The sequence below is a fragment of the Sturnus vulgaris genome, unplaced genomic scaffold, assembly GCF_052056855.1.
Source record: "Sturnus vulgaris isolate bStuVul1 unplaced genomic scaffold, bStuVul1.hap1 Scaffold_151, whole genome shotgun sequence".
Classification (NCBI taxonomy): domain Eukaryota; kingdom Metazoa; phylum Chordata; class Aves; order Passeriformes; family Sturnidae; genus Sturnus; species Sturnus vulgaris.
Genome location: NW_028276070.1, coordinates 2,426,215 through 2,494,667, shown reverse-complemented (window position 1 = coordinate 2,494,667; position 68,453 = coordinate 2,426,215).

Genomic DNA, 68,453 nt, shown 5'->3' with positions numbered 1-68,453 from the left:
CGGGAAGTGAAATCGGCCCCAGGCGTGGGCGAGGGCGGTGAACGAAGCGGCACAAGAGCCGTGTTTGTGTGCACCACGATACAGGCTACTAGGAGAGGTAGGTGGTTGACTCTCGCTTTCCTTCGCAAGTGCCATTAGCAGTCGGAAGGAGCTGAACTCCAGCGGTCAGTTTCAGCTCTGCCCAACAGCGTGTTCTCAGTTCTGCGAGCAAGCACGCCCTCTTGCCTTGGCTCCGAGTGCAAAGTCACTAGCAAGCACTCACTCAGTGCAATGCACCCAGAAAGACGCTCTCGCTCGTCTTTCGAGGAGCAATTCCTAACAGCAGAAGCAGCAGAAACACAAAGTGGATGACGAGGCAGGACAATGTAGAATACGTCTCTGTCCTCGTACATTTTCGTGTGAGATATGTCCCTCCGGGTCTTCGGTCCTTGCGAAGCTCTATGTACTGCGAGCGCTGCTACTTCCAGCTGAGAAGGACCGTGGGGCTAGCAGCGAATTCGGAGAGCGCTAAGCACGTAGTCAAGAAGCGAGACGTGTCCTTGCAATGCGGTACTAAGAGCAGTTCCTCGCGACGGGGGCGAGCTCCGGCTACAAGTCATTCTCGTCCTGGCAACGGATCTCTGTGAAGGGCGTAGGCGAAAAGCTTTCGTTTTCCATTCGAAGTGCGTGCGAGGTAGACTGTTGCACGGAGCTCTGAGAACAAAGGTGCACGCCCTAGGCGGGCTTGGGCAGAAGCAGCGTTCTCGAGCTCTTGGCTGCCGGCACACTGCTGGCTATGGGGCGCCCCTGCAGCGTCTTCTGGCCGCCGGCAAGTGAAAGCGGAGCCAGGTGTAGGCGTGGGCGAGGGCGGTGAACGAAGCGGCACAAGAGCCGTGCTTGTGTGCACCACGTTACAGGCTACTAGGAGAGGAAGGTGGTTGACTCTCGCTTGCCTTCCCAAGTGCCCTTAGCAGTAGGAAGGAGCAAGCTGAAGCACTGCTGCTTGTGCTGCTCCTTGGTTGCCTTACAGCCCGCTGTGAAAGCATTAGCGGTCACTTCTAGGCGCCGAGTTGCACACAGCACCACGGTAAGTGCCGCGGAGAAGGGAAATCCAGAGTGCAGCGAGGAGCTGGACGTGGCTTACTTGCAGTTCCTAAGGAGAAGGTGAACCTAGGCACTGCCTCTTCAATCTGGCCGCCTCTGCCCTGGTAGCAACTTTTGCGAGTCGGCAGAGGGAGCCGCGAGTATGTAGAACGGCGGGCAGCGAGACGCCGTGTGCTATTCGCCCTTTCAGGGCTGCTGCCAGGGGGCTACTTTAAGAACGGCTTCTTCTTCCTCGCGTCCTTCTCGCTTCGCTCTAGCTGCATGGAGTACAGCACCGCGAAGGAGTGAGGACGGGGTCTGCCCCAGCTTTTGCCCTGGCGTGCAAAGGCTGTGTGCTGCTTTTCCAAGCAGCAAGAGCGCTGAGAAGTGAAAGCGATTGTGAAGGAGCTCTTTGGCTGCTCGTGTGCTCTTCGCTGCACTGCGCCGCTCGCAAGCGGCTTCGTTCTTCGCCTTCTGCCGTCCGGAGAGAGCTGAACTCCAGCGGTCAGTTTCAGCTCTGCCCAAAAGCGTGTTCTCAGTTCTGCGAGCAAGCACGCCCTCTTGCCTTGGCTCCGAGTGCAAAGACCCTAGCGAGCACTCACTCAGTGCAATGCACCCAGAAAGACGCTCTCGCTCGTCTTTCAAGGAGCAATTCCTAACAGCAGAAGCAGCAGAAACACAAAGTGGATGACGAGAAGGGAAAATGTAGAACACGTCTCTGTCCTGCCACATTTTCGTGTGCGATACTTCCCTCCGGGTCTTCGGTCCTTGCGAAGCTCTATGTACTGCGAGCGCTGCTACTTGCAGCTGAGAAGGACCGTGGGGCTAGCAGCGAATTCGGAGAGAGCTAAGCACGTAGTCAAGAAGCGAGACGTGTCCCTGCAATGCGGTGCTAAGAGCAGCTTCCTCGCGGCGGGGTCGAGCTCCGGCTACAAGTCATTCTCGTCCTGGCAACGGATCTCTGTGAAGGGCGTAGGCGAAAAGCTTTCGTTTTCCATTCGAAGTGCGTGAGAGGCAGACTGTTGCACGGAGCTCTGAGACCAAAGGTGAACGCCCTAGGCGGGCTTGGGCAGAAGCAGCGTTCTCGAGCTCTTGGCTGCCGGCACACTGCTGGCTATGTGGCGCCCCTGCGGCGGCTTCTGGCCGCCGGGAAGTGAAAGCGGCGCCAGGCGAGGGCGAGGGAGAGAGCGGTGAACGAAGCGGCACAAGAGCCGTGCTTGTGTGCACCACGATACAGGCTACTAGGAGAGGAAGGTGGTTGACTCTCGCTTTCCTTCGCAAGTGCCCTTAGCAGTAGGAAGGAGCTGAACTCCAGCGGTCAGTTTCAGCTCTGCCCAACAGCGTGTTCTCAGTTCAGCTGGCAAGCACGCCCTGTTGCCTTGGCTCCGAGTGCATAGTCACTAGCGAGCACTCACTCGTGTGCTCTTCGCTGCACAGCGCCGCTCCCAAGCGGCTTCGTTCTTCGCCTTCTGCCGTCCGGAGAGAGCTAAACTCCAGCGGTCAGTTTCAGCTCTGCCCAACAGCGTGTTCTCAGTTCTGCGAGCAAGCACGCCCTCTTGCCTTGGCTCCGAGTGCAAAGACCCTAGCGAGCACTCACTCAGTGCAGTGCACCCAGAAGGACGCTCTCGCTCGTCTTTCAAGGAGCGATTCCTAACAGCAAAGGAAGCAGATGTACAAACTGGATGACGAGAAAGGACAATGTAGAACACGTCTCTGTCCTCGTACATTTTCGTGTGCGATATGTCCCTCCGGGTCTTCGGTCCTTGCGAAGCTCTATGTACTGCGAGCGCTGCTACTTGCAGCTGAGAAGGACCGTGGGGCTAGCAGCGAATTCGGAGAGCGCTAAGCACGTAGTCAAGAAGCGAGACGTGTCCCTGCAATGTGGTGCTAAGAGCAGCTTCCTCGCGACGGGGTCGAGCTCCGGCTACAAGTCATTCTCGTTCTGGCAACGGATCTCTGTGAAGGGCGTAGGCGAAAAGCTTTCGTTTTCCGTTCGAAGTGTGAGAGAGGCAGACTGTTGCACGGAGCTCAGAGAACAAAGGTGAACGCCCTAGGCGGGCTTGGGCAGAAGCAGCGTTCTCTAGCTCTTGGCTGCCGGCACACTGCTGGCTATGGGGCGCCCCTGCAGGGGCTTCTGCCCGCCGGGAAGTGAAATCGGCCCCAGGCGTGGGCGAGGGCGGTGAACGAAGCGGCACAAGAGCCGTGTTTGTGTGCACCACGATACAGGCTACTAGGAGAGGTAGGTGGTTGACTCTCGCTTTCCTTCGCAAGTGCCATTAGCAGTCGGAAGGAGCTGAACTCCAGCGGTCAGTTTCAGCTCTGCCCAACAGCGTGTTCTCAGTTCTGCGAGCAAGCACGCCCTCTTGCCTTGGCTCCGAGTGCAAAGTCACTAGCAAGCACTCACTCAGTGCAATGCACCCAGAAAGACGCTCTCGCTCGTCTTTCGAGGAGCAATTCCTAACAGCAGAAGCAGCAGAAACACAAAGTGGATGACGAGGCAGGACAATGTAGAATACGTCTCTGTCCTCGTACATTTTCGTGTGAGATATGTCCCTCCGGGTCTTCGGTCCTTGCGAAGCTCTATGTACTGCGAGCGCTGCTACTTGCAGCTGAGAAGGACCGTGGGGCTAGCAGCGAATTCGGAGAGCGCTAAGCACGTAGTCAAGAAGCGAGACGTGTCCCTGCAATGCGGTGCTAAGAGCAGCTTCCTCGCGACGGGGTCGAGCTCCGGCTACAAGTCATTCTCGTTCTGGCAACGGATCTCTGTGAAGGGCGTAGGCGAAAAGCTTTCGTTTTCCGTTCGAAGTGTGAGAGAGGCAGACTGTTGCACGGAGCTCAGAGAACAAAGGTGAACGCCCTAGGCGGGCTTGGGCAGAAGCAGCGTTCTCTAGCTCTTGGCTGCCGGCACACTGCTGGCTATGGGGCGCCCCTGCAGGGGCTTCTGCCCGCCGGGAAGTGAAATCGGCCCCAGGCGTGGGCGAGGGCGAGGGCGGTGAACGAAGCGGCACAAGAGCCGTGTTTGTGTGCACCACGATACAGGCTACTAGGAGAGGTAGGTGGTTGACTCTCGCTTTCCTTCGCAAGTGCCATTAGCAGTCGGAAGGAGCTGAACTCCAGCGGTCAGTTTCAGCTCTGCCCAACAGCGTGTTCTCAGTTCTGCGAGCAAGCACGCCCTCTTGCCTTGGCTCCGAGTGCAAAGTCACTAGCAAGCACTCACTCAGTGCAATGCACCCAGAAAGACGCTCTCGCTCGTCTTTCGAGGAGCAATTCCTAACAGCAGAAGCAGCAGAAACACAAAGTGGATGACGAGGCAGGACAATGTAGAATACGTCTCTGTCCTCGTACATTTTCGTGTGAGATATGTCCCTCCGGGTCTTCGGTCCTTGCGAAGCTCTATGTACTGCGAGCGCTGCTACTTGCAGCTGAGAAGGACCGTGGGGCTAGCAGCGAATTCGGAGAGCGCTAAGCACGTAGTCAAGAAGCGAGACGTGTCCCTGCAATGCGGTGCTAAGAGCAGCTTCCTCGCGACGGGGTCGAGCTCCGGCTACAAGTCATTCTCGTTCTGGCAACGGATCTCTGTGAAGGGCGTAGGCGAAAAGCTTTCGTTTTCCGTTCGAAGTGTGAGAGAGGCAGACTGTTGCACGGAGCTCAGAGAACAAAGGTGAACGCCCTAGGCGGGCTTGGGCAGAAGCAGCGTTCTCTAGCTCTTGGCTGCCGGCACACTGCTGGCTATGGGGCGCCCCTGCAGGGGCTTCTGCCCGCCGGGAAGTGAAATCGGCCCCAGGCGTGGGCGAGGGCGAGGGCGGTGAACGAAGCGGCACAAGAGCCGTGCTTGTGTGCACCACGATACAGGCTACTAGGAGAGGTAGGTGGTTGACTCTCGCTTTCCTTCGCAAGTGCCATTAGCAGTCGGAAGGAGCTGAACTCCAGCGGTCAGTTTCAGCTCTGCCCAACAGCGTGTTCTCAGTTCTGCGAGCAAGCACGCCCTCTTGCCTTGGCTCCGAGTGCAAAGTCACTAGCAAGCACTCACTCAGTGCAATGCACCCAGAAAGACGCTCTCGCTCGTCTTTCGAGGAGCAATTCCTAACAGCAGAAGCAGCAGAAACACAAAGTGGATGACGAGGCAGGACAATGTAGAATACGTCTCTGTCCTCGTACATTTTCGTGTGAGATATGTCCCTCCGGGTCTTCGGTCCTTGCGAAGCTCTATGTACTGCGAGCGCTGCTACTTCCAGCTGAGAAGGACCGTGGGGCTAGCAGCGAATTCGGAGAGCGCTAAGCACGTAGTCAAGAAGCGAGACGTGTCCTTGCAATGCGGTACTAAGAGCAGTTCCTCGCGACGGGGGCGAGCTCCGGCTACAAGTCATTCTCGTCCTGGCAACGGATCTCTGTGAAGGGCGTAGGCGAAAAGCTTTCGTTTTCCATTCGAAGTGCGTGCGAGGTAGACTGTTGCACGGAGCTCTGAGAACAAAGGTGCACGCCCTAGGCGGGCTTGGGCAGAAGCAGCGTTCTCGAGCTCTTGGCTGCCGGCACACTGCTGGCTATGGGGCGCCCCTGCAGCGTCTTCTGGCCGCCGGCAAGTGAAAGCGGAGCCAGGTGTAGGCGTGGGCGAGGGCGGTGAACGAAGCGGCACAAGAGCCGTGCTTGTGTGCACCACGTTACAGGCTACTAGGAGAGGAAGGTGGTTGACTCTCGCTTGCCTTCCCAAGTGCCCTTAGCAGTAGGAAGGAGCAAGCTGAAGCACTGCTGCTTGTGCTGCTCCTTGGTTGCCTTACAGCCCGCTGTGAAAGCATTAGCGGTCACTTCTAGGCGCCGAGTTGCACACAGCACCACGGTAAGTGCCGCGGAGAAGGGAAATCCAGAGTGCAGCGAGGAGCTGGACGTGGCTTACGTGCAGTTCCTAAGGAGAAGGTGAACCTAGGCACTGCCTCTTCAATCTGGCCGCCTCTGCTCTGCTAGCAACTTTTGCGAGTCGGCAGAGGGAGCCGCGAGTATGTAGAACGGCGGGCAGCGAGACGCCGTGTGCTATTCGCCCTTTCAGGGCTGCTGCCAGGGGGCTACTTTAAGAACGGCTTCTTCTTCCTCGCGTCCTTCTCGCTTCGCTCTAGCTGCATGGAGTACAGCACCGCGAAGGAGTGAGGACGGGGTCTGCCCCAGCTTTTGCCCTGGCGTGCAAAGGCTGTGTGCTGCTTTTCCAAGCAGCAAGAGCGCTGAGAAGTGAAAGCGATTGTGAAGGAGCTCTTTGGCTGCTCGTGTGCTCTTCGCTGCACTGCGCCGCTCGCAAGCGGCTTCGTTCTTCGCCTTCTGCCGTCCGGAGAGAGCTGAACTCCAGCGGTCAGTTTCAGCTCTGCCCAAAAGCGTGTTCTCAGTTCTGCGAGCAAGCACGCCCTCTTGCCTTGGCTCCGAGTGCAAAGACCCTAGCGAGCACTCACTCAGTGCAATGCACCCAGAAAGACGCTCTCGCTCGTCTTTCAAGGAGCAATTCCTAACAGCAGAAGCAGCAGAAACACAAAGTGGATGACGAGAAGGGAAAATGTAGAACACGTCTCTGTCCTGCCACATTTTCGTGTGCGATACTTCCCTCCGGGTCTTCGGTCCTTGCGAAGCTCTATGTACTGCGAGCGCTGCTACTTGCAGCTGAGAAGGACCGTGGGGCTAGCAGCGAATTCGGAGAGAGCTAAGCACGTAGTCAAGAAGCGAGACGTGTCCCTGCAATGCGGTGCTAAGAGCAGCTTCCTCGCGGCGGAGGCGAGCTCCGGCTACAAGTCATTCTCGTTCTGGCAACGGATCTCTGTGAAGGGCGTAGGCGAAAAGCTTTCGTTTTCCATTTGAAGTGCGTGAGAGGCAGACTGTTGCACGGAGCTCTGAGACCAAAGGTGAACGCCCTAGGCGGGCTTGGGCAGAAGCAGCGTTCTCGAGCTCTTGGCTGCCGGCACACTGCTGGCTATGTGGCGCCCCTGCGGCGGCTTCTGGCCGCCGGGAAGTGAAAGCGGCGCCAGGCGAGGGCGAGGGAGAGAGCGGTGAACGAAGCGGCACAAGAGCCGTGCTTGTGTGCACCACGATACAGGCTACTAGGAGAGGAAGGTGGTTGACTCTCGCTTTCCCTCGCAAGTGCCCTTAGCAGTAGGAAGGAGCTGAACTCCAGCGGTCAGTTTCAGCTCTGCCCAACAGCGTGTTCTCAGTTCAGCTGGCAAGCACGCCCTGTTGCCTTGGCTCCGAGTGCATAGTCACTAGCGAGCACTCACTCGTGTGCTCTTCGCTGCACAGCGCCGCTCCCAAGCGGCTTCGTTCTTCGCCTTCTGCCGTCCGGAGAGAGCTAAACTCCAGCGGTCAGTTTCAGCTCTGCCCAACAGCGTGTTCTCAGTTCTGCGAGCAAGCACGCCCTCTTGCCTTGGCTCCGAGTGCAAAGACCCTAGCGAGCACTCACTCAGTGCAGTGCACCCAGAAGGACGCTCTCGCTCGTCTTTCAAGGAGCGATTCCTAACAGCAAAGGAAGCAGATGTACAAACTGGATGACGAGAAAGGACAATGTAGAACACGTCTCTGTCCTCGTACATTTTCGTGTGCGATATGTCCCTCCGGGTCTTCGGTCCTTGCGAAGCTCTATGTACTGCGAGCGCTGCTACTTGCAGCTGAGAAGGACCGTGGGGCTAGCAGCGAATTCGGAGAGCGCTAAGCACGTAGTCAAGAAGCGAGACGTGTCCCTGCAATGCGGTGCTAAGAGCAGCTTCCTCGCGACGGGGTCGAGCTCCGGCTACAAGTCATTCTCGTTCTGGCAACGGATCTCTGTGAAGGGCGTAGGCGAAAAGCTTTCGTTTTCCGTTCGAAGTGTGAGAGAGGCAGACTGTTGCACGGAGCTCAGAGAACAAAGGTGAACGCCCTAGGCGGGCTTGGGCAGAAGCAGCGTTCTCTAGCTCTTGGCTGCCGGCACACTGCTGGCTATGGGGCGCCCCTGCAGGGGCTTCTGCCCGCCGGGAAGTGAAATCGGCCCCAGGCGTGGGCGAGGGCGGTGAACGAAGCGGCACAAGAGCCGTGTTTGTGTGCACCACGATACAGGCTACTAGGAGAGGTAGGTGGTTGACTCTCGCTTTCCTTCGCAAGTGCCATTAGCAGTCGGAAGGAGCTGAACTCCAGCGGTCAGTTTCAGCTCTGCCCAACAGCGTGTTCTCAGTTCTGCGAGCAAGCACGCCCTCTTGCCTTGGCTCCGAGTGCAAAGTCACTAGCAAGCACTCACTCAGTGCAATGCACCCAGAAAGACGCTCTCGCTCGTCTTTCGAGGAGCAATTCCTAACAGCAGAAGCAGCAGAAACACAAAGTGGATGACGAGGCAGGACAATGTAGAATACGTCTCTGTCCTCGTACATTTTCGTGTGAGATATGTCCCTCCGGGTCTTCGGTCCTTGCGAAGCTCTATGTACTGCGAGCGCTGCTACTTGCAGCTGAGAAGGACCGTGGGGCTAGCAGCGAATTCGGAGAGCGCTAAGCACGTAGTCAAGAAGCGAGACGTGTCCCTGCAATGCGGTGCTAAGAGCAGCTTCCTCGCGACGGGGTCGAGCTCCGGCTACAAGTCATTCTCGTTCTGGCAACGGATCTCTGTGAAGGGCGTAGGCGAAAAGCTTTCGTTTTCCGTTCGAAGTGTGAGAGAGGCAGACTGTTGCACGGAGCTCAGAGAACAAAGGTGAACGCCCTAGGCGGGCTTGGGCAGAAGCAGCGTTCTCTAGCTCTTGGCTGCCGGCACACTGCTGGCTATGGGGCGCCCCTGCAGGGGCTTCTGCCCGCCGGGAAGTGAAATCGGCCCCAGGCGTGGGCGAGGGCGAGGGCGGTGAACGAAGCGGCACAAGAGCCGTGTTTGTGTGCACCACGATACAGGCTACTAGGAGAGGTAGGTGGTTGACTCTCGCTTTCCTTCGCAAGTGCCATTAGCAGTCGGAAGGAGCTGAACTCCAGCGGTCAGTTTCAGCTCTGCCCAACAGCGTGTTCTCAGTTCTGCGAGCAAGCACGCCCTCTTGCCTTGGCTCCGAGTGCAAAGTCACTAGCAAGCACTCACTCAGTGCAATGCACCCAGAAAGACGCTCTCGCTCGTCTTTCGAGGAGCAATTCCTAACAGCAGAAGCAGCAGAAACACAAAGTGGATGACGAGGCAGGACAATGTAGAATACGTCTCTGTCCTCGTACATTTTCGTGTGAGATATGTCCCTCCGGGTCTTCGGTCCTTGCGAAGCTCTATGTACTGCGAGCGCTGCTACTTGCAGCTGAGAAGGACCGTGGGGCTAGCAGCGAATTCGGAGAGCGCTAAGCACGTAGTCAAGAAGCGAGACGTGTCCCTGCAATGCGGTGCTAAGAGCAGCTTCCTCGCGACGGGGTCGAGCTCCGGCTACAAGTCATTCTCGTTCTGGCAACGGATCTCTGTGAAGGGCGTAGGCGAAAAGCTTTCGTTTTCCGTTCGAAGTGTGAGAGAGGCAGACTGTTGCACGGAGCTCAGAGAACAAAGGTGAACGCCCTAGGCGGGCTTGGGCAGAAGCAGCGTTCTCTAGCTCTTGGCTGCCGGCACACTGCTGGCTATGGGGCGCCCCTGCAGGGGCTTCTGCCCGCCGGGAAGTGAAATCGGCCCCAGGCGTGGGCGAGGGCGAGGGCGGTGAACGAAGCGGCACAAGAGCCGTGCTTGTGTGCACCACGATACAGGCTACTAGGAGAGGTAGGTGGTTGACTCTCGCTTTCCTTCGCAAGTGCCATTAGCAGTCGGAAGGAGCTGAACTCCAGCGGTCAGTTTCAGCTCTGCCCAACAGCGTGTTCTCAGTTCTGCGAGCAAGCACGCCCTCTTGCCTTGGCTCCGAGTGCAAAGTCACTAGCAAGCACTCACTCAGTGCAATGCACCCAGAAAGACGCTCTCGCTCGTCTTTCGAGGAGCAATTCCTAACAGCAGAAGCAGCAGAAACACAAAGTGGATGACGAGGCAGGACAATGTAGAATACGTCTCTGTCCTCGTACATTTTCGTGTGAGATATGTCCCTCCGGGTCTTCGGTCCTTGCGAAGCTCTATGTACTGCGAGCGCTGCTACTTCCAGCTGAGAAGGACCGTGGGGCTAGCAGCGAATTCGGAGAGCGCTAAGCACGTAGTCAAGAAGCGAGACGTGTCCTTGCAATGCGGTACTAAGAGCAGTTCCTCGCGACGGGGGCGAGCTCCGGCTACAAGTCATTCTCGTCCTGGCAACGGATCTCTGTGAAGGGCGTAGGCGAAAAGCTTTCGTTTTCCATTCGAAGTGCGTGCGAGGTAGACTGTTGCACGGAGCTCTGAGAACAAAGGTGCACGCCCTAGGCGGGCTTGGGCAGAAGCAGCGTTCTCGAGCTCTTGGCTGCCGGCACACTGCTGGCTATGGGGCGCCCCTGCAGCGTCTTCTGGCCGCCGGCAAGTGAAAGCGGAGCCAGGTGTAGGCGTGGGCGAGGGCGGTGAACGAAGCGGCACAAGAGCCGTGCTTGTGTGCACCACGTTACAGGCTACTAGGAGAGGAAGGTGGTTGACTCTCGCTTGCCTTCCCAAGTGCCCTTAGCAGTAGGAAGGAGCAAGCTGAAGCACTGCTGCTTGTGCTGCTCCTTGGTTGCCTTACAGCCCGCTGTGAAAGCATTAGCGGTCACTTCTAGGCGCCGAGTTGCACACAGCACCACGGTAAGTGCCGCGGAGAAGGGAAATCCAGAGTGCAGCGAGGAGCTGGACGTGGCTTACGTGCAGTTCCTAAGGAGAAGGTGAACCTAGGCACTGCCTCTTCAATCTGGCCGCCTCTGCTCTGCTAGCAACTTTTGCGAGTCGGCAGAGGGAGCCGCGAGTATGTAGAACGGCGGGCAGCGAGACGCCGTGTGCTATTCGCCCTTTCAGGGCTGCTGCCAGGGGGCTACTTTAAGAACGGCTTCTTCTTCCTCGCGTCCTTCTCGCTTCGCTCTAGCTGCATGGAGTACAGCACCGCGAAGGAGTGAGGACGGGGTCTGCCCCAGCTTTTGCCCTGGCGTGCAAAGGCTGTGTGCTGCTTTTCCAAGCAGCAAGAGCGCTGAGAAGTGAAAGCGATTGTGAAGGAGCTCTTTGGCTGCTCGTGTGCTCTTCGCTGCACTGCGCCGCTCGCAAGCGGCTTCGTTCTTCGCCTTCTGCCGTCCGGAGAGAGCTGAACTCCAGCGGTCAGTTTCAGCTCTGCCCAAAAGCGTGTTCTCAGTTCTGCGAGCAAGCACGCCCTCTTGCCTTGGCTCCGAGTGCAAAGACCCTAGCGAGCACTCACTCAGTGCAATGCACCCAGAAAGACGCTCTCGCTCGTCTTTCAAGGAGCAATTCCTAACAGCAGAAGCAGCAGAAACACAAAGTGGATGACGAGAAGGGAAAATGTAGAACACGTCTCTGTCCTGCCACATTTTCGTGTGCGATACTTCCCTCCGGGTCTTCGGTCCTTGCGAAGCTCTATGTACTGCGAGCGCTGCTACTTGCAGCTGAGAAGGACCGTGGGGCTAGCAGCGAATTCGGAGAGAGCTAAGCACGTAGTCAAGAAGCGAGACGTGTCCCTGCAATGCGGTGCTAAGAGCAGCTTCCTCGCGGCGGAGGCGAGCTCCGGCTACAAGTCATTCTCGTTCTGGCAACGGATCTCTGTGAAGGGCGTAGGCGAAAAGCTTTCGTTTTCCATTTGAAGTGCGTGAGAGGCAGACTGTTGCACGGAGCTCTGAGACCAAAGGTGAACGCCCTAGGCGGGCTTGGGCAGAAGCAGCGTTCTCGAGCTCTTGGCTGCCGGCACACTGCTGGCTATGTGGCGCCCCTGCGGCGGCTTCTGGCCGCCGGGAAGTGAAAGCGGCGCCAGGCGAGGGCGAGGGAGAGAGCGGTGAACGAAGCGGCACAAGAGCCGTGCTTGTGTGCACCACGATACAGGCTACTAGGAGAGGAAGGTGGTTGACTCTCGCTTTCCCTCGCAAGTGCCCTTAGCAGTAGGAAGGAGCTGAACTCCAGCGGTCAGTTTCAGCTCTGCCCAACAGCGTGTTCTCAGTTCAGCTGGCAAGCACGCCCTGTTGCCTTGGCTCCGAGTGCATAGTCACTAGCGAGCACTCACTCGTGTGCTCTTCGCTGCACAGCGCCGCTCCCAAGCGGCTTCGTTCTTCGCCTTCTGCCGTCCGGAGAGAGCTAAACTCCAGCGGTCAGTTTCAGCTCTGCCCAACAGCGTGTTCTCAGTTCTGCGAGCAAGCACGCCCTCTTGCCTTGGCTCCGAGTGCAAAGACCCTAGCGAGCACTCACTCAGTGCAGTGCACCCAGAAGGACGCTCTCGCTCGTCTTTCAAGGAGCGATTCCTAACAGCAAAGGAAGCAGATGTACAAACTGGATGACGAGAAAGGACAATGTAGAACACGTCTCTGTCCTCGTACATTTTCGTGTGCGATATGTCCCTCCGGGTCTTCGGTCCTTGCGAAGCTCTATGTACTGCGAGCGCTGCTACTTGCAGCTGAGAAGGACCGTGGGGCTAGCAGCGAATTCGGAGAGCGCTAAGCACGTAGTCAAGAAGCGAGACGTGTCCCTGCAATGCGGTGCTAAGAGCAGCTTCCTCGCGACGGGGTCGAGCTCCGGCTACAAGTCATTCTCGTTCTGGCAACGGATCTCTGTGAAGGGCGTAGGCGAAAAGCTTTCGTTTTCCGTTCGAAGTGTGAGAGAGGCAGACTGTTGCACGGAGCTCAGAGAACAAAGGTGAACGCCCTAGGCGGGCTTGGGCAGAAGCAGCGTTCTCTAGCTCTTGGCTGCCGGCACACTGCTGGCTATGGGGCGCCCCTGCAGGGGCTTCTGCCCGCCGGGAAGTGAAATCGGCCCCAGGCGTGGGCGAGGGCTAGGGCGGTGAACGAAGCGGCACAAGAGCCGTGTTTGTGTGCACCACGATACAGGCTACTAGGAGAGGAAGGTGGTTGACTCTCGCTTTCCCTCGCAAGTGCCCTTAGCAGTAGGAAGGAGCTGAACTCCAGCGGTCAGTTTCAGCTCTGCCCAACAGCGTGTTCTCAGTTCAGCTGGCAAGCACGCCCTGTTGCCTTGGCTCCGAGTGCATAGTCACTAGCGAGCACTCACTCGTGTGCTCTTCGCTGCACAGCGCCGCTCCCAAGCGGCTTCGTTCTTCGCCTTCTGCCGTCCGGAGAGAGCTAAACTCCAGCGGTCAGTTTCAGCTCTGCCCAACAGCGTGTTCTCAGTTCTGCGAGCAAGTACGCCCTCTTGCCTTGGCTCCGAGTGCAAAGACCCTAGCGAGCACTCACTCAGTGCAGTGCACCCAGAAGGACGCTCTCGCTCGTCTTTCAAGGAGCGATTCCTAACAGCAAAGGAAGCAGATGTACAAACTGGATGACGAGAAAGGACAATGTAGAACACGTCTCTGTCCTCGTACATTTTCGTGTGCGATATGTCCCTCCGGGTCTTCGGTCCTTGCGAAGCTCTATGTACTGCGAGCGCTGCTACTTGCAGCTGAGAAGGACCGTGGGGCTAGCAGCGAATTCGGAGAGCGCTAAGCACGTAGTCAAGAAGCGAGACGTGTCCCTGCAATGCGGTGCTAAGAGCAGCTTCCTCGCGACGGGGTCGAGCTCCGGCTACAAGTCATTCTCGTTCTGGCAACGGATCTCTGTGAAGGGCGTAGGCGAAAAGCTTTCGTTTTCCGTTCGAAGTGTGAGAGAGGCAGACTGTTGCACGGAGCTCAGAGAACAAAGGTGAACGCCCTAGGCGGGCTTGGGCAGAAGCAGCGTTCTCTAGCTCTTGGCTGCCGGCACACTGCTGGCTATGGGGCGCCCCTGCAGGGGCTTCTGCCCGCCGGGAAGTGAAATCGGCCCCAGGCGTGGGCGAGGGCGAGGGCGGTGAACGAAGCGGCACAAGAGCCGTGTTTGTGTGCACCACGATACAGGCTACTAGGAGAGGAAGGTGGTTGACTCTCGCTTTCCTTCGCAAGTGCCATTAGCAGTCGGAAGGAGCTGAACTCCAGCGGTCAGTTTCAGCTCTGCCCAACAGCGTGTTCTCAGTTCTGCGAGCAAGCACGCCCTCTTGCCTTGGCTCCGAGTGCAAAGTCACTAGCAAGCACTCACTCAGTGCAATGCACCCAGAAAGACGCTCTCGCTCGTCTTTCGAGGAGCAATTCCTAACAGCAGAAGCAGCAGAAACACAAAGTGGATGACGAGGCAGGACAATGTAGAATACGTCTCTGTCCTCGTACATTTTCGTGTGAGATATGTCCCTCCGGGTCTTCGGTCCTTGCGAAGCTCTATGTACTGCGAGCGCTGCTACTTGCAGCTGAGAAGGACCGTGGGGCTAGCAGCGAATTCGGAGAGCGCTAAGCACGTAGTCAAGAAGCGAGACGTGTCCCTGCAATGCGGTGCTAAGAGCAGCTTCCTCGCGACGGGGTCGAGCTCCGGCTACAAGTCATTCTCGTTCTGGCAACGGATCTCTGTGAAGGGCGTAGGCGAAAAGCTTTCGTTTTCCGTTCGAAGTGTGAGAGAGGCAGACTGTTGCACGGAGCTCAGAGAACAAAGGTGAACGCCCTAGGCGGGCTTGGGCAGAAGCAGCGTTCTCTAGCTCTTGGCTGCCGGCACACTGCTGGCTATGGGGCGCCCCTGCAGGGGCTTCTGCCCGCCGGGAAGTGAAATCGGCCCCAGGCGTGGGCGAGGGCGAGGGCGGTGAACGAAGCGGCACAAGAGCCGTGTTTGTGTGCACCACGATACAGGCTACTAGGAGAGGTAGGTGGTTGACTCTCGCTTTCCTTCGCAAGTGCCATTAGCAGTCGGAAGGAGCTGAATTCCAGCGGTCAGTTTCAGCTCTGCCCAACAGCGTGTTCTCAGTTCTGCGAGCAAGCACGCCCTCTTGCCTTGGCTCCGAGTGCAAAGTCACTAGCAAGCACTCACTCAGTGCAATGCACCCAGAAAGACGCTCTCGCTCGTCTTTCGAGGAGCAATTCCTAACAGCAGAAGCAGCAGAAACACAAAGTGGATGACGAGGCAGGACAATGTAGAATACGTCTCTGTCCTCGTACATTTTCGTGTGAGATATGTCCCTCCGGGTCTTCGGTCCTTGCGAAGCTCTATGTACTGCGAGCGCTGCTACTTCCAGCTGAGAAGGACCGTGGGGCTAGCAGCGAATTCGGAGAGCGCTAAGCACGTAGTCAAGAAGCGAGACGTGTCCTTGCAATGCGGTACTAAGAGCAGTTCCTCGCGACGGGGGCGAGCTCCGGCTACAAGTCATTCTCGTCCTGGCAACGGATCTCTGTGAAGGGCGTAGGCGAAAAGCTTTCGTTTTCCATTCGAAGTGCGTGCGAGGTAGACTGTTGCACGGAGCTCTGAGAACAAAGGTGCACGCCCTAGGCGGGCTTGGGCAGAAGCAGCGTTCTCGAGCTCTTGGCTGCCGGCACACTGCTGGCTATGGGGCGCCCCTGCAGCGTCTTCTGGCCGCCGGCAAGTGAAAGCGGAGCCAGGTGTAGGCGTGGGCGAGGGCGGTGAACGAAGCGGCACAAGAGCCGTGCTTGTGTGCACCACGTTACAGGCTACTAGGAGAGGAAGGTGGTTGACTCTCGCTTGCCTTCCCAAGTGCCCTTAGCAGTAGGAAGGAGCAAGCTGAAGCACTGCTGCTTGTGCTGCTCCTTGGTTGCCTTACAGCCCGCTGTGAAAGCATTAGCGGTCACTTCTAGGCGCCGAGTTGCACACAGCACCACGGTAAGTGCCGCGGAGAAGGGAAATCCAGAGTGCAGCGAGGAGCTGGACGTGGCTTACGTGCAGTTCCTAAGGAGAAGGTGAACCTAGGCACTGCCTCTTCAATCTGGCCGCCTCTGCTCTGGTAGCAACTTTTGCGAGTCGGCAGAGGGAGCCGCGAGTATGTAGAACGGCGGGCAGCGAGACGCCGTGTGCTATTCGCCCTTTCAGGGCTGCTGCCAGGGGGCTACTTTAAGAACGGCTTCTTCTTCCTCGCGTCCTTCTCGCTTCGCTCTAGCTGCATGGAGTACAGCACCGCGAAGGAGTGAGGACGGGGTCTGCCCCAGCTTTTGCCCTGGCGTGCAAAGGCTGTGTGCTGCTTTTCCAAGCAGCAAGAGCGCTGAGAAGTGAAAGCGATTGTGAAGGAGCTCTTTGGCTGCTCGTGTGCTCTTCGCTGCACTGCGCCGCTCGCAAGCGGCTTCGTTCTTCGCCTTCTGCCGTCCGGAGAGAGCTGAACTCCAGCGGTCAGTTTCAGCTCTGCCCAAAAGCGTGTTCTCAGTTCTGCGAGCAAGCACGCCCTCTTGCCTTGGCTCCGAGTGCAAAGACCCTAGCGAGCACTCACTCAGTGCAATGCACCCAGAAAGACGCTCTCGCTCGTCTTTCAAGGAGCAATTCCTAACAGCAGAAGCAGCAGAAACACAAAGTGGATGACGAGAAGGGAAAATGTAGAACACGTCTCTGTCCTGCCACATTTTCGTGTGCGATACTTCCCTCCGGGTCTTCGGTCCTTGCGAAGCTCTATGTACTGCGAGCGCTGCTACTTGCAGCTGAGAAGGACCGTGGGGCTAGCAGCGAATTCGGAGAGAGCTAAGCACGTAGTCAAGAAGCGAGACGTGTCCCTGCAATGCGGTGCTAAGAGCAGCTTCCTCGCGGCGGGGTCGAGCTCCGGCTACAAGTCATTCTCGTCCTGGCAACGGATCTCTGTGAAGGGCGTAGGCGAAAAGCTTTCGTTTTCCATTCGAAGTGCGTGAGAGGCAGACTGTTGCACGGAGCTCTGAGACCAAAGGTGAACGCCCTAGGCGGGCTTGGGCAGAAGCAGCGTTCTCGAGCTCTTGGCTGCCGGCACACTGCTGGCTATGTGGCGCCCCTGCGGCGGCTTCTGGCCGCCGGGAAGTGAAAGCGGCGCCAGGCGAGGGCGAGGGAGAGAGCGGTGAACGAAGCGGCACAAGAGCCGTGCTTGTGTGCACCACGATACAGGCTACTAGGAGAGGAAGGTGGTTGACTCTCGCTTTCCCTCGCAAGTGCCCTTAGCAGTAGGAAGGAGCTGAACTCCAGCGGTCAGTTTCAGCTCTGCCCAACAGCGTGTTCTCAGTTCAGCTGGCAAGCACGCCCTGTTGCCTTGGCTCCGAGTGCATAGTCACTAGCGAGCACTCACTCGTGTGCTCTTCGCTGCACAGCGCCGCTCCCAAGCGGCTTCGTTCTTCGCCTTCTGCCGTCCGGAGAGAGCTAAACTCCAGCGGTCAGTTTCAGCTCTGCCCAACAGCGTGTTCTCAGTTCTGCGAGCAAGCACGCCCTCTTGCCTTGGCTCCGAGTGCAAAGACCCTAGCGAGCACTCACTCAGTGCAGTGCACCCAGAAGGACGCTCTCGCTCGTCTTTCAAGGAGCGATTCCTAACAGCAAAGGAAGCAGATGTACAAACTGGATGACGAGAAAGGACAATGTAGAACACGTCTCTGTCCTCGTACATTTTCGTGTGCGATATGTCCCTCCGGGTCTTCGGTCCTTGCGAAGCTCTATGTACTGCGAGCGCTGCTACTTGCAGCTGAGAAGGACCGTGGGGCTAGCAGCGAATTCGGAGAGCGCTAAGCACGTAGTCAAGAAGCGAGACGTGTCCCTGCAATGCGGTGCTAAGAGCAGCTTCCTCGCGACGGGGTCGAGCTCCGGCTACAAGTCATTCTCGTTCTGGCAACGGATCTCTGTGAAGGGCGTAGGCGAAAAGCTTTCGTTTTCCGTTCGAAGTGTGAGAGAGGCAGACTGTTGCACGGAGCTCAGAGAACAAAGGTGAACGCCCTAGGCGGGCTTGGGCAGAAGCAGCGTTCTCTAGCTCTTGGCTGCCGGCACACTGCTGGCTATGGGGCGCCCCTGCAGGGGCTTCTGCCCGCCGGGAAGTGAAATCGGCCCCAGGCGTGGGCGAGGGCGAGGGCGGTGAACGAAGCGGCACAAGAGCCGTGTTTGTGTGCACCACGATACAGGCTACTAGGAGAGGAAGGTGGTTGACTCTCGCTTTCCTTCGCAAGTGCCATTAGCAGTCGGAAGGAGCTGAACTCCAGCGGTCAGTTTCAGCTCTGCCCAACAGCGTGTTCTCAGTTCTGCGAGCAAGCACGCCCTCTTGCCTTGGCTCCGAGTGCAAAGTCACTAGCAAGCACTCACTCAGTGCAATGCACCCAGAAAGACGCTCTCGCTCGTCTTTCGAGGAGCAATTCCTAACAGCAGAAGCAGCAGAAACACAAAGTGGATGACGAGGCAGGACAATGTAGAATACGTCTCTGTCCTGCCACATTTTCGTGTGAGATATGTCCCTCCGGGTCTTCGGTCCTTGCGAAGCTCTATGTACTGCGAGCTCTGCTACTTCCAGCTGAGAAGGACCGTGGGGCTAGCAGCGAATTCGGAGAGCGCTAAGCACGTAGTCAAGAAGCGAGACGTGTCCCTGCAATGCGGTGCTAAGAGCAGCTTCCTCGCGACGGGGTCGAGCTCCGGCTACAAGTCATTCTCGTTCTGGCAACGGATCTCTGTGAAGGGCGTAGGCGAAAAGCTTTCGTTTTCCGTTCGAAGTGTGAGAGAGGCAGACTGTTGCACGGAGCTCAGAGAACAAAGGTGAACGCCCTAGGCGGGCTTGGGCAGAAGCAGCGTTCTCTAGCTCTTGGCTGCCGGCACACTGCTGGCTATGGGGCGCCCCTGCAGGGGCTTCTGCCCGCCGGGAAGTGAAATCGGCCCCAGGCGTGGGCGAGGGCGAGGGCGGTGAACGAAGCGGCACAAGAGCCGTGTTTGTGTGCACCACGATACAGGCTACTAGGAGAGGTAGGTGGTTGACTCTCGCTTTCCTTCGCAAGTGCCATTAGCAGTCGGAAGGAGCTGAACTCCAGCGGTCAGTTTCAGCTCTGCCCAACAGCGTGTTCTCAGTTCTGCGAGCAAGCACGCCCTCTTGCCTTGGCTCCGAGTGCAAAGTCACTAGCAAGCACTCACTCAGTGCAATGCACCCAGAAAGACGCTCTCGCTCGTCTTTCGAGGAGCAATTCCTAACAGCAGAAGCAGCAGAAACACAAAGTGGATGACGAGGCAGGACAATGTAGAATACGTCTCTGTCCTCGTACATTTTCGTGTGAGATATGTCCCTCCGGGTCTTCGGTCCTTGCGAAGCTCTATGTACTGCGAGCGCTGCTACTTGCAGCTGAGAAGGACCGTGGGGCTAGCAGCGAATTCGGAGAGCGCTAAGCACGTAGTCAAGAAGCGAGACGTGTCCCTGCAATGCGGTGCTAAGAGCAGCTTCCTCGCGACGGGGTCGAGCTCCGGCTACAAGTCATTCTCGTTCTGGCAACGGATCTCTGTGAAGGGCGTAGGCGAAAAGCTTTCGTTTTCCGTTCGAAGTGTGAGAGGGGCAGACTGTTGCACGGAGCTCAGAGAACAAAGGTGCACGCCCTAGGCGGGCTTGGGCAGAAGCAGCGTTCTCTAGCTCTTGGCTGCCGGCACACTGCTGGCTATGGGGCGCCCCTGCAGGGGCTTCTGGCCGCCGGAAGTGAAATCGGCCCCAGGCGTGGGCGAGGGCGAGGGCGGTGAACGAAGCGGCACAAGAGCCGTGTTTGTGTGCACCACGATACAGGCTACTAGGAGAGGTAGGTGGTTGACTCTCGCTTTCCTTCGCAAGTGCCATTAGCAGTCGGAAGGAGCTGAACTCCAGCGGTCAGTTTCAGCTCTGCCCAACAGCGTGTTCTCAGTTCTGCGAGCAAGCACGCCCTCTTGCCTTGGCTCCGAGTGCAAAGTCACTAGCAGCACTCACTCAGTGCAATGCACCCAGAAAGACGCTCTCGCTCGTCTTTCGAGGAGCAATTCCTAACAGCAGAAGCAGCAGAAACACAAAGTGGATGACGAGGCAGGACAATGTAGAATACGTCTCTGTCCTCGTACATTTTCGTGTGAGATATGTCCCTCCGGGTCTTCGGTCCTTGCGAAGCTCTATGTACTGCGAGCGCTGCTACTTCCAGCTGAGAAGGACCGTGGGGCTAGCAGCGAATTCGGAGAGCGCTAAGCACGTAGTCAAGAAGCGAGACGTGTCCTTGCAATGCGGTACTAAGAGCAGTTCCTCGCGACGGGGGCGAGCTCCGGCTACAAGTCATTCTCGTCCTGGCAACGGATCTCTGTGAAGGGCGTAGGCGAAAAGCTTTCGTTTTCCATTCGAAGTGCGTGCGAGGTAGACTGTTGCACGGAGCTCTGAGAACAAAGGTGCACGCCCTAGGCGGGCTTGGGCAGAAGCAGCGTTCTCGAGCTCTTGGCTGCCGGCACACTGCTGGCTATGGGGCGCCCCTGCAGCGTCTTCTGGCCGCCGGGAAGTGAAAGCGGAGCAAGGCGAGGGCGAGTGAGAGAGCGGTGAACGAAGCGGCACAAGAGCCGTGCTTGTGTGCACCACGTTACAGGCTACTAGGAGAGGAAGGTGGTTGACTCTCGCTTGCCTTCCCAAGTGCCCTTAGCAGTAGGAAGGAGCAAGCTGAAGCACTGCTGCTTGTGCTGCTCCTTGGTTGCCTTACAGCCCGCTGTGAAAGCATTAGCGGTCACTTTTAGGCGCCGAGTTGCACACAGCACCACGGTAAGTGCCGCGGAGAAGGGAAATCCAGAGTGCAGCGAGGAGCTGGACGTGGCTTACGTGCAGTTCCTAAGGAGAAGGTGAACCTAGGCACTGCCTCTTCAATCTGGCCGCCTCTGCTCTGGTAGCAACTTTTGCGAGTCGGCAGAGGGAGCCGCGAGTATGTAGAACGGCGGGCAGCGAGACGCCGTGTGCTATTCGCCCTTTCAGGGCTGCTGCCAGGGGGCTACTTTAAGAACGGCTTCTTCTTCCTCGCGTCCTTCTCGCTTCGCTCTAGCTGCATGGAGTACAGCACCGCGAAGGAGTGAGGACGGGGTCTGCCCCAGCTTTTGCCCTGGCGTGCAAAGGCTGTGTGCTGCTTTTCCAAGCAGCAAGAGCGCTGAGAAGTGAAAGCGATTGTGAAGGAGCTCTTTGGCTGCTCGTGTGCTCTTCGCTGCACTGCGCCGCTCGCAAGCGGCTTCGTTCTTCGCCTTCTGCCGTCCGGAGAGAGCTGAACTCCAGCGGTCAGTTTCAGCTCTGCCCAAAAGCGTGTTCTCAGTTCTGCGAGCAAGCACGCCCTCTTGCCTTGGCTCCGAGTGCAAAGACCCTAGCGAGCACTCACTCAGTGCAATGCACCCAGAAAGACGCTCTCGCTCGTCTTTCAAGGAGCAATTCCTAACAGCAGAAGCAGCAGAAACACAAAGTGGATGACGAGAAGGGAAAATGTAGAACACGTCTCTGTCCTGCCACATTTTCGTGTGCGATATGTCCCTCCGGGTCTTCGGTCCTTGCGAAGCTCTATGTACTGCGAGCGCTGCTACTTGCAGCTGAGAAGGACCGTGGGGCTAGCAGCGAATTCGGAGAGCGCTAAGCACGTAGTCAAGAAGCGAGACGTGTCCCTGCAATGCGGTGCTAAGAGCAGCTTCCTCGCGGCGGAGGCGAGCTCCGGCTACAAGTCATTCTCGTTCTGGCAACGGATCTCTGTGAAGGGCGTAGGCGAAAAGCTTTCGTTTTCCATTTGAAGTGCGTGAGAGGCAGACTGTTGCACGGAGCTCTGAGACCAAAGGTGAACGCCCTAGGCGGGCTTGGGCAGAAGCAGCGTTCTCGAGCTCTTGGCTGCCGGCACACTGCTGGCTATGTGGCGCCCCTGCGGCGGCTTCTGGCCGCCGGGAAGTGAAAGCGGCGCCAGGCGAGGGCGAGGGAGAGAGCGGTGAACGAAGCGGCACAAGAGCCGTGCTTGTGTGCACCACGATACAGGCTACTAGGAGAGGAAGGTGGTTGACTCTCGCTTTCCTTCGCAAGTGCCCTTAGCAGTAGGAAGGAGCTGAACTCCAGCGGTCAGTTTCAGCTCTGCCCAACAGCGTGTTCTCAGTTCAGCTGGCAAGCACGCCCTGTTGCCTTGGCTCCGAGTGCATAGTCACTAGCGTGCACTCACTCGTGTGCTCTTCGCTGCACAGCGCCGCTCCCAAGCGGCTTCGTTCTTCGCCTTCTGCCGTCCGGAGAGAGCTAAACTCCAGCGGTCAGTTTCAGCTCTGCCAAACAGCGTGTTCTCAGTTCTGCGAGCAAGCACGCCCTCTTGCCTTGGCTCCGAGTGCAAAGACCCTAGCGAGCACTCACTCAGTGCAGTGCACCCAGAAGGACGCTCTCGCTCGTCTTTCAAGGAGCGATTCCTAACAGCAAAGGAAGCAGATGTACAAACTGGATGACGAGAAAGGACAATGTAGAACACGTCTCTGTCCTCGTACATTTTCGTGTGCGATATGTCCCTCCGGGTCTTCGGTCCTTGCGAAGCTCTATGTACTGCGAGCGCTGCTACTTGCAGCTGAGAAGGACCGTGGGGCTAGCAGCGAATTCGGAGAGCGCTAAGCACGTAGTCAAGAAGCGAGACGTGTCCCTGCAATGCGGTGCTAAGAGCAGCTTCCTCGCGACGGGGTCGAGCTCCGGCTACAAGTCATTCTCGTTCTGGCAACGGATCTCTGTGAAGGGCGTAGGCGAAAAGCTTTCGTTTTCCGTTCGAAGTGTGAGAGGGGCAGACTGTTGCACGGAGCTCAGAGAACAAAGGTGCACGCCCTAGGCGGGCTTGGGCAGAAGCAGCGTTCTCTAGCTCTTGGCTGCCGGCACACTGCTGGCTATGGGGCGCCCCTGCAGGGGCTTCTGCCCGCCGGGAAGTGAAATCGGCCCCAGGCGTGGGCGAGGGCGAGGGCGGTGAACGAAGCGGCACAAGAGCCGTGTTTGTGTGCACCACGATACAGGCTACTAGGAGAGGTAGGTGGTTGACTCTCGCTTTCCTTCGCAAGTGCCATTAGCAGTCGGAAGGAGCTGAACTCCAGCGGTCAGTTTCAGCTCTGCCCAACAGCGTGTTCTCAGTTCTGCGAGCAAGCACGCCCTCTTGCCTTGGCTCCGAGTGCAAAGTCACTAGCAAGCACTCACTCAGTGCAATGCACCCAGAAAGACGCTCTCGCTCGTCTTTCGAGGAGCAATTCCTAACAGCAGAAGCAGCAGAAACACAAAGTGGATGACGAGGCAGGACAATGTAGAATACGTCTCTGTCCTCGTACATTTTCGTGTGAGATATGTCCCTCCGGGTCTTCGGTCCTTGCGAAGCTCTATGTACTGCGAGCGCTGCTACTTCCAGCTGAGAAGGACCGTGGGGCTAGCAGCGAATTCGGAGAGCGCTAAGCACGTAGTCAAGAAGCGAGACGTGTCCTTGCAATGCGGTACTAAGAGCAGTTCCTCGCGACGGGGGCGAGCTCCGGCTACAAGTCATTCTCGTCCTGGCAACGGATCTCTGTGAAGGGCGTAGGCGAAAAGCTTTCGTTTTCCATTCGAAGTGCGTGCGAGGTAGACTGTTGCACGGAGCTCTGAGAACAAAGGTGCACGCCCTAGGCGGGCTTGGGCAGAAGCAGCGTTCTCGAGCTCTTGGCTGCCGGCACACTGCTGGCTATGGGGCGCCCCTGCAGCGTCTTCTGGCCGCCGGCAAGTGAAAGCGGAGCCAGGTGTAGGCGTGGGCGAGGGCGGTGAACGAAGCGGCACAAGAGCCGTGCTTGTGTGCACCACGTTACAGGCTACTAGGAGAGGAAGGTGGTTGACTCTCGCTTGCCTTCCCAAGTGCCCTTAGCAGTAGGAAGGAGCAAGCTGAAGCACTGCTGCTTGTGCTGCTCCTTGGTTGCCTTACAGCCCGCTGTGAAAGCATTAGCGGTCACTTCTAGGCGCCGAGTTGCACACAGCACCACGGTAAGTGCCGCGGAGAAGGGAAATCCAGAGTGCAGCGAGGAGCTGGACGTGGCTTACGTGCAGTTCCTAAGGAGAAGGTGAACCTAGGCACTGCCTCTTCAATCTGGCCGCCTCTGCTCTGCTAGCAACTTTTGCGAGTCGGCAGAGGGAGCCGCGAGTATGTAGAACGGCGGGCAGCGAGACGCCGTGTGCTATTCGCCCTTTCAGGGCTGCTGCCAGGGGGCTACTTTAAGAACGGCTTCTTCTTCCTCGCGTCCTTCTCGCTTCGCTCTAGCTGCATGGAGTACAGCACCGCGAAGGAGTGAGGACGGGGTCTGCCCCAGCTTTTGCCCTGGCGTGCAAAGGCTGTGTGCTGCTTTTCCAAGCAGCAAGAGCGCTGAGAAGTGAAAGCGATTGTGAAGGAGCTCTTTGGCTGCTCGTGTGCTCTTCGCTGCACTGCGCCGCTCGCAAGCGGCTTCGTTCTTCGCCTTCTGCCGTCCGGAGAGAGCTGAACTCCAGCGGTCAGTTTCAGCTCTGCCCAAAAGCGTGTTCTCAGTTCTGCGAGCAAGCACGCCCTCTTGCCTTGGCTCCGAGTGCAAAGACCCTAGCGAGCACTCACTCAGTGCAATGCACCCAGAAAGACGCTCTCGCTCGTCTTTCAAGGAGCAATTCCTAACAGCAGAAGCAGCAGAAACACAAAGTGGATGACGAGAAGGGAAAATGTAGAACACGTCTCTGTCCTGCCACATTTTCGTGTGCGATACTTCCCTCCGGGTCTTCGGTCCTTGCGAAGCTCTATGTACTGCGAGCGCTGCTACTTGCAGCTGAGAAGGACCGTGGGGCTAGCAGCGAATTCGGAGAGAGCTAAGCACGTAGTCAAGAAGCGAGACGTGTCCCTGCAATGCGGTGCTAAGAGCAGCTTCCTCGCGGCGGGGTCGAGCTCCGGCTACAAGTCATTCTCGTCCTGGCAACGGATCTCTGTGAAGGGCGTAGGCGAAAAGCTTTCGTTTTCCATTCGAAGTGCGTGAGAGGCAGACTGTTGCACGGAGCTCTGAGACCAAAGGTGAACGCCCTAGGCGGGCTTGGGCAGAAGCAGCGTTCTCGAGCTCTTGGCTGCCGGCACACTGCTGGCTATGTGGCGCCCCTGCGGCGGCTTCTGGCCGCCGGGAAGTGAAAGCGGCGCCAGGCGAGGGCGAGGGAGAGAGCGGTGAACGAAGCGGCACAAGAGCCGTGCTTGTGTGCACCACGATACAGGCTACTAGGAGAGGAAGGTGGTTGACTCTCGCTTTCCTTCGCAAGTGCCCTTAGCAGTAGGAAGGAGCTGAACTCCAGCGGTCAGTTTCAGCTCTGCCCAACAGCGTGTTCTCAGTTCAGCTGGCAAGCACGCCCTGTTGCCTTGGCTCCGAGTGCATAGTCACTAGCGAGCACTCACTCGTGTGCTCTTCGCTGCACAGCGCCGCTCCCAAGCGGCTTCGTTCTTCGCCTTCTGCCGTCCGGAGAGAGCTAAACTCCAGCGGTCAGTTTCAGCTCTGCCCAACAGCGTGTTCTCAGTTCTGCGAGCAAGCACGCCCTCTTGCCTTGGCTCCGAGTGCAAAGACCCTAGCGAGCACTCACTCAGTGCAGTGCACCCAGAAGGACGCTCTCGCTCGTCTTTCAAGGAGCGATTCCTAACAGCAAAGGAAGCAGATGTACAAACTGGATGACGAGAAAGGACAATGTAGAACACGTCTCTGTCCTCGTACATTTTCGTGTGCGATATGTCCCTCCGGGTCTTCGGTCCTTGCGAAGCTCTATGTACTGCGAGCGCTGCTACTTGCAGCTGAGAAGGACCGTGGGGCTAGCAGCGAATTCGGAGAGCGCTAAGCACGTAGTCAAGAAGCGAGACGTGTCCCTGCAATGCGGTGCTAAGAGCAGCTTCCTCGCGACGGGGTCGAGCTCCGGCTACAAGTCATTCTCGTTCTGGCAACGGATCTCTGTGAAGGGCGTAGGCGAAAAGCTTTCGTTTTCCGTTCGAAGTGTGAGAGAGGCAGACTGTTGCACGGAGCTCAGAGAACAAAGGTGAACGCCCTAGGCGGGCTTGGGCAGAAGCAGCGTTCTCTAGCTCTTGGCTGCCGGCACACTGCTGGCTATGGGGCGCCCCTGCAGGGGCTTCTGCCCGCCGGGAAGTGAAATCGGCCCCAGGCGTGGGCGAGGGCGAGGGCGGTGAACGAAGCGGCACAAGAGCCGTGTTTGTGTGCACCACGATACAGGCTACTAGGAGAGGAAGGTGGTTGACTCTCGCTTTCCTTCGCAAGTGCCATTAGCAGTCGGAAGGAGCTGAACTCCAGCGGTCAGTTTCAGCTCTGCCCAACAGCGTGTTCTCAGTTCTGCGAGCAAGCACGCCCTCTTGCCTTGGCTCCGAGTGCAAAGTCACTAGCAAGCACTCACTCAGTGCAATGCACCCAGAAAGACGCTCTCGCTCGTCTTTCGAGGAGCAATTCCTAACAGCAGAAGCAGCAGAAACACAAAGTGGATGACGAGGCAGGACAATGTAGAATACGTCTCTGTCCTGCCACATTTTCGTGTGAGATATGTCCCTCCGGGTCTTCGGTCCTTGCGAAGCTCTATGTACTGCGAGCGCTGCTACTTCCAGCTGAGAAGGACCGTGGGGCTAGCAGCGAATTCGGAGAGCGCTAAGCACGTAGTCAAGAAGCGAGACGTGTCCCTGCAATGCGGTGCTAAGAGCAGCTTCCTCGCGACGGGGTCGAGCTCCGGCTACAAGTCATTCTCGTTCTGGCAACGGATCTCTGTGAAGGGCGTAGGCGAAAAGCTTTCGTTTTCCGTTCGAAGTGTGAGAGAGGCAGACTGTTGCACGGAGCTCAGAGAACAAAGGTGAACGCCCTAGGCGGGCTTGGGCAGAAGCAGCGTTCTCTAGCTCTTGGCTGCCGGCACACTGCTGGCTATGGGGCGCCCCTGCAGGGGCTTCTGCCCGCCGGGAAGTGAAATCGGCCCCAGGCGTGGGCGAGGGCGAGGGCGGTGAACGAAGCGGCACAAGAGCCGTGTTTGTGTGCACCACGATACAGGCTACTAGGAGAGGTAGGTGGTTGACTCTCGCTTTCCTTCGCAAGTGCCATTAGCAGTCGGAAGGAGCTGAACTCCAGCGGTCAGTTTCAGCTCTGCCCAACAGCGTGTTCTCAGTTCTGCGAGCAAGCACGCCCTCTTGCCTTGGCTCCGAGTGCAAAGTCACTAGCAAGCACTCACTCAGTGCAATGCACCCAGAAAGACGCTCTCGCTCGTCTTTCGAGGAGCAATTCCTAACAGCAGAAGCAGCAGAAACACAAAGTGGATGACGAGGCAGGACAATGTAGAATACGTCTCTGTCCTCGTACATTTTCGTGTGAGATATGTCCCTCCGGGTCTTCGGTCCTTGCGAAGCTCTATGTACTGCGAGCGCTGCTACTTCCAGCTGAGAAGGACCGTGGGGCTAGCAGCGAATTCGGAGAGCGCTAAGCACGTAGTCAAGAAGCGAGACGTGTCCTTGCAATGCGGTACTAAGAGCAGTTCCTCGCGACGGGGGCGAGCTCCGGCTACAAGTCATTCTCGTCCTGGCAACGGATCTCTGTGAAGGGCGTAGGCGAAAAGCTTTCGTTTTCCATTCGAAGTGCGTGCGAGGTAGACTGTTGCACGGAGCTCTGAGAACAAAGGTGCACGCCCTAGGCGGGCTTGGGCAGAAGCAGCGTTCTCGAGCTCTTGGCTGCCGGCACACTGCTGGCTATGGGGCGCCCCTGCAGCGTCTTCTGGCCGCCGGCAAGTGAAAGCGGAGCCAGGTGTAGGCGTGGGCGAGGGCGGTGAACGAAGCGGCACAAGAGCCGTGCTTGTGTGCACCACGTTACAGGCTACTAGGAGAGGAAGGTGGTTGACTCTCGCTTGCCTTCCCAAGTGCCCTTAGCAGTAGGAAGGAGCAAGCTGAAGCACTGCTGCTTGTGCTGCTCCTTGGTTGCCTTGCAGCCCGCTGTGAAAGCATTAGCGGTCACTTCTAGGCGCCGAGTTGCACACAGCACCACGGTAAGTGCCGCGGAGAAGGGAAATCCAGAGTGCAGCGAGGAGCTGGACGTGGCTTACGTGCAGTTCCTAAGGAGAAGGTGAACCTAGGCACTGCCTCTTCAATCTGGCCGCCTCTGCTCTGGTAGCAACTTTTGCGAGTCGGCAGAGGGAGCCGCGAGTATGTAGAACGGCGGGCAGCGAGACGCCGTGTGCTATTCGCCCTTTCAGGGCTGCTGCCAGGGGGCTACTTTAAGAACGGCTTCTTCTTCCTCGCGTCCTTCTCGCTTCGCTCTAGCTGCATGGAGTACAGCACCGCGAAGGAGTGAGGACGGGGTCTGCCCCAGCTTTTGCCCTGGCGTGCAAAGGCTGTGTGCTGCTTTTCCAAGCAGCAAGAGCGCTGAGAAGTGAAAGCGATTGTGAAGGAGCTCTTTGGCTGCTCGTGTGCTCTTCGCTGCACTGCGCCGCTCGCAAGCGGCTTCGTTCTTCGCCTTCTGCCGTCCGGAGAGAGCTGAACTCCAGCGGTCAGTTTCAGCTCTGCCCAAAAGCGTGTTCTCAGTTCTGCGGGCAAGCACGCCCTCTTGCCTTGGCTCCGAGTGCAAAGACCCTAGCGAGCACTCACTCAGTGCAATGCACCCAGAAAGACGCTCTCGCTCGTCTTTCAAGGAGCAATTCCTAACAGCAGAAGCAGCAGAAACACAAAGTGGATGACGAGAAGGGAAAATGTAGAACACGTCTCTGTCCTGCCACATTTTCGTGTGCGATACTTCCCTCCGGGTCTTCGGTCCTTGCGAAGCTCTATGTACTGCGAGCGCTGCTACTTGCAGCTGAGAAGGACCGTGGGGCTAGCAGCGAATTCGGAGAGAGCTAAGCACGTAGTCAAGAAGCGAGACGTGTCCCTGCAATGCGGTGCTAAGAGCAGCTTCCTCGCGGCGGGGTCGAGCTCCGGCTACAAGTCATTCTCGTCCTGGCAACGGATCTCTGTGAAGGGCGTAGGCGAAAAGCTTTCGTTTTCCATTTGAAGTGCGTGAGAGGCAGACTGTTGCACGGAGCTCTGAGACCAAAGGTGAACGCCCTAGGCGGGCTTGGGCAGAAGCAGCGTTCTCGAGCTCTTGGCTGCCGGCACACTGCTGGCTATGTGGCGCCCCTGCGGCGGCTTCTGGCCGCCGGGAAGTGAAAGCGGCGCCAGGCGAGGGCGAGGGAGAGAGCGGTGAACGAAGCGGCACAAGAGCCGTGCTTGTGTGCACCACGATACAGGCTACTAGGAGAGGAAGGTGGTTGACTCTCGCTTTCCTTCGCAAGTGCCCTTAGCAGTAGGAAGGAGCTGAACTCCAGCGGTCAGTTTCAGCTCTGCCCAACAGCGTGTTCTCAGTTCAGCTGGCAAGCACGCCCTGTTGCCTTGGCTCCGAGTGCATAGTCACTAGCGAGCACTCACTCGTGTGCTCTTCGCTGCACAGCACCGCTCCCAAGCGGCTTCGTTCTTCGCCTTCTGCCGTCCGGAGAGAGCTAAACTCCAGCGGTCAGTTTCAGCTCTGCCCAACAGCGTGTTCTCAGTTCTGCGAGCAAGCACGCCCTCTTGCCTTGGCTCCGAGTGCAAAGACCCTAGCGAGCACTCACTCAGTGCAGTGCACCCAGAAGGACGCTCTCGCTCGTCTTTCAAGGAGCGATTCCTAACAGCAAAGGAAGCAGATGTACAAACTGGATGACGAGAAAGGACAATGTAGAACACGTCTCTGTCCTCGTACATTTTCGTGTGCGATATGTCCCTCCGGGTCTTCGGTCCTTGCGAAGCTCTATGTACTGCGAGCGCTGCTACTTGCAGCTGAGAAGGACCGTGGGGCTAGCAGCGAATTCGGAGAGCGCTAAGCACGTAGTCAAGAAGCGAGACGTGTCCCTGCAATGCGGTGCTAAGAGCAGCTTCCTCGCGACGGGGTCGAGCTCCGGCTACAAGTCATTCTCGTTCTGGCAACGGATCTCTGTGAAGGGCGTAGGCGAAAAGCTTTCGTTTTCCGTTCGAAGTGTGAGAGAGGCAGACTGTTGCACGGAGCTCAGAGAACAAAGGTGAACGCCCTAGGCGGGCTTGGGCAGAAGCAGCGTTCTCTAGCTCTTGGCTGCCGGCACACTGCTGGCTATGGGGCGCCCCTGCAGGGGCTTCTGCCCGCCGGGAAGTGAAATCGGCCCCAGGCGTGGGCGAGGGCGAGGGCGGTGAACGAAGCGGCACAAGAGCCGTGTTTGTGTGCACCACGATACAGGCTACTAGGAGAGGAAGGTGGTTGACTCTCGCTTTCCTTCGTAAGTGCCATTAGCAGTCGGAAGGAGCTGAACTCCAGCGGTCAGTTTCAGCTCTGCCCAACAGCGTGTTCTCAGTTCTGCGAGCAAGCACGCCCTCTTGCCTTGGCTCCGAGTGCAAAGTCACTAGCAAGCACTCACTCAGTGCAATGCACCCAGAAAGACGCTCTCGCTCGTCTTTCGAGGAGCAATTCCTAACAGCAGAAGCAGCAGAAACACAAACTGGATGACGAGGCAGGACAATGTAGAATACGTCTCTGTCCTCGTACATTTTCGTGTGAGATATGTCCCTCCGGGTCTTCGGTCCTTGCGAAGCTCTATGTACTGCGAGCGCTGCTACTTGCAGCTGAGAAGGACCGTGGGGCTAGCAGCGAATTCGGAGAGCGCTAAGCACGTAGTCAAGAAGCGAGACGTGTCCCTGCAATGCGGTGCTAAGAGCAGCTTCCTCGCGACGGGGTCGAGCTCCGGCTACAAGTCATTCTCGTTCTGGCAACGGATCTCTGTGAAGGGCGTAGGCGAAAAGCTTTCGTTTTCCGTTCGAAGTGTGAGAGGGGCAGACTGTTGCACGGAGCTCAGAGAACAAAGGTGCACGCCCTAGGCGGGCTTGGGCAGAAGCAGCGTTCTCTAGCTCTTGGCTGCCGGCACACTGCTGGCTATGGGGCGCCCCTGCAGGGGCTTCTGGCCGCCAGGAAGTGAAATCGGCCCCAGGCGTGGGCGAGGGCGAGGGCGGTGAACGAAGCGGCACAAGAGCCGTGTTTGTGTGCACCACGATACAGGCTACTAGGAGAGGTAGGTGGTTGACTCTCGCTTTCCTTCGCAAGTGCCATTAGCAGTCGGAAGGAGCTGAACTCCAGCGGTCAGTTTCAGCTCTGCCCAACAGCGTGTTCTCAGTTCTGCGAGCAAGCACGCCCTCTTGCCTTGGCTCCGAGTGCAAAGTCACTAGCAGCACTCACTCAGTGCAATGCACCCAGAAAGACGCTCTCGCTCGTCTTTCGAGGAGCAATTCCTAACAGCAGAAGCAGCAGAAACACAAAGTGGATGACGAGGCAGGACAATGTAGAATACGTCTCTGTCCTCGTACATTTTCGTGTGAGATATGTCCCTCCGGGTCTTCGGTCCTTGCGAAGCTCTATGTACTGCGAGCGCTGCTACTTCCAGCTGAGAAGGACCGTGGGGCTAGCAGCGAATTCGGAGAGCGCTAAGCACGTAGTCAAGAAGCGAGACGTGTCCTTGCAATGCGGTACTAAGAGCAGTTCCTCGCGGCGGGGGCGAGCTCCGGCTACAAGTCATTCTCGTCCTGGCAACGGATCTCTGTGAAGGGCGTAGGCGAAAAGCTTTCGTTTTCCATTCGAAGTGCGTGCGAGGTAGACTGTTGCACGGAGCTCTGAGAACAAAGGTGCACGCCCTAGGCGGGCTTGGGCAGAAGCAGCGTTCTCGAGCTCTTGGCTGCCGGCACACTGCTGGCTATGGGGCGCCCCTGCAGGGGCTTCTGGCCGCCGGGAAGTGAAAGCGGCGCCAGGCGAGGGCGAGGGAGAGAGCGGTGAACGAAGCGGCACAAGAGCCGTGCTTGTGTGCACCACGATACAGGCTACTAGGAGAGGAAGGTGGTTGACTCTCGCTTTCCTTCGCAAGTGCCCTTAGCAGTAGGAAGGAGCTGAACTCCAGCGGTCAGTTTCAGCTCTGCCCAACAGCGTGTTCTCAGTTCAGCTGGCAAGCACGCCCTGTTGCCTTGGCTCCGAGTGCATAGTCACTAGCGTGCACTCACTCGTGTGCTCTTCGCTGCACAGCGCCGCTCCCAAGCGGCTTCGTTCTTCGCCTTCTGCCGTCCGGAGAGAGCTAAACTCCAGCGGTCAGTTTCAGCTCTGCCCAACAGCGTGTTCTCAGTTCTGCGAGCAAGCACGCCCTCTTGCCTTGGCTCCGAGTGCAAAGACCCTAGCGAGCACTCACTCAGTGCAGTGCACCCAGAAGGACGCTCTCGCTCGTCTTTCAAGGAGCGATTCCTAACAGCAAAGGAAGCAGATGTACAAACTGGATGACGAGAAAGGACAATGTAGAACACGTCTCTGTCCTCGTACATTTTCGTGTGCGATATGTCCCTCCGGGTCTTCGGTCCTTGCGAAGCTCTATGTACTGCGAGCGCTGCTACTTGCAGCTGAGAAGGACCGTGGGGCTAGCAGCGAATTCGGAGAGCGCTAAGCACGTAGTCAAGAAGCGAGACGTGTCCCTGCAATGCGGTGCTAAGAGCAGCTTCCTCGCGACGGGGTCGAGCTCCGGCTACAAGTCATTCTCGTTCTGGCAACGGATCTCTGTGAAGGGCGTAGGCGAAAAGCTTTCGTTTTCCGTTCGAAGTGTGAGAGAGGCAGACTGTTGCACGGAGCTCAGAGAACAAAGGTGAACGCCCTAGGCGGGCTTGGGCAGAAGCAGCGTTCTCTAGCTCTTGGCTGCCGGCACACTGCTGGCTATGGGGCGCCCCTGCAGGGGCTTCTGCCCGCCGGGAAGTGAAATCGGCCCCAGGCGTGGGCGAGGGCGGTGAACGAAGCGGCACAAGAGCCGTGTTTGTGTGCACCACGATACAGGCTACTAGGAGAGGTAGGTGGTTGACTCTCGCTTTCCTTCGCAAGTGCCATTAGCAGTCGGAAGGAGCTGAACTCCAGCGGTCAGTTTCAGCTCTGCCCAACAGCGTGTTCTCAGTTCTGCGAGCAAGCACGCCCTCTTGCCTTGGCTCCGAGTGCAAAGTCACTAGCAAGCACTCACTCAGTGCAATGCACCCAGAAAGACGCTCTCGCTCGTCTTTCGAGGAGCAATTCCTAACAGCAGAAGCAGCAGAAACACAAAGTGGATGACGAGGCAGGACAATGTAGAATACGTCTCTGTCCTCGTACATTTTCGTGTGAGATATGTCCCTCCGGGTCTTCGGTCCTTGCGAAGCTCTATGTACTGCGAGCGCTGCTACTTGCAGCTGAGAAGGACCGTGGGGCTAGCAGCGAATTCGGAGAGCGCTAAGCACGTAGTCAAGAAGCGAGACGTGTCCCTGCAATGCGGTGCTAAGAGCAGCTTCCTCGCGACGGGGTCGAGCTCCGGCTACAAGTCATTCTCGTTCTGGCAACGGATCTCTGTGAAGGGCGTAGGCGAAAAGCTTTCGTTTTCCGTTCGAAGTGTGAGAGAGGCAGACTGTTGCACGGAGCTCAGAGAACAAAGGTGAACGCCCTAGGCGGGCTTGGGCAGAAGCAGCGTTCTCTAGCTCTTGGCTGCCGGCACACTGCTGGCTATGGGGCGCCCCTGCAGGGGCTTCTGCCCGCCGGGAAGTGAAATCGGCCCCAGGCGTGGGCGAGGGCGAGGGCGGTGAACGAAGCGGCACAAGAGCCGTGTTTGTGTGCACCACGATACAGGCTACTAGGAGAGGTAGGTGGTTGACTCTCGCTTTCCTTCGCAAGTGCCATTAGCAGTCGGAAGGAGCTGAACTCCAGCGGTCAGTTTCAGCTCTGCCCAACAGCGTGTTCTCAGTTCTGCGAGCAAGCACGCCCTCTTGCCTTGGCTCCGAGTGCAAAGTCACTAGCAAGCACTCACTCAGTGCAATGCACCCAGAAAGACGCTCTCGCTCGTCTTTCGAGGAGCAATTCCTAACAGCAGAAGCAGCAGAAACACAAAGTGGATGACGAGGCAGGACAATGTAGAATACGTCTCTGTCCTCGTACATTTTCGTGTGAGATATGTCCCTCCGGGTCTTCGGTCCTTGCGAAGCTCTATGTACTGCGAGCGCTGCTACTTGCAGCTGAGAAGGACCGTGGGGCTAGCAGCGAATTCGGAGAGCGCTAAGCACGTAGTCAAGAAGCGAGACGTGTCCCTGCAATGCGGTGCTAAGAGCAGCTTCCTCGCGACGGGGTCGAGCTCCGGCTACAAGTCATTCTCGTTCTGGCAACGGATCTCTGTGAAGGGCGTAGGCGAAAAGCTTTCGTTTTCCGTTCGAAGTGTGAGAGAGGCAGACTGTTGCACGGAGCTCAGAGAACAAAGGTGAACGCCCTAGGCGGGCTTGGGCAGAAGCAGCGTTCTCTAGCTCTTGGCTGCCGGCACACTGCTGGCTATGTGGCGCCCCTGCAGGGGCTTCTGCCCGCCGGGAAGTGAAATCGGCCCCAGGCGTGGGCGAGGGCGAGGGCGGTGAACGAAGCGGCACAAGAGCCGTGTTTGTGTGCACCACGATACAGGCTACTAGGAGAGGTAGGTGGTTGACTCTCGCTTTCCTTCGCAAGTGCCATTAGCAGTCGGAAGGAGCTGAACTCCAGCGGTCAGTTTCAGCTCTGCCCAACAGCGTGTTCTCAGTTCTGCGAGCAAGCACGCCCTCTTGCCTTGGCTCCGAGTGCAAAGTCACTAGCAAGCACTCACTCAGTGCAATGCACCCAGAAAGACGCTCTCGCTCGTCTTTCGAGGAGCAATTCCTAACAGCAGAAGCAGCAGAAACACAAAGTGGATGACGAGGCAGGACAATGTAGAATACGTCTCTGTCCTCGTACATTTTCGTGTGAGATATGTCCCTCCGGGTCTTCGGTCCTTGCGAAGCTCTATGTACTGCGAGCGCTGCTACTTCCAGCTGAGAAGGACCGTGGGGCTAGCAGCGAATTCGGAGAGCGCTAAGCACGTAGTCAAGAAGCGAGACGTGTCCTTGCAATGCGGTACTAAGAGCAGTTCCTCGCGACGGGGGCGAGCTCCGGCTACAAGTCATTCTCGTCCTGGCAACGGATCTCTGTGAAGGGCGTAGGCGAAAAGCTTTCGTTTTCCATTCGAAGTGCGTGCGAGGTAGACTGTTGCACGGAGCTCTGAGAACAAAGGTGCACGCCCTAGGCGGGCTTGGGCAGAAGCAGCGTTCTCGAGCTCTTGGCTGCCGGCACACTGCTGGCTATGGGGCGCCCCTGCAGCGTCTTCTGGCCGCCGGCAAGTGAAAGCGGAGCCAGGTGTAGGCGTGGGCGAGGGCGGTGAACGAAGCGGCACAAGAGCCGTGCTTGTGTGCACCACGTTACAGGCTACTAGGAGAGGAAGGTGGTTGACTCTCGCTTGCCTTCCCAAGTGCCCTTAGCAGTAGGAAGGAGCAAGCTGAAGCACTGCTGCTTGTGCTGCTCCTTGGTTGCCTTACAGCCCGCTGTGAAAGCATTAGCGGTCACTTCTAGGCGCCGAGTTGCACACAGCACCACGGTAAGTGCCGCGGAGAAGGGAAATCCAGAGTGCAGCGAGGAGCTGGACGTGGCTTACGTGCAGTTCCTAAGGAGAAGGTGAACCTAGGCACTGCCTCTTCAATCTGGCCGCCTCTGCTCTGCTAGCAACTTTTGCGAGTCGGCAGAGGGAGCCGCGAGTATGTAGAACGGCGGGCAGCGAGACGCCGTGTGCTATTCGCCCTTTCAGGGCTGCTGCCAGGGGGCTACTTTAAGAACGGCTTCTTCTTCCTCGCGTCCTTCTCGCTTCGCTCTAGCTGCATGGAGTACAGCACCGCGAAGGAGTGAGGACGGGGTCTGCCCCAGCTTTTGCCCTGGCGTGCAAAGGCTGTGTGCTGCTTTTCCAAGCAGCAAGAGCGCTGAGAAGTGAAAGCGATTGTGAAGGAGCTCTTTGGCTGCTCGTGTGCTCTTCGCTGCACTGCGCCGCTCGCAAGCGGCTTCGTTCTTCGCCTTCTGCCGTCCGGAGAGAGCTGAACTCCAGCGGTCAGTTTCAGCTCTGCCCAAAAGCGTGTTCTCAGTTCTGCGGGCAAGCACGCCCTCTTGCCTTGGCTCCGAGTGCAAAGACCCTAGCGAGCACTCACTCAGTGCAATGCACCCAGAAAGACGCTCTCGCTCGTCTTTCAAGGAGCAATTCCTAACAGCAGAAGCAGCAGAAACACAAAGTGGATGACGAGAAGGGAAAATGTAGAACACGTCTCTGTCCTGCCACATTTTCGTGTGCGATACTTCCCTCCGGGTCTTCGGTCCTTGCGAAGCTCTATGTACTGCGAGCGCTGCTACTTCCAGCTGAGAAGGACCGTGGGGCTAGCAGCGAATTCGGAGAGAGCTAAGCACGTAGTCAAGAAGCGAGACGTGTCCCTGCAATGCGGTGCTAAGAGCAGCTTCCTCGCGGCGGAGGCGAGCTCCGGCTACAAGTCATTCTCGTCCTGGCAACGGATCTCTGTGAAGGGCGTAGGCGAAAAGCTTTCGTTTTCCATTTGAAGTGCGTGAGAGGCAGACTGTTGCACGGAGCTCTGAGACCAAAGGTGAACGCCCTAGGCGGGCTTGGGCAGAAGCAGCGTTCTCGAGCTCTTGGCTGCCGGCACACTGCTGGCTATGTGGCGCCCCTGCGGCGGCTTCTGGCCGCCGGGAAGTGAAAGCGGCGCCAGGCGAGGGCGAGGGAGAGAGCGGTGAACGAAGCGGCACAAGAGCCGTGCTTGTGTGCACCACGATACAGGCTACTAGGAGAGGAAGGTGGTTGACTCTCGCTTTCCTTCGCAAGTGCCCTTAGCAGTAGGAAGGAGCTGAACTCCAGCGGTCAGTTTCAGCTCTGCCCAACAGCGTGTTCTCAGTTCAGCTGGCAAGCACGCCCTGTTGCCTTGGCTCCGAGTGCATAGTCACTAGCGTGCACTCACTCGTGTGCTCTTCGCTGCACAGCGCCGCTCCCAAGCGGCTTCGTTCTTCGCCTTCTGCCGTCCGGAGAGAGCTAAACTCCAGCGGTCAGTTTCAGCTCTGCCCAACAGCGTGTTCTCAGTTCTGCGAGCAAGCACGCCCTCTTGCCTTGGCTCCGAGTGCAAAGACCCTAGCGAGCACTCACTCAGTGCAGTGCACCCAGAAGGACGCTCTCGCTCGTCTTTCAAGGAGCGATTCCTAACAGCAAAGGAAGCAGATGTACAAACTGGATGACGAGAAAGGACAATGTAGAACACGTCTCTGTCCTCGTACATTTTCGTGTGCGATATGTCCCTCCGGGTCTTCGGTCCTTGCGAAGCTCTATGTACTGCGAGCGCTGCTACTTGCAGCTGAGAAGGACCGTGGGGCTAGCAGCGAATTCGGAGAGCGCTAAGCACGTAGTCAAGAAGCGAGACGTGTCCCTGCAATGCGGTGCTAAGAGCAGCTTCCTCGCGACGGGGTCGAGCTCCGGCTACAAGTCATTCTCGTTCTGGCAACGGATCTCTGTGAAGGGCGTAGGCGAAAAGCTTTCGTTTTCCGTTCGAAGTGTGAGAGAGGCAGACTGTTGCACGGAGCTCAGAGAACAAAGGTGAACGCCCTAGGCGGGCTTGGGCAGAAGCAGCGTTCTCTAGCTCTTGGCTGCCGGCACACTGCTGGCTATGGGGCGCCCCTGCAGGGGCTTCTGCCCGCCGGGAAGTGAAATCGGCCCCAGGCGTGGGCGAGGGCGGTGAACGAAGCGGCACAAGAGCCGTGTTTGTGTGCACCACGATACAGGCTACTAGGAGAGGTAGGTGGTTGACTCTCGCTTTCCTTCGCAAGTGCCATTAGCAGTCGGAAGGAGCTGAACTCCAGCGGTCAGTTTCAGCTCTGCCCAACAGCGTGTTCTCAGTTCTGCGAGCAAGCACGCCCTCTTGCCTTGGCTCCGAGTGCAAAGTCACTAGCAAGCACTCACTCAGTGCAATGCACCCAGAAAGACGCTCTCGCTCGTCTTTCGAGGAGCAATTCCTAACAGCAGAAGCAGCAGAAACACAAAGTGGATGACGAGGCAGGACAATGTAGAATACGTCTCTGTCCTCGTACATTTTCGTGTGAGATATGTCCCTCCGGGTCTTCGGTCCTTGCGAAGCTCTATGTACTGCGAGCGCTGCTACTTGCAGCTGAGAAGGACCGTGGGGCTAGCAGCGAATTCGGAGAGCGCTAAGCACGTAGTCAAGAAGCGAGACGTGTCCCTGCAATGCGGTGCTAAGAGCAGCTTCCTCGCGACGGGGTCGAGCTCCGGCTACAAGTCATTCTCGTTCTGGCAACGGATCTCTGTGAAGGGCGTAGGCGAAAAGCTTTCGTTTTCCGTTCGAAGTGTGAGAGAGGCAGACTGTTGCACGGAGCTCAGAGAACAAAGGTGAACGCCCTAGGCGGGCTTGGGCAGAAGCAGCGTTCTCTAGCTCTTGGCTGCCGGCACACTGCTGGCTATGGGGCGCCCCTGCAGGGGCTTCTGCCCGCCGGGAAGTGAAATCGGCCCCAGGCGTGGGCGTGGGCGAGGGCGGTGAACGAAGCGGCACAAGAGCCGTGTTTGTGTGCACCACGATACAGGCTACTAGGAGAGGTAGGTGGTTGACTCTCGCTTTCCTTCGCAAGTGCCATTAGCAGTCGGAAGGAGCTGAACTCCAGCGGTCAGTTTCAGCTCTGCCCAACAGCGTGTTCTCAGTTCTGCGAGCAAGCACGCCCTCTTGCCTTGGCTCCGAGTGCAAAGTCACTAGCAAGCACTCACTCAGTGCAATGCACCCAGAAAGACGCTCTCGCTCGTCTTTCGAGGAGCAATTCCTAACAGCAGAAGCAGCAGAAACACAAAGTGGATGACGAGGCAGGACAATGTAGAATACGTCTCTGTCCTCGTACATTTTCGTGTGAGATATGTCCCTCCGGGTCTTCGGTCCTTGCGAAGCTCTATGTACTGCGAGCGCTGCTACTTGCAGCTGAGAAGGACCGTGGGGCTAGCAGCGAATTCGGAGAGCGCTAAGCACGTAGTCAAGAAGCGAGACGTGTCCTTGCAATGCGGTACTAAGAGCAGTTCCTCGCGACGGGGTCGAGCTCCGGCTACAAGTCATTCTCGTCCTGGCAACGGATCTCTGTGAAGGGCGTAGGCGAAAAGCTTTCGTTTTCCATTCGAAGTGCGTGCGAGGTAGACTGTTGCACGGAGCTCTGAGAACAAAGGTGCACGCCCTAGGCGGGCTTGGGCAGAAGCAGCGTTCTCGAGCTCTTGGCTGCCGGCACACTGCTGGCTATGGGGCGCCCCTGCAGCGTGTTCTGGCCGCCGGCAAGTGAAAGCGGAGCCAGGTGTAGGCGTGGGCGAGGGCGGTGAACGAAGCGGCACAAGAGCCGTGCTTGTGTGCACCACGTTACAGGCTACTAGGAGAGGAAGGTGGTTGACTCTCGCTTGCCTTCCCAAGTGCCCTTAGCAGTAGGAAGGAGCAAGCTGAAGCACTGCTGCTTGTGCTGCTCCTTGGTTGCCTTACAGCCCGCTGTGAAAGCATTAGCGGTCACTTCTAGGCGCCGAGTTGCACACAGCACCACGGTAAGTGCCGCGGAGAAGGGAAATCCAGAGTGCAGCGAGGAGCTGGACGTGGCTTACGTGCAGTTCCTAAGGAGAAGGTGAACCTAGGCACTGCCTCTTCAATCTGGCCGCCTCTGCTCTGCTAGCAACTTTTGCGAGTCGGCAGAGGGAGCCGCGAGTATGTAGAACGGCGGGCAGCGAGACGCCGTGTGCTATTCGCCCTTTCAGGGCTGCTGCCAGGGGGCTACTTTAAGAACGGCTTCTTCTTCCTCGCGTCCTTCTCGCTTCGCTCTAGCTGCATGGAGTACAGCACCGCGAAGGAGTGAGGACGGGGTCTGCCCCAGCTTTTGCCCTGGCGTGCAAAGGCTGTGTGCTGCTTTTCCAAGCAGCAAGAGCGCTGAGAAGTGAAAGCGATTGTGAAGGAGCTCTTTGGCTGCTCGTGTGCTCTTCGCTGCACTGCGCCGCTCGCAAGCGGCTTCGTTCTTCGCCTTCTGCCGTCCGGAGAGAGCTGAACTCCAGCGGTCAGTTTCAGCTCTGCCCAAAAGCGTGTTCTCAGTTCTGCGGGCAAGCACGCCCTCTTGCCTTGGCTCCGAGTGCAAAGACCCTAGCGAGCACTCACTCAGTGCAATGCACCCAGAAAGACGCTCTCGCTCGTCTTTCAAGGAGCAATTCCTAACAGCAGAAGCAGCAGAAACACAAAGTGGATGACGAGAAGGGAAAATGTAGAACACGTCTCTGTCCTGCCACATTTTCGTGTGCGATACTTCCCTCCGGGTCTTCGGTCCTTGCGAAGCTCTATGTACTGCGAGCGCTGCTACTTGCAGCTGAGAAGGACCGTGGGGCTAGCAGCGAATTCGGAGAGAGCTAAGCACGTAGTCAAGAAGCGAGACGTGTCCCTGCAATGCGGTGCTAAGAGCAGCTTCCTCGCGGCGGAGGCGAGCTCCGGCTACAAGTCATTCTCGTTCTGGCAACGGATCTCTGTGAAGGGCGTAGGCGAAAAGCTTTCGTTTTCCATTTGAAGTGCGTGAGAGGCAGACTGTTGCACGGAGCTCTGAGACCAAAGGTGAACGCCCTAGGCGGGCTTGGGCAGAAGCAGCGTTCTCGAGCTCTTGGCTGCCGGCACACTGCTGGCTATGTGGCGCCCCTGCGGCGGCTTCTGGCCGCCGGGAAGTGAAAGCGGCGCCAGGCGAGGGCGAGGGAGAGAGCGGTGAACGAAGCGGCACAAGAGCCGTGCTTGTGTGCACCACGATACAGGCTACTAGGAGAGGAAGGTGGTTGACTCTCGCTTTCCTTCGCAAGTGCCCTTAGCAGTAGGAAGGAGCTGAACTCCAGCGGTCAGTTTCAGCTCTGCCCAACAGCGTGTTCTCAGTTCAGCTGGCAAGCACGCCCTGTTGCCTTGGCTCCGAGTGCATAGTCACTAGCGTGCACTCACTCGTGTGCTCTTCGCTGCACAGCGCCGCTCCCAAGCGGCTTCGTTCTTCGCCTTCTGCCGTCCGGAGAGAGCTAAACTCCAGCGGTCAGTTTCAGCTCTGCCCAACAGCGTGTTCTCAGTTCTGCGAGCAAGCACGCCCTCTTGCCTTGGCTCCGAGTGCAAAGACCCTAGCGAGCACTCACTCAGTGCAGTGCACCCAGAAGGACGCTCTCGCTCGTCTTTCAAGGAGCGATTCCTAACAGCAAAGGAAGCAGATGTACAAACTGGATGACGAGAAAGGACAATGTAGAACACGTCTCTGTCCTCGTACATTTTCGTGTGCGATATGTCCCTCCGGGTCTTCGGTCCTTGCGAAGCTCTATGTACTGCGAGCGCTGCTACTTGCAGCTGAGAAGGACCGTGGGGCTAGCAGCGAATTCGGAGAGCGCTAAGCACGTAGTCAAGAAGCGAGACGTGTCCCTGCAATGCGGTGCTAAGAGCAGCTTCCTCGCGACGGGGTCGAGCTCCGGCTACAAGTCATTCTCGTTCTGGCAACGGATCTCTGTGAAGGGCGTAGGCGAAAAGCTTTCGTTTTCCGTTCGAAGTGTGAGAGAGGCAGACTGTTGCACGGAGCTCAGAGAACAAAGGTGAACGCCCTAGGCGGGCTTGGGCAGAAGCAGCGTTCTCTAGCTCTTGGCTGCCGGCACACTGCTGGCTATGGGGCGCCCCTGCAGGGGCTTCTGCCCGCCGGGAAGTGAAATCGGCCCCAGGCGTGGGCGAGGGCGAGGGCGGTGAACGAAGCGGCACAAGAGCCGTGTTTGTGTGCACCACGATACAGGCTACTAGGAGAGGTAGGTGGTTGACTCTCGCTTTCCTTCGCAAGTGCCATTAGCAGTCGGAAGGAGCTGAACTCCAGCGGTCAGTTTCAGCTCTGCCCAACAGCGTGTTCTCAGTTCTGCGAGCAAGCACGCCCTCTTGCCTTGGCTCCGAGTGCAAAGTCACTAGCAAGCACTCACTCAGTGCAATGCACCCAGAAAGACGCTCTCGCTCGTCTTTCGAGGAGCAATTCCTAACAGCAGAAGCAGCAGAAACACAAAGTGGATGACGAGGCAGGACAATGTAGAATACGTCTCTGTCCTCGTACATTTTCGTGTGAGATATGTCCCTCCGGGTCTTCGGTCCTTGCGAAGCTCTATGTACTGCGAGCGCTGCTACTTCCAGCTGAGAAGGACCGTGGGGCTAGCAGCGAATTCGGAGAGCGCTAAGCACGTAGTCAAGAAGCGAGACGTGTCCTTGCAATGCGGTACTAAGAGCAGTTCCTCGCGACGGGGGCGAGCTCCGGCTACAAGTCATTCTCGTCCTGGCAACGGATCTCTGTGAAGGGCGTAGGCGAAAAGCTTTCGTTTTCCATTCGAAGTGCGTGCGAGGTAGACTGTTGCACGGAGCTCTGAGAACAAAGGTGCACGCCCTAGGCGGGCTTGGGCAGAAGCAGCGTTCTCGAGCTCTTGGCTGCCGGCACACTGCTGGCTATGGGGCGCCCCTGCAGCGTCTTCTGGCCGCCGGCAAGTGAAAGCGGAGCCAGGTGTAGGCGTGGGCGAGGGCGGTGAACGAAGCGGCACAAGAGCCGTGCTTGTGTGCACCACGTTACAGGCTACTAGGAGAGGAAGGTGGTTGACTCTCGCTTGCCTTCCCAAGTGCCCTTAGCAGTAGGAAGGAGCAAGCTGAAGCACTGCTGCTTGTGCTGCTCCTTGGTTGCCTTACAGCCCGCTGTGAAAGCATTAGCGGTCACTTCTAGGCGCCGAGTTGCACACAGCACCACGGTAAGTGCCGCGGAGAAGGGAAATCCAGAGTGCAGCGAGGAGCTGGACGTGGCTTACGTGCAGTTCCTAAGGAGAAGGTGAACCTAGGCACTGCCTCTTCAATCTGGCCGCCTCTGCTCTGCTAGCAACTTTTGCGAGTCGGCAGAGGGAGCCGCGAGTATGTAGAACGGCGGGCAGCGAGACGCCGTGTGCTATTCGCCCTTTCAGGGCTGCTGCCAGGGGGCTACTTTAAGAACGGCTTCTTCTTCCTCGCGTCCTTCTCGCTTCGCTCTAGCTGCATGGAGTACAGCACCGCGAAGGAGTGAGGACGGGGTCTGCCCCAGCTTTTGCCCTGGCGTGCAAAGGCTGTGTGCTGCTTTTCCAAGCAGCAAGAGCGCTGAGAAGTGAAAGCGATTGTGAAGGAGCTCTTTGGCTGCTCGTGTGCTCTTCGCTGCACTGCGCCGCTCGCAAGCGGCTTCGTTCTTCGCCTTCTGCCGTCCGGAGAGAGCTGAACTCCAGCGGTCAGTTTCAGCTCTGCCCAAAAGCGTGTTCTCAGTTCTGCGGGCAAGCACGCCCTCTTGCCTTGGCTCCGAGTGCAAAGACCCTAGCGAGCACTCACTCAGTGCAATGCACCCAGAAAGACGCTCTCGCTCGTCTTTCAAGGAGCAATTCCTAACAGCAGAAGCAGCAGAAACACAAAGTGGATGACGAGAAGGGAAAATGTAGAACACGTCTCTGTCCTGCCACATTTTCGTGTGCGATACTTCCCTCCGGGTCTTCGGTCCTTGCGAAGCTCTATGTACTGCGAGCGCTGCTACTTCCAGCTGAGAAGGACCGTGGGGCTAGCAGCGAATTCGGAGAGAGCTAAGCACGTAGTCAAGAAGCGAGACGTGTCCCTGCAATGCGGTGCTAAGAGCAGCTTCCTCGCGGCGGAGGCGAGCTCCGGCTACAAGTCATTCTCGTCCTGGCAACGGATCTCTGTGAAGGGCGTAGGCGAAAAGCTTTCGTTTTCCATTTGAAGTGCGTGAGAGGCAGACTGTTGCACGGAGCTCTGAGACCAAAGGTGAACGCCCTAGGCGGGCTTGGGCAGAAGCAGCGTTCTCGAGCTCTTGGCTGCCGGCACACTGCTGGCTATGTGGCGCCCCTGCGGCGGCTTCTGGCCGCCGGGAAGTGAAAGCGGCGCCAGGCGAGGGCGAGGGAGAGAGCGGTGAACGAAGCGGCACAAGAGCCGTGCTTGTGTGCACCACGATACAGGCTACTAGGAGAGGAAGGTGGTTGACTCTCGCTTTCCTTCGCAAGTGCCCTTAGCAGTAGGAAGGAGCTGAACTCCAGCGGTCAGTTTCAGCTCTGCCCAACAGCGTGTTCTCAGTTCAGCTGGCAAGCACGCCCTGTTGCCTTGGCTCCGAGTGCATAGTCACTAGCGTGCACTCACTCGTGTGCTCTTCGCTGCACAGCGCCGCTCCCAAGCGGCTTCGTTCTTCGCCTTCTGCCGTCCGGAGAGAGCTAAACTCCAGCGGTCAGTTTCAGCTCTGCCCAACAGCGTGTTCTCAGTTCTGCGAGCAAGCACGCCCTCTTGCCTTGGCTCCGAGTGCAAAGACCCTAGCGAGCACTCACTCAGTGCAGTGCACCCAGAAGGACGCTCTCGCTCGTCTTTCAAGGAGCGATTCCTAACAGCAAAGGAAGCAGATGTACAAACTGGATGACGAGAAAGGACAATGTAGAACACGTCTCTGTCCTCGTACATTTTCGTGTGCGATATGTCCCTCCGGGTCTTCGGTCCTTGCGAAGCTCTATGTACTGCGAGCGCTGCTACTTCCAGCTGAGAAGGACCGTGGGGCTAGCAGCGAATTCGGAGAGCGCTAAGCACGTAGTCAAGAAGCGAGACGTGTCCCTGCAATGCGGTGCTAAGAGCAGCTTCCTCGCGACGGGGTCGAGCTCCGGCTACAAGTCATTCTCGTTCTGGCAACGGATCTCTGTGAAGGGCGTAGGCGAAAAGCTTTCGTTTTCCGTTCGAAGTGTGAGAGAGGCAGACTGTTGCACGGAGCTCAGAGAACAAAGGTGAACGCCCTAGGCGGGCTTGGGCAGAAGCAGCGTTCTCTAGCTCTTGGCTGCCGGCACACTGCTGGCTATGGGGCGCCCCTGCAGGGGCTTCTGCCCGCCGGGAAGTGAAATCGGCCCCAGGCGTGGGCGAGGGCGAGGGCGGTGAACGAAGCGGCACAAGAGCCGTGTTTGTGTGCACCACGATACAGGCTACTAGGAGAGGTAGGTGGTTGACTCTCGCTTTCCTTCGCAAGTGCCATTAGCAGTCGGAAGGAGCTGAACTCCAGCGGTCAGTTTCAGCTCTGCCCAACAGCGTGTTCTCAGTTCTGCGAGCAAGCACGCCCTCTTGCCTTGGCTCCGAGTGCAAAGTCACTAGCAAGCACTCACTCAGTGCAATGCACCCAGAAAGACGCTCTCGCTCGTCTTTCGAGGAGCAATTCCTAACAGCAGAAGCAGCAGAAACACAAAGTGGATGACGAGGCAGGACAATGTAGAATACGTCTCTGTCCTCGTACATTTTCGTGTGAGATATGTCCCTCCGGGTCTTCGGTCCTTGCGAAGCTCTATGTACTGCGAGCGCTGCTACTTGCAGCTGAGAAGGACCGTGGGGCTAGCAGCGAATTCGGAGAGCGCTAAGCACGTAGTCAAGAAGCGAGACGTGTCCCTGCAATGCGGTGCTAAGAGCAGCTTCCTCGCGACGGGGTCGAGCTCCGGCTACAAGTCATTCTCGTTCTGGCAACGGATCTCTGTGAAGGGCGTAGGCGAAAAGCTTTCGTTTTCCGTTCGAAGTGTGAGAGAGGCAGACTGTTGCACGGAGCTCAGAGAACAAAGGTGAACGCCCTAGGCGGGCTTGGGCAGAAGCAGCGTTCTCTAGCTCTTGGCTGCCGGCACACTGCTGGCTATGGGGCGCCCCTGCAGGGGCTTCTGCCCGCCGGGAAGTGAAATCGGCCCCAGGCGTGGGCGAGGGCGAGGGCGGTGAACGAAGCGGCACAAGAGCCGTGTTTGTGTGCACCACGATACAGGCTACTAGGAGAGGTAGGTGGTTGACTCTCGCTTTCCTTCGCAAGTGCCATTAGCAGTCGGAAGGAGCTGAACTCCAGCGGTCAGTTTCAGCTCTGCCCAACAGCGTGTTCTCAGTTCTGCGAGCAAGCACGCCCTCTTGCCTTGGCTCCGAGTGCAAAGTCACTAGCAAGCACTCACTCAGTGCAATGCACCCAGAAAGACGCTCTCGCTCGTCTTTCGAGGAGCAATTCCTAACAGCAGAAGCAGCAGAAACACAAAGTGGATGACGAGGCAGGACAATGTAGAATACGTCTCTGTCCTCGTACATTTTCGTGTGAGATATGTCCCTCCGGGTCTTCGGTCCTTGCGAAGCTCTATGTACTGCGAGCGCTGCTACTTGCAGCTGAGAAGGACCGTGGGGCTAGCAGCGAATTCGGAGAGCGCTAAGCACGTAGTCAAGAAGCGAGACGTGTCCCTGCAATGCGGTGCTAAGAGCAGCTTCCTCGCGACGGGGTCGAGCTCCGGCTACAAGTCATTCTCGTTCTGGCAACGGATCTCTGTGAAGGGCGTAGGCGAAAAGCTTTCGTTTTCCGTTCGAAGTGTGAGAGAGGCAGACTGTTGCACGGAGCTCAGAGAACAAAGGTGAACGCCCTAGGCGGGCTTGGGCAGAAGCAGCGTTCTCTAGCTCTTGGCTGCCGGCACACTGCTGGCTATGGGGCGCCCCTGCAGGGGCTTCTGCCCGCCGGGAAGTGAAATCGGCCCCAGGCGTGGGCGAGGGCGAGGGCGGTGAACGAAGCGGCACAAGAGCCGTGCTTGTGTGCACCACGATACAGGCTACTAGGAGAGGTAGGTGGTTGACTCTCGCTTTCCTTCGCAAGTGCCATTAGCAGTCGGAAGGAGCTGAACTCCAGCGGTCAGTTTCAGCTCTGCCCAACAGCGTGTTCTCAGTTCTGCGAGCAAGCACGCCCTCTTGCCTTGGCTCCGAGTGCAAAGTCACTAGCAAGCACTCACTCAGTGCAATGCACCCAGAAAGACGCTCTCGCTCGTCTTTCGAGGAGCAATTCCTAACAGCAGAAGCAGCAGAAACACAAAGTGGATGACGAGGCAGGACAATGTAGAATACGTCTCTGTCCTCGTACATTTTCGTGTGAGATATGTCCCTCCGGGTCTTCGGTCCTTGCGAAGCTCTATGTACTGCGAGCGCTGCTACTTCCAGCTGAGAAGGACCGTGGGGCTAGCAGCGAATTCGGAGAGCGCTAAGCACGTAGTCAAGAAGCGAGACGTGTCCTTGCAATGCGGTACTAAGAGCAGTTCCTCGCGACGGGGGCGAGCTCCGGCTACAAGTCATTCTCGTCCTGGCAACGGATCTCTGTGAAGGGCGTAGGCGAAAAGCTTTCGTTTTCCATTCGAAGTGCGTGCGAGGTAGACTGTTGCACGGAGCTCTGAGAACAAAGGTGCACGCCCTAGGCGGGCTTGGGCAGAAGCAGCGTTCTCGAGCTCTTGGCTGCCGGCACACTGCTGGCTATGGGGCGCCCCTGCAGCGTCTTCTGGCCGCCGGCAAGTGAAAGCGGAGCCAGGTGTAGGCGTGGGCGAGGGCGGTGAACGAAGCGGCACAAGAGCCGTGCTTGTGTGCACCACGTTACAGGCTACTAGGAGAGGAAGGTGGTTGACTCTCGCTTGCCTTCCCAAGTGCCCTTAGCAGTAGGAAGGAGCAAGCTGAAGCACTGCTGCTTGTGCTGCTCCTTGGTTGCCTTACAGCCCGCTGTGAAAGCATTAGAGGTCACTTCTAGGCGCCGAGTTGCACACAGCACCACGGTAAGTGCCGCGGAGAAGGGAAATCCAGAGTGCAGCGAGGAGCTGGACGTGGCTTACGTGCAGTTCCTAAGGAGAAGGTGAACCTAGGCACTGCCTCTTCAATCTGGCCGCCTCTGCTCTGCTAGCAACTTTTGCGAGTCGGCAGAGGGAGCCGCGAGTATGTAGAACGGCGGGCAGCGAGACGCCGTGTGCTATTCGCCCTTTCAGGGCTGCTGCCAGGGGGCTACTTTAAGAACGGCTTCTTCTTCCTCGCGTCCTTCTCGCTTCGCTCTAGCTGCATGGAGTACAGCACCGCGAAGGAGTGAGGACGGGGTCTGCCCCAGCTTTTGCCCTGGCGTGCAAAGGCTGTGTGCTGCTTTTCCAAGCAGCAAGAGCGCTGAGAAGTGAAAGCGATTGTGAAGGAGCTCTTTGGCTGCTCGTGTGCTCTTCGCTGCACTGCGCCGCTCGCAAGCGGCTTCGTTCTTCGCCTTCTGCCGTCCGGAGAGAGCTGAACTCCAGCGGTCAGTTTCAGCTCTGCCCAAAAGCGTGTTCTCAGTTCTGCGGGCAAGCACGCCCTCTTGCCTTGGCTCCGAGTGCAAAGACCCTAGCGAGCACTCACTCAGTGCAATGCACCCAGAAAGACGCTCTCGCTCGTCTTTCAAGGAGCAATTCCTAACAGCAGAAGCAGCAGAAACACAAAGTGGATGACGAGAAGGGAAAATGTAGAACACGTCTCTGTCCTGCCACATTTTCGTGTGCGATACTTCCCTCCGGGTCTTCGGTCCTTGCGAAGCTCTATGTACTGCGAGCGCTGCTACTTCCAGCTGAGAAGGACCGTGGGGCTAGCAGCGAATTCGGAGAGAGCTAAGCACGTAGTCAAGAAGCGAGACGTGTCCCTGCAATGCGGTGCTAAGAGCAGCTTCCTCGCGGCGGAGGCGAGCTCCGGCTACAAGTCATTCTCGTCCTGGCAACGGATCTCTGTGAAGGGCGTAGGCGAAAAGCTTTCGTTTTCCATTTGAAGTGCGTGAGAGGCAGACTGTTGCACGGAGCTCTGAGACCAAAGGTGAACGCCCTAGGCGGGCTTGGGCAGAAGCAGCGTTCTCGAGCTCTTGGCTGCCGGCACACTGCTGGCTATGTGGCGCCCCTGCGGCGGCTTCTGGCCGCCGGGAAGTGAAAGCGGCGCCAGGCGAGGGCGAGGGAGAGAGCGGTGAACGAAGCGGCACAAGAGCCGTGCTTGTGTGCACCACGATACAGGCTACTAGGAGAGGAAGGTGGTTGACTCTCGCTTTCCTTCGCAAGTGCCCTTAGCAGTAGGAAGGAGCTGAACTCCAGCGGTCAGTTTCAGCTCTGCCCAACAGCGTGTTCTCAGTTCAGCTGGCAAGCACGCCCTGTTGCCTTGGCTCCGAGTGCATAGTCACTAGCGTGCACTCACTCGTGTGCTCTTCGCTGCACAGCGCCGCTCCCAAGCGGCTTCGTTCTTCGCCTTCTGCCGTCCGGAGAGAGCTAAACTCCAGCGGTCAGTTTCAGCTCTGCCCAACAGCGTGTTCTCAGTTCTGCGAGCAAGCACGCCCTCTTGCCTTGGCTCCGAGTGCAAAGACCCTAGCGAGCACTCACTCAGTGCAGTGCACCCAGAAGGACGCTCTCGCTCGTCTTTCAAGGAGCGATTCCTAACAGCAAAGGAAGCAGATGTACAAACTGGATGACGAGAAAGGACAATGTAGAACACGTCTCTGTCCTCGTACATTTTCGTGTGCGATATGTCCCTCCGGGTCTTCGGTCCTTGCGAAGCTCTATGTACTGCGAGCGCTGCTACTTCCAGCTGAGAAGGACCGTGGGGCTAGCAGCGAATTCGGAGAGCGCTAAGCACGTAGTCAAGAAGCGAGACGTGTCCCTGCAATGCGGTGCTAAGAGCAGCTTCCTCGCGACGGGGTCGAGCTCCGGCTACAAGTCATTCTCGTTCTGGCAACGGATCTCTGTGAAGGGCGTAGGCGAAAAGCTTTCGTTTTCCGTTCGAAGTGTGAGAGAGGCAGACTGTTGCACGGAGCTCAGAGAACAAAGGTGAACGCCCTAGGCGGGCTTGGGCAGAAGCAGCGTTCTCTAGCTCTTGGCTGCCGGCACACTGCTGGCTATGGGGCGCCCCTGCAGGGGCTTCTGCCCGCCGGGAAGTGAAATCGGCCCCAGGCGTGGGCGAGGGCGAGGGCGGTGAACGAAGCGGCACAAGAGCCGTGTTTGTGTGCACCACGATACAGGCTACTAGGAGAGGTAGGTGGTTGACTCTCGCTTTCCTTCGCAAGTGCCATTAGCAGTCGGAAGGAGCTGAACTCCAGCGGTCAGTTTCAGCTCTGCCCAACAGCGTGTTCTCAGTTCTGCGAGCAAGCACGCCCTCTTGCCTTGGCTCCGAGTGCAAAGTCACTAGCAAGCACTCACTCAGTGCAATGCACCCAGAAAGACGCTCTCGCTCGTCTTTCGAGGAGCAATTCCTAACAGCAGAAGCAGCAGAAACACAAAGTGGATGACGAGGCAGGACAATGTAGAATACGTCTCTGTCCTCGTACATTTTCGTGTGAGATATGTCCCTCCGGGTCTTCGGTCCTTGCGAAGCTCTATGTACTGCGAGCGCTGCTACTTGCAGCTGAGAAGGACCGTGGGGCTAGCAGCGAATTCGGAGAGCGCTAAGCACGTAGTCAAGAAGCGAGACGTGTCCCTGCAATGCGGTGCTAAGAGCAGCTTCCTCGCGACGGGGTCGAGCTCCGGCTACAAGTCATTCTCGTTCTGGCAACGGATCTCTGTGAAGGGCGTAGGCGAAAAGCTTTCGTTTTCCGTTCGAAGTGTGAGAGAGGCAGACTGTTGCACGGAGCTCAGAGAACAAAGGTGAACGCCCTAGGCGGGCTTGGGCAGAAGCAGCGTTCTCTAGCTCTTGGCTGCCGGCACACTGCTGGCTATGGGGCGCCCCTGCAGGGGCTTCTGCCCGCCGGGAAGTGAAATCGGCCCCAGGCGTGGGCGAGGGCGAGGGCGGTGAACGAAGCGGCACAAGAGCCGTGCTTGTGTGCACCACGATACAGGCTACTAGGAGAGGTAGGTGGTTGACTCTCGCTTTCCTTCGCAAGTGCCATTAGCAGTCGGAAGGAGCTGAACTCCAGCGGTCAGTTTCAGCTCTGCCCAACAGCGTGTTCTCAGTTCTGCGAGCAAGCACGCCCTCTTGCCTTGGCTCCGAGTGCAAAGTCACTAGCAAGCACTCACTCAGTGCAATGCACCCAGAAAGACGCTCTCGCTCGTCTTTCGAGGAGCAATTCCTAACAGCAGAAGCAGCAGAAACACAAAGTGGATGACGAGGCAGGACAATGTAGAATACGTCTCTGTCCTCGTACATTTTCGTGTGAGATATGTCCCTCCGGGTCTTCGGTCCTTGCGAAGCTCTATGTACTGCGAGCGCTGCTACTTCCAGCTGAGAAGGACCGTGGGGCTAGCAGCGAATTCGGAGAGCGCTAAGCACGTAGTCAAGAAGCGAGACGTGTCCTTGCAATGCGGTACTAAGAGCAGTTCCTCGCGACGGGGGCGAGCTCCGGCTACAAGTCATTCTCGTCCTGGCAACGGATCTCTGTGAAGGGCGTAGGCGAAAAGCTTTCGTTTTCCATTCGAAGTGCGTGCGAGGTAGACTGTTGCACGGAGCTCTGAGAACAAAGGTGCACGCCCTAGGCGGGCTTGGGCAGAAGCAGCGTTCTCGAGCTCTTGGCTGCCGGCACACTGCTGGCTATGGGGCGCCCCTGCAGCGTCTTCTGGCCGCCGGCAAGTGAAAGCGGAGCCAGGTGTAGGCGTGGGCGAGGGCGGTGAACGAAGCGGCACAAGAGCCGTGCTTGTGTGCACCACGTTACAGGCTACTAGGAGAGGAAGGTGGTTGACTCTCGCTTGCCTTCCCAAGTGCCCTTAGCAGTAGGAAGGAGCAAGCTGAAGCACTGCTGCTTGTGCTGCTCCTTGGTTGCCTTACAGCCCGCTGTGAAAGCATTAGCGGTCACTTCTAGGCGCCGAGTTGCACACAGCACCACGGTAAGTGCCGCGGAGAAGGGAAATCCAGAGTGCAGCGAGGAGCTGGACGTGGCTTACGTGCAGTTCCTAAGGAGAAGGTGAACCTAGGCACTGCCTCTTCAATCTGGCCGCCTCTGCTCTGCTAGCAACTTTTGCGAGTCGGCAGAGGGAGCCGCGAGTATGTAGAACGGCGGGCAGCGAGACGCCGTGTGCTATTCGCCCTTTCAGGGCTGCTGCCAGGGGGCTACTTTAAGAACGGCTTCTTCTTCCTCGCGTCCTTCTCGCTTCGCTCTAGCTGCATGGAGTACAGCACCGCGAAGGAGTGAGGACGGGGTCTGCCCCAGCTTTTGCCCTGGCGTGCAAAGGCTGTGTGCTGCTTTTCCAAGCAGCAAGAGCGCTGAGAAGTGAAAGCGATTGTGAAGGAGCTCTTTGGCTGCTCGTGTGCTCTTCGCTGCACTGCGCCGCTCGCAAGCGGCTTCGTTCTTCGCCTTCTGCCGTCCGGAGAGAGCTGAACTCCAGCGGTCAGTTTCAGCTCTGCCCAAAAGCGTGTTCTCAGTTCTGCGAGCAAGCACGCCCTCTTGCCTTGGCTCCGAGTGCAAAGACCCTAGCGAGCACTCACTCAGTGCAATGCACCCAGAAAGACGCTCTCGCTCGTCTTTCAAGGAGCAATTCCTAACAGCAGAAGCAGCAGAAACACAAAGTGGATGACGAGAAGGGAAAATGTAGAACACGTCTCTGTCCTGCCACATTTTCGTGTGCGATACTTCCCTCCGGGTCTTCGGTCCTTGCGAAGCTCTATGTACTGCGAGCGCTGCTACTTGCAGCTGAGAAGGACCGTGGGGCTAGCAGCGAATTCGGAGAGAGCTAAGCACGTAGTCAAGAAGCGAGACGTGTCCCTGCAATGCGGTGCTAAGAGCAGCTTCCTCGCGGCGGGGTCGAGCTCCGGCTACAAGTCATTCTCGTCCTGGCAACGGATCTCTGTGAAGGGCGTAGGCGAAAAGCTTTCGTTTTCCATTCGAAGTGCGTGAGAGGCAGACTGTTGCACGGAGCTCTGAGACCAAAGGTGAACGCCCTAGGCGGGCTTGGGCAGAAGCAGCGTTCTCGAGCTCTTGGCTGCCGGCACACTGCTGGCTATGTGGCGCCCCTGCGGCGGCTTCTGGCCGCCGGGAAGTGAAAGCGGCGCCAGGCGAGGGCGAGGGAGAGAGCGGTGAACGAAGCGGCACAAGAGCCGTGCTTGTGTGCACCACGATACAGGCTACTAGGAGAGGAAGGTGGTTGACTCTCGCTTTCCTTCGCAAGTGCCCTTAGCAGTAGGAAGGAGCTGAACTCCAGCGGTCAGTTTCAGCTCTGCCCAACAGCGTGTTCTCAGTTCAGCTGGCAAGCACGACCTGTTGCCTTGGCTCCGAGTGCATAGTCACTAGCGAGCACTCACTCGTGTGCTCTTCGCTGCACAGCGCCGCTCCCAAGCGGCTTCGTTCTTCGCCTTCTGCCGTCCGGAGAGAGCTAAACTCCAGCGGTCAGTTTCAGCTCTGCCCAACAGCGTGTTCTCAGTTCTGCGAGCAAGCACGCCCTCTTGCCTTGGCTCCGAGTGCAAAGACCCTAGCGAGCACTCACTCAGTGCAGTGCACCCAGAAGGACGCTCTCGCTCGTCTTTCAAGGAGCGATTCCTAACAGCAAAGGAAGCAGATGTACAAACTGGATGACGAGAAAGGACAATGTAGAACACGTCTCTGTCCTCGTACATTTTCGTGTGCGATATGTCCCTCCGGGTCTTCGGTCCTTGCGAAGCTCTATGTACTGCGAGCGCTGCTACTTGCAGCTGAGAAGGACCGTGGGGCTAGCAGCGAATTCGGAGAGCGCTAAGCACGTAGTCAAGAAGCGAGACGTGTCCCTGCAATGCGGTGCTAAGAGCAGCTTCCTCGCGACGGGGTCGAGCTCCGGCTACAAGTCATTCTCGTTCTGGCAACGGATCTCTGTGAAGGGCGTAGGCGAAAAGCTTTCGTTTTCCGTTCGAAGTGTGAGAGAGGCAGACTGTTGCACGGAGCTCAGAGAACAAAGGTGAACGCCCTAGGCGGGCTTGGGCAGAAGCAGCGTTCTCTAGCTCTTGGCTGCCGGCACACTGCTGGCTATGGGGCGCCCCTGCAGGGGCTTCTGCCCGCCGGGAAGTGAAATCGGCCCCAGGCGTGGGCGAGGGCGAGGGCGGTGAACGAAGCGGCACAAGAGCCGTGTTTGTGTGCACCACGATACAGGCTACTAGGAGAGGTAGGTGGTTGACTCTCGCTTTCCTTCGCAAGTGCCATTAGCAGTCGGAAGGAGCTGAACTCCAGCGGTCAGTTTCAGCTCTGCCCAACAGCGTGTTCTCAGTTCTGCGAGCAAGCACGCCCTCTTGCCTTGGCTCCGAGTGCAAAGTCACTAGCAAGCACTCACTCAGTGCAATGCACCCAGAAAGACGCTCTCGCTCGTCTTTCGAGGAGCAATTCCTAACAGCAGAAGCAGCAGAAACACAAAGTGGATGACGAGGCAGGACAATGTAGAATACGTCTCTGTCCTCGTACATTTTCGTGTGAGATATGTCCCTCCGGGTCTTCGGTCCTTGCGAAGCTCTATGTACTGCGAGCGCTGCTACTTGCAGCTGAGAAGGACCGTGGGGCTAGCAGCGAATTCGGAGAGCGCTAAGCACGTAGTCAAGAAGCGAGACGTGTCCCTGCAATGCGGTGCTAAGAGCAGCTTCCTCGCGACGGGGTCGAGCTCCGGCTACAAGTCATTCTCGTTCTGGCAACGGATCTCTGTGAAGGGCGTAGGCGAAAAGCTTTCGTTTTCCGTTCGAAGTGTGAGAGAGGCAGACTGTTGCACGGAGCTCAGAGAACAAAGGTGAACGCCCTAGGCGGGCTTGGGCAGAAGCAGCGTTCTCTAGCTCTTGGCTGCCGGCACACTGCTGGCTATGGGGCGCCCCTGCAGGGGCTTCTGCCCGCCGGGAAGTGAAATCGGCCCCAGGCGTGGGCGAGGGCGGTGAACGAAGCGGCACAAGAGCCGTGTTTGTGTGCACCACGATACAGGCTACTAGGAGAGGTAGGTGGTTGACTCTCGCTTTCCTTCGCAAGTGCCATTAGCAGTCGGAAGGAGCTGAACTCCAGCGGTCAGTTTCAGCTCTGCCCAACAGCGTGTTCTCAGTTCTGCGAGCAAGCACGCCCTCTTGCCTTGGCTCCGAGTGCAAAGTCACTAGCAAGCACTCACTCAGTGCAATGCACCCAGAAAGACGCTCTCGCTCGTCTTTCGAGGAGCAATTCCTAACAGCAGAAGCAGCAGAAACACAAAGTGGATGACGAGGCAGGACAATGTAGAATACGTCTCTGTCCTCGTACATTTTCGTGTGAGATATGTCCCTCCGGGTCTTCGGTCCTTGCGAAGCTCTATGTACTGCGAGCGCTGCTACTTGCAGCTGAGAAGGACCGTGGGGCTAGCAGCGAATTCGGAGAGCGCTAAGCACGTAGTCAAGAAGCGAGACGTGTCCCTGCAATGCGGTGCTAAGAGCAGCTTCCTCGCGACGGGGTCGAGCTCCGGCTACAAGTCATTCTCGTTCTGGCAACGGATCTCTGTGAAGGGCGTAGGCGAAAAGCTTTCGTTTTCCGTTCGAAGTGTGAGAGAGGCAGACTGTTGCACGGAGCTCAGAGAACAAAGGTGAACGCCCTAGGCGGGCTTGGGCAGAAGCAGCGTTCTCTAGCTCTTGGCTGCCGGCACACTGCTGGCTATGGGGCGCCCCTGCAGGGGCTTCTGCCCGCCGGGAAGTGAAATCGGCCCCAGGCGTGGGCGAGGGCGGTGAACGAAGCGGCACAAGAGCCGTGTTTGTGTGCACCACGATACAGGCTACTAGGAGAGGTAGGTGGTTGACTCTCGCTTTCCTTCGCAAGTGCCATTAGCAGTCGGAAGGAGCTGAACTCCAGCGGTCAGTTTCAGCTCTGCCCAACAGCGTGTTCTCAGTTCTGCGAGCAAGCACGCCCTCTTGCCTTGGCTCCGAGTGCAAAGTCACTAGCAAGCACTCACTCAGTGCAATGCACCCAGAAAGACGCTCTCGCTCGTCTTTCGAGGAGCAATTCCTAACAGCAGAAGCAGCAGAAACACAAAGTGGATGACGAGGCAGGACAATGTAGAATACGTCTCTGTCCTCGTACATTTTCGTGTGAGATATGTCCCTCCGGGTCTTCGGTCCTTGCGAAGCTCTATGTACTGCGAGCGCTGCTACTTGCAGCTGAGAAGGACCGTGGGGCTAGCAGCGAATTCGGAGAGCGCTAAGCACGTAGTCAAGAAGCGAGACGTGTCCCTGCAATGCGGTGCTAAGAGCAGCTTCCTCGCGACGGGGTCGAGCTCCGGCTACAAGTCATTCTCGTTCTGGCAACGGATCTCTGTGAAGGGCGTAGGCGAAAAGCTTTCGTTTTCCGTTCGAAGTGTGAGAGAGGCAGACTGTTGCACGGAGCTCAGAGAACAAAGGTGAACGCCCTAGGCGGGCTTGGGCAGAAGCAGCGTTCTCTAGCTCTTGGCTGCCGGCACACTGCTGGCTATGGGGCGCCCCTGCAGGGGCTTCTGCCCGCCGGGAAGTGAAATCGGCCCCAGGCGTGGGCGAGGGCGAGGGCGGTGAACGAAGCGGCACAAGAGCCGTGCTTGTGTGCACCACGATACAGGCTACTAGGAGAGGTAGGTGGTTGACTCTCGCTTTCCTTCGCAAGTGCCATTAGCAGTCGGAAGGAGCTGAACTCCAGCGGTCAGTTTCAGCTCTGCCCAACAGCGTGTTCTCAGTTCTGCGAGCAAGCACGCCCTCTTGCCTTGGCTCCGAGTGCAAAGTCACTAGCAAGCACTCACTCAGTGCAATGCACCCAGAAAGACGCTCTCGCTCGTCTTTCGAGGAGCAATTCCTAACAGCAGAAGCAGCAGAAACACAAAGTGGATGACGAGGCAGGACAATGTAGAATACGTCTCTGTCCTCGTACATTTTCGTGTGAGATATGTCCCTCCGGGTCTTCGGTCCTTGCGAAGCTCTATGTACTGCGAGCGCTGCTACTTCCAGCTGAGAAGGACCGTGGGGCTAGCAGCGAATTCGGAGAGCGCTAAGCACGTAGTCAAGAAGCGAGACGTGTCCTTGCAATGCGGTACTAAGAGCAGTTCCTCGCGACGGGGGCGAGCTCCGGCTACAAGTCATTCTCGTCCTGGCAACGGATCTCTGTGAAGGGCGTAGGCGAAAAGCTTTCGTTTTCCATTCGAAGTGCGTGCGAGGTAGACTGTTGCACGGAGCTCTGAGAACAAAGGTGCACGCCCTAGGCGGGCTTGGGCAGAAGCAGCGTTCTCGAGCTCTTGGCTGCCGGCACACTGCTGGCTATGGGGCGCCCCTGCAGCGTCTTCTGGCCGCCGGCAAGTGAAAGCGGAGCCAGGTGTAGGCGTGGGCGAGGGCGGTGAACGAAGCGGCACAAGAGCCGTGCTTGTGTGCACCACGTTACAGGCTACTAGGAGAGGAAGGTGGTTGACTCTCGCTTGCCTTCCCAAGTGCCCTTAGCAGTAGGAAGGAGCAAGCTGAAGCACTGCTGCTTGTGCTGCTCCTTGGTTGCCTTACAGCCCGCTGTGAAAGCATTAGCGGTCACTTCTAGGCGCCGAGTTGCACACAGCACCACGGTAAGTGCCGCGGAGAAGGGAAATCCAGAGTGCAGCGAGGAGCTGGACGTGGCTTACGTGCAGTTCCTAAGGAGAAGGTGAACCTAGGCACTGCCTCTTCAATCTGGCCGCCTCTGCTCTGGTAGCAACTTTTGCGAGTCGGCAGAGGGAGCCGCGAGTATGTAGAACGGCGGGCAGCGAGACGCCGTGTGCTATTCGCCCTTTCAGGGCGGCTGCCAGGGGGCTACTTTAAGAACGGCTTCTTCTTCCTCGCGTCCTTCTCGCTTCGCTCTAGCTGCATGGAGTACAGCACCGCGAAGGAGTGAGGACGGGGTCTGCCCCAGCTTTTGCCCTGGCGTGCAAAGGCTGTGTGCTGCTTTTCCAAGCAGCAAGAGCACTGAGAAGTGAAAGCGATTGTGAAGGAGCTCTTTGGCTGCTCGTGTGCTCTTCGCTGCACTGCGCCGCTCGCAAGCGGCTTCGTTCTTCGCCTTCTGCCGTCCGGAGAGAGCTGAACTCCAGCGGTCAGTTTCAGCTCTGCCCAAAAGCGTGTTCTCAGTTCTGCGAGCAAGCACGCCCTCTTGCCTTGGCTCCGAGTGCAAAGACCCTAGCGAGCACTCACTCAGTGCAATGCACCCAGAAAGACGCTCTCGCTCGTCTTTCAAGGAGCAATTCCTAACAGCAGAAGCAGCAGAAACACAAAGTGGATGACGAGAAGGGAAAATGTAGAACACGTCTCTGTCCTGCCACATTTTCGTGTGCGATACTTCCCTCCGGGTCTTCGGTCCTTGCGAAGCTCTATGTACTGCGAGCGCTGCTACTTGCAGCTGAGAAGGACCGTGGGGCTAGCAGCGAATTCGGAGAGAGCTAAGCACGTAGTCAAGAAGCGAGACGTGTCCCTGCAATGCGGTGCTAAGAGCAGCTTCCTCGCGGCGGGGTCGAGCTCCGGCTACAAGTCATTCTCGTCCTGGCAACGGATCTCTGTGAAGGGCGTAGGCGAAAAGCTTTCGTTTTCCATTCGAAGTGCGTGAGAGGCAGACTGTTGCACGGAGCTCTGAGACCAAAGGTGAACGCCCTAGGCGGGCTTGGGCAGAAGCAGCGTTCTCGAGCTCTTGGCTGCCGGCACACTGCTGGCTATGTGGCGCCCCTGCGGCGGCTTCTGGCCGCCGGGAAGTGAAAGCGGCGCCAGGCGAGGGCGAGGGAGAGAGCGGTGAACGAAGCGGCACAAGAGCCGTGCTTGTGTGCACCACGATACAGGCTACTAGGAGAGGAAGGTGGTTGACTCTCGCTTTCCTTCGCAAGTGCCCTTAGCAGTAGGAAGGAGCTGAACTCCAGCGGTCAGTTTCAGCTCTGCCCAACAGCGTGTTCTCAGTTCAGCTGGCAAGCACGACCTGTTGCCTTGGCTCCGAGTGCATAGTCACTAGCGAGCACTCACTCGTGTGCTCTTCGCTGCACAGCGCCGCTCCCAAGCGGCTTCGTTCTTCGCCTTCTGCCGTCCGGAGAGAGCTAAACTCCAGCGGTCAGTTTCAGCTCTGCCCAACAGCGTGTTCTCAGTTCTGCGAGCAAGCACGCCCTCTTGCCTTGGCTCCGAGTGCAAAGACCCTAGCGAGCACTCACTCAGTGCAGTGCACCCAGAAGGACGCTCTCGCTCGTCTTTCAAGGAGCGATTCCTAACAGCAAAGGAAGCAGATGTACAAACTGGATGACGAGAAAGGACAATGTAGAACACGTCTCTGTCCTCGTACATTTTCGTGTGCGATATGTCCCTCCGGGTCTTCGGTCCTTGCGAAGCTCTATGTACTGCGAGCGCTGCTACTTGCAGCTGAGAAGGACCGTGGGGCTAGCAGCGAATTCGGAGAGCGCTAAGCACGTAGTCAAGAAGCGAGACGTGTCCCTGCAATGCGGTGCTAAGAGCAGCTTCCTCGCGACGGGGTCGAGCTCCGGCTACAAGTCATTCTCGTTCTGGCAACGGATCTCTGTGAAGGGCGTAGGCGAAAAGCTTTCGTTTTCCGTTCGAAGTGTGAGAGAGGCAGACTGTTGCACGGAGCTCAGAGAACAAAGGTGAACGCCCTAGGCGGGCTTGGGCAGAAGCAGCGTTCTCTAGCTCTTGGCTGCCGGCACACTGCTGGCTATGGGGCGCCCCTGCAGGGGCTTCTGGCCGCCGGGAAGTGAAAGCGGCGCCAGGCGTGGGCGAGGGCGAGGGCGGTGAACGAAGCGGCACAAGAGCCGTGTTTGTGTGCACCACGATACAGGCTACTAGGAGAGGTAGGTGGTTGACTCTCGCTTTCCTTCGCAAGTGCCATTAGCAGTCGGAAGGAGCTGAACTCCAGCGGTCAGTTTCAGCTCTGCCCAACAGCGTGTTCTCAGTTCTGCGAGCAAGCACGCCCTCTTGCCTTGGCTCCGAGTGCATAGTCACTAGCAAGCACTCACTCAGTGCAATGCACCCAGAAAGACGCTCTCGCTCGTCTTTCGAGGAGCAATTCCTAACAGCAGAAGCAGCAGAAACACAAAGTGGATGACGAGGCAGGACAATGTAGAATACGTCTCTGTCCTCGTACATTTTCGTGTGAGATATGTCCCTCCGGGTCTTCGGTCCTTGCGAAGCTCTATGTACTGCGAGCGCTGCTACTTCCAGCTGAGAAGGACCGTGGGGCTAGCAGCGAATTCGGAGAGCGCTAAGCACGTAGTCAAGAAGCGAGACGTGTCCTTGCAATGCGGTACTAAGAGCAGTTCCTCGCGACGGGGGCGAGCTCCGGCTACAAGTCATTCTCGTCCTGGCAACGGATCTCTGTGAAGGGCGTAGGCGAAAAGCTTTCGTTTTCCATTCGAAGTGCGTGCGAGGTAGACTGTTGCACGGAGCTCTGAGAACAAAGGTGCACGCCCTAGGCGGGCTTGGGCAGAAGCAGCGTTCTCGAGCTCTTGGCTGCCGGCACACTGCTGGCTATGGGGCGCCCCTGCAGCGTCTTCTGGCCGCCGGCAAGTGAAAGCGGAGCCAGGTGTAGGCGTGGGCGAGGGCGGTGAACGAAGCGGCACAAGAGCCGTGCTTGTGTGCACCACGTTACAGGCTACTAGGAGAGGAAGGTGGTTGACTCTCGCTTGCCTTCCCAAGTGCCCTTAGCAGTAGGAAGGAGCAAGCTGAAGCACTGCTGCTTGTGCTGCTCCTTGGTTGCCTTACAGCCCGCTGTGAAAGCATTAGCGGTCACTTCTAGGCGCCGAGTTGCACACAGCACCACGGTAAGTGCCGCGGAGAAGGGAAATCCAGAGTGCAGCGAGGAGCTGGACGTGGCTTACGTGCAGTTCCTAAGGAGAAGGTGAACCTAGGCACTGCCTCTTCAATCTGGCCGCCTCTGCTCTGGTAGCAACTTTTGCGAGTCGGCAGAGGGAGCCGCGAGTATGTAGAACGGCGGGCAGCGAGACGCCGTGTGCTATTCGCCCTTTCAGGGCTGCTGCCAGGGGGCTACTTTAAGAACGGCTTCTTCTTCCTCGCGTCCTTCTCGCTTCGCTCTAGCTGCATGGAGTACAGCACCGCGAAGGAGTGAGGACGGGGTCTGCCCCAGCTTTTGCCCTGGCGTGCAAAGGCTGTGTGCTGCTTTTCCAAGCAGCAAGAGCGCTGAGAAGTGAAAGCGATTGTGAAGGAGCTCTTTGGCTGCTCGTGTGCTCTTCGCTGCACTGCGCCGCTCGCAAGCGGCTTCGTTCTTCGCCTTCTGCCGTCCGGAGAGAGCTGAACTCCAGCGGTCAGTTTCAGCTCTGCCCAAAAGCGTGTTCTCAGTTCTGCGGGCAAGCACGCCCTCTTGCCTTGGCTCCGAGTGCAAAGACCCTAGCGAGCACTCACTCAGTGCAATGCACCCAGAAAGACGCTCTCGCTCGTCTTTCAAGGAGCAATTCCTAACAGCAGAAGCAGCAGAAACACAAAGTGGATGACGAGAAGGGAAAATGTAGAACACGTCTCTGTCCTGCCACATTTTCGTGTGCGATACTTCCCTCCGGGTCTTCGGTCCTTGCGAAGCTCTATGTACTGCGAGCGCTGCTACTTGCAGCTGAGAAGGACCGTGGGGCTAGCAGCGAATTCGGAGAGAGCTAAGCACGTAGTCAAGAAGCGAGACGTGTCCCTGCAATGCGGTGCTAAGAGCAGCTTCCTCGCGGCGGGGTCGAGCTCCGGCTACAAGTCATTCTCGTCCTGGCAACGGATCTCTGTGAAGGGCGTAGGCGAAAAGCTTTCGTTTTCCATTCGAAGTGCGTGAGAGGCAGACTGTTGCACGGAGCTCTGAGACCAAAGGTGAACGCCCTAGGCGGGCTTGGGCAGAAGCAGCGTTCTCGAGCTCTTGGCTGCCGGCACACTGCTGGCTATGGGGCGCCCCTGCGGCGGCTTCTGGCCGCCGGGAAGTGAAAGCGGCGCCAGGCGAGGGCGAGGGAGAGAGCGGTGAACGAAGCGGCACAAGAGCCGTGCTTGTGTGCACCACGATACAGGCTACTAGGAGAGGAAGGTGGTTGACTCTCGCTTTCCTTCGCAAGTGCCCTTAGCAGTAGGAAGGAGCTGAACTCCAGCGGTCAGTTTCAGCTCTGCCCAACAGCGTGTTCTCAGTTCAGCTGGCAAGCACGCCCTGTTGCCTTGGCTCCGAGTGCATAGTCACTAGCGAGCACTCACTCGTGTGCTCTTCGCTGCACAGCGCCGCTCGCAAGCGGCTTCGTTCTTCGCCTTCTGCCGTCCGGAGAGAGCTAAACTCCAGCGGTCAGTTTCAGCTCTGCCCAACAGCGTGTTCTCAGTTCTGCGAGCAAGCACGCCCTCTTGCCTTGGCTCCGAGTGCAAAGACCCTAGCGAGCACTCACTCAGTGCAGTGCACCCAGAAGGACGCTCTCGCTCGTCTTTCAAGGAGCGATTCCTAACAGCAAAGGAAGCAGATGTACAAACTGGATGACGAGAAAGGACAATGTAGAACACGTCTCTGTCCTCGTACATTTTCGTGTGCGATATGTCCCTCCGGGTCTTCGGTCCTTGCGAAGCTCTATGTACTGCGAGCGCTGCTACTTGCAGCTGAGAAGGACCGTGGGGCTAGCAGCGAATTCGGAGAGCGCTAAGCACGTAGTCAAGAAGCGAGACGTGTCCCTGCAATGCGGTGCTAAGAGCAGCTTCCTCGCGACGGGGTCGAGCTCCGGCTACAAGTCATTCTCGTTCTGGCAACGGATCTCTGTGAAGGGCGTAGGCGAAAAGCTTTCGTTTTCCGTTCGAAGTGTGAGAGAGGCAGACTGTTGCACGGAGCTCAGAGAACAAAGGTGAACGCCCTAGGCGGGCTTGGGCAGAAGCAGCGTTCTCTAGCTCTTGGCTGCCGGCACACTGCTGGCTATGGGGCGCCCCTGCAGGGGCTTCTGCCCGCCGGGAAGTGAAATCGGCCCCAGGCGTGGGCGAGGGCGAGGGCGGTGAACGAAGCGGCACAAGAGCCGTGTTTGTGTGCACCACGATACAGGCTACTAGGAGAGGAAGGTGGTTGACTCTCGCTTTCCTTCGTAAGTGCCATTAGCAGTCGGAAGGAGCTGAACTCCAGCGGTCAGTTTCAGCTCTGCCCAACAGCGTGTTCTCAGTTCTGCGAGCAAGCACGCCCTCTTGCCTTGGCTCCGAGTGCAAAGTCACTAGCAAGCACTCACTCAGTGCAATGCACCCAGAAAGACGCTCTCGCTCGTCTTTCGAGGAGCAATTCCTAACAGCAGAAGCAGCAGAAACACAAAGTGGATGACGAGGCAGGACAATGTAGAATACGTCTCTGTCCTCGTACATTTTCGTGTGAGATATGTCCCTCCGGGTCTTCGGTCCTTGCGAAGCTCTATGTACTGCGAGCGCTGCTACTTGCAGCTGAGAAGGACCGTGGGGCTAGCAGCGAATTCGGAGAGCGCTAAGCACGTAGTCAAGAAGCGAGACGTGTCCTTGCAATGCGGTGCTAAGAGCAGCTTCCTCGCGACGGGGTCGAGCTCCGGCTACAAGTCATTCTCGTTCTGGCAACGGATCTCTGTGAAGGGCGTAGGCGAAAAGCTTTCGTTTTCCATTCGAAGTGCGTGCGAGGTAGACTGTTGCACGGAGCTCAGAGAACAAAGGTGCACGCCCTAGGCGGGCTTGGGCAGAAGCAGCGTTCTCGAGCTCTTGGCTGCCGGCACACTGCTGGCTATGGGGCGCCCCTGCAGCGTCTTCTGGCCGCCGGCAAGTGAAAGCGGAGCCAGGTGTAGGCGTGGGCGAGGGCGGTGAACGAAGCGGCACAAGAGCCGTGCTTGTGTGCACCACGTTACAGGCTACTAGGAGAGGAAGGTGGTTGACTCTCGCTTGCCTTCCCAAGTGCCCTTAGCAGTAGGAAGGAGCAAGCTGAAGCACTGCTGCTTGTGCTGCTCCTTGGTTGCCTTACAGCCCGCTGTGAAAGCATTAGCGGTCACTTCTAGGCGCCGAGTTGCACACAGCACCACGGTAAGTGCCGCGGAGAAGGGAAATCCAGAGTGCAGCGAGGAGCTGGACGTGGCTTACGTGCAGTTCCTAAGGAGAAGGTGAACCTAGGCACTGCCTCTTCAATCTGGCCGCCTCTGCTCTGGTAGCAACTTTTGCGAGTCGGCAGAGGGAGCCGCGAGTATGTAGAACGGCGGGCAGCGAGACGCCGTGTGCTATTCGCCCTTTCAGGGCTGCTGCCAGGGGGCTACTTTAAGAACGGCTTCTTCTTCCTCGCGTCCTTCTCGCTTCGCTCTAGCTGCATGGAGTACAGCACCGCGAAGGAGTGAGGACGGGGTCTGCCCCAGCTTTTGCCCTGGCGTGCAAAGGCTGTGTGCTGCTTTTCCAAGCAGCAAGAGCGCTGAGAAGTGAAAGCGATTGTGAAGGAGCTCTTTGGCTGCTCGTGTGCTCTTCGCTGCACTGCGCCGCTCGCAAGCGGCTTCGTTCTTCGCCTTCTGCCGTCCGGAGAGAGCTGAACTCCAGCGGTCAGTTTCAGCTCTGCCCAAAAGCGTGTTCTCAGTTCTGCGAGCAAGCACGCCCTCTTGCCTTGGCTCCGAGTGCAAAGACCCTAGCGAGCACTCACTCAGTGCAATGCACCCAGAAAGACGCTCTCGCTCGTCTTTCAAGGAGCAATTCCTAACAGCAGAAGCAGCAGAAACACAAAGTGGATGACGAGAAGGGAAAATGTAGAACACGTCTCTGTCCTGCCACATTTTCGTGTGCGATACTTCCCTCCGGGTCTTCGGTCCTTGCGAAGCTCTATGTACTGCGAGCGCTGCTACTTGCAGCTGAGAAGGACCGTGGGGCTAGCAGCGAATTCGGAGAGAGCTAAGCACGTAGTCAAGAAGCGAGACGTGTCCCTGCAATGCGGTGCTAAGAGCAGCTTCCTCGCGGCGGAGGCGAGCTCCGGCTACAAGTCATTCTCGTCCTGGCAACGGATCTCTGTGAAGGGCGTAGGCGAAAAGCTTTCGTTTTCCATTTGAAGTGCGTGAGAGGCAGACTGTTGCACGGAGCTCTGAGACCAAAGGTGAACGCCCTAGGCGGGCTTGGGCAGAAGCAGCGTTCTCGAGCTCTTGGCTGCCGGCACACTGCTGGCTATGTGGCGCCCCTGCGGCGGCTTCTGGCCGCCGGGAAGTGAAAGCGGCGCCAGGCGAGGGCGAGGGAGAGAGCGGTGAACGAAGCGGCACAAGAGCCGTGCTTGTGTGCACCACGATACAGGCTACTAGGAGAGGAAGGTGGTTGACTCTCGCTTTCCTTCGCAAGTGCCCTTAGCAGTAGGAAGGAGCTGAACTCCAGCGGTCAGTTTCAGCTCTGCCCAACAGCGTGTTCTCAGTTCAGCTGGCAAGCACGCCCTGTTGCCTTGGCTCCGAGTGCATAGTCACTAGCGAGCACTCACTCGTGTGCTCTTCGCTGCACAGCGCCGCTCCCAAGCGGCTTCGTTCTTCGCCTTCTGCCGTCCGGAGAGAGCTAAACTCCAGCGGTCAGTTTCAGCTCTGCCCAACAGCGTGTTCTCAGTTCTGCGAGCAAGCACGCCCTCTTGCTTTGGCTCCGAGTGCAAAGACCCTAGCGAGCACTCACTCAGTGCAGTGCACCCAGAAGGACGCTCTCGCTCGTCTTTCAAGGAGCGATTCCTAACAGCAAAGGAAGCAGATGTACAAACTGGATGACGAGAAAGGACAATGTAGAACACGTCTCTGTCCTCGTACATTTTCGTGTGCGATATGTCCCTCCGGGTCTTCGGTCCTTGCGAAGCTCTATGTACTGCGAGCGCTGCTACTTGCAGCTGAGAAGGACCGTGGGGCTAGCAGCGAATTCGGAGAGCGCTAAGCACGTAGTCAAGAAGCGAGACGTGTCCCTGCAATGCGGTGCTAAGAGCAGCTTCCTCGCGACGGGGTCGAGCTCCGGCTACAAGTCATTCTCGTTCTGGCAACGGATCTCTGTGAAGGGCGTAGGCGAAAAGCTTTCGTTTTCCGTTCGAAGTGTGAGAGAGGCAGACTGTTGCACGGAGCTCAGAGAACAAAGGTGAACGCCCTAGGCGGGCTTGGGCAGAAGCAGCGTTCTCTAGCTCTTGGCTGCCGGCACACTGCTGGCTATGGGGCGCCCCTGCAGGGGCTTCTGCCCGCCGGGAAGTGAAATCGGCCCCAGGCGTGGGCGAGGGCGAGGGCGGTGAACGAAGCGGCACAAGAGCCGTGTTTGTGTGCACCACGATACAGGCTACTAGGAGAGGAAGGTGGTTGACTCTCGCTTTCCTTCGCAAGTGCCATTAGCAGTCGGAAGGAGCTGAACTCCAGCGGTCAGTTTCAGCTCTGCCCAACAGCGTGTTCTCAGTTCTGCGAGCAAGCACGCCCTCTTGCCTTGGCTCCGAGTGCAAAGTCACTAGCAAGCACTCACTCAGTGCAATGCACCCAGAAAGACGCTCTCGCTCGTCTTTCGAGGAGCAATTCCTAACAGCAGAAGCAGCAGAAACACAAAGTGGATGACGAGGCAGGACAATGTAGAATACGTCTCTGTCCTCGTACATTTTCGTGTGAGATATGTCCCTCCGGGTCTTCGGTCCTTGCGAAGCTCTATGTACTGCGAGCGCTGCTACTTCCAGCTGAGAAGGACCGTGGGGCTAGCAGCGAATTCGGAGAGCGCTAAGCACGTAGTCAAGAAGCGAGACGTGTCCCTGCAATGCGGTGCTAAGAGCAGCTTCCTCGCGACGGGGTCGAGCTCCGGCTACAAGTCATTCTCGTTCTGGCAACGGATCTCTGTGAAGGGCGTAGGCGAAAAGCTTTCGTTTTCCGTTCGAAGTGTGAGAGAGGCAGACTGTTGCACGGAGCTCAGAGAACAAAGGTGAACGCCCTAGGCGGGCTTGGGCAGAAGCAGCGTTCTCTAGCTCTTGGCTGCCGGCACACTGCTGGCTATGGGGCGCCCCTGCAGGGGCTTCTGCCCGCCGGGAAGTGAAATCGGCCCCAGGCGTGGGCGAGGGCGAGGGCGGTGAACGAAGCGGCACAAGAGCCGTGTTTGTGTGCACCACGATACAGGCTACTAGGAGAGGTAGGTGGTTGACTCTCGCTTTCCTTCGCAAGTGCCATTAGCAGTCGGAAGGAGCTGAACTCCAGCGGTCAGTTTCAGCTCTGCCCAACAGCGTGTTCTCAGTTCTGCGAGCAAGCACGCCCTCTTGCCTTGCCTCCGAGTGCAAAGTCACTAGCAAGCACTCACTCAGTGCAATGCACCCAGAAAGACGCTCTCGCTCGTCTTTCGAGGAGCAATTCCTAACAGCAGAAGCAGCAGAAACACAAAGTGGATGACGAGGCAGGACAATGTAGAATACGTCTCTGTCCTCGTACATTTTCGTGTGAGATATGTCCCTCCGGGTCTTCGGTCCTTGCGAAGCTCTATGTACTGCGAGCGCTGCTACTTCCAGCTGAGAAGGACCGTGGGGCTAGCAGCGAATTCGGAGAGCGCTAAGCACGTAGTCAAGAAGCGAGACGTGTCCTTGCAATGCGGTACTAAGAGCAGTTCCTCGCGACGGGGGCGAGCTCCGGCTACAAGTCATTCTCGTCCTGGCAACGGATCTCTGTGAAGGGCGTAGGCGAAAAGCTTTCGTTTTCCATTCGAAGTGCGTGCGAGGTAGACTGTTGCACGGAGCTCTGAGAACAAAGGTGCACGCCCTAGGCGGGCTTGGGCAGAAGCAGCGTTCTCGAGCTCTTGGCTGCCGGCACACTGCTGGCTATGGGGCGCCCCTGCAGCGTCTTCTGGCCGCCGGCAAGTGAAAGCGGAGCCAGGTGTAGGCGTGGGCGAGGGCGGTGAACGAAGCGGCACAAGAGCCGTGCTTGTGTGCACCACGTTACAGGCTACTAGGAGAGGAAGGTGGTTGACTCTCGCTTGCCTTCGCAAGTGCCCTTAGCAGTAGGAAGGAGCAAGCTGAAGCACTGCTGCTTGTGCTGCTCCTTGGTTGCCTTACAGCCCGCTGTGAAAGCATTAGCGGTCACTTCTAGGCGCCGAGTTGCACACAGCACCACGGTAAGTGCCGCGGAGAAGGGAAATCCAGAGTGCAGCGAGGAGCTGGACGTTGCTTACGTGCAGTTCCTAAGGAGAAGGTGAACCTAGGCACTGCCTCTTCAATCTGGCCGCCTCTGCTCTGGTAGCAACTTTTGCGAGTCGGCAGAGGGAGCCGCGAGTATGTAGAACGGCGGGCAGCGAGACGCCGTGTGTTATGCGCCCTTTCAGGGCTGCTGCCAGGGGGCTACTTTAAGAACGCTTTCTTCTTCCTCGCGTCCTTCTCGCTTCGCTCTAGCTGCATGGAGTACAGCACCGCGAAGGAGTGAGGACGGGGTCTGCCCCAGCTTTTGCCCTGGCGTGCAAAGGCTGTGTGCTGCTTTTCCAAGCAGCAAGAGCACTAAGAAGTGAAAGCGATTGTGAAGGAACTCTTTGGCTGCTCGTGTGCTCTTCGCTGCACTGCGCCGCTCGCAAGCGGCTTCGTTCTTCGCCTTCTGCCGTCCGGAGAGAGCTGAACTCCAGCGGTCAGTTTCAGCTCTGCCCAAAAGCGTGTTCTCAGTTCTGCTGGCAAGCACGCCCTCTTGCCTTGGCTCCGAGTGCAAAGTCACTAGCGAGCACTCACTCAGTGCAATGCACCCAGAAAGACGCTCTCGCTCGTCTTTCAAGGAGCGATTCCTAACAGCAGAAGCAGCAGAAACACAAAGTGGATGACGAGAAGGGAAAATGTAGAACACGTCTCTGTCCTGCCACATTTTCGTGTGCGATACTTCCCTCCGGGTCTTCGGTCCTTGCGAAGCTCTATGTACTGCGAGCGCTGCTACTTCCAGCTGAGAAGGACCGTGGGGCTAGCAGCGAATTCGGAGAGAGCTAAGCACGTAGTCAAGAAGCGAGACGTGTCCCTGCAATGCGGTGCTAAGAGCAGCTTCCTCGCGGCGGAGGCGAGCTCCGGCTACAAGTCATTCTCGTCCTGGCAACGGATCTCTGTGAAGGGCGTAGGCGAAAAGCTTTCGTTTTCCATTTGAAGTGCGTGAGAGGCAGACTGTTGCACGG